The 72,089-nt window shown below is 37.0% G+C and overlaps 3 protein-coding genes and 2 long non-coding RNA genes across 5 annotated transcripts; 3 read left to right on the forward strand and 2 right to left on the reverse strand.

Moving 5' to 3' along the window:
• The first annotated feature begins 22,319 nt into the window (after positions 1-22,319).
• On the forward strand, positions 22,320-23,006 carry LOC144344241 (uncharacterized). The gene is made up of 2 exons (XR_013419139.2): positions 22,320-22,436; positions 22,954-23,006. It is a non-coding gene; the product is annotated as an uncharacterized LOC144344241 (long non-coding RNA).
• An 852-nt stretch (positions 23,007-23,858) lies between these two features.
• LOC100367813 (uncharacterized) lies at positions 23,859-28,849 on the forward strand. The gene is made up of 6 exons (XM_085493523.1): positions 23,859-24,015; positions 26,552-26,572; positions 26,937-27,019; positions 27,265-27,431; positions 27,541-27,658; positions 28,475-28,849. Exons 1-6 carry the CDS (start codon positions 23,952-23,954, stop codon positions 28,592-28,594), a joined length of 573 nt encoding a protein of 190 aa, XP_085349649.1. The 5' UTR covers positions 23,859-23,951; the 3' UTR covers positions 28,595-28,849.
• Positions 28,850-30,547: 1,698 nt separating this feature from the next.
• Positions 30,548-34,739, reverse strand: LOC144349225 (uncharacterized). Its single transcript, XM_078007876.2, has 3 exons — positions 34,577-34,739; positions 31,308-31,532; positions 30,548-30,927 (listed from the first exon to the last, which is right to left on the reverse strand). Exons 1-3 carry the CDS (start codon positions 34,686-34,688, stop codon positions 30,821-30,823), a joined length of 444 nt encoding a protein of 147 aa, XP_077864002.2. The 5' UTR covers positions 34,689-34,739; the 3' UTR covers positions 30,548-30,820.
• A 1,518-nt stretch (positions 34,740-36,257) lies between these two features.
• Positions 36,258-40,654, reverse strand: LOC146730280 (uncharacterized). The gene is made up of 2 exons (XR_014927407.1): positions 40,588-40,654; positions 36,258-36,686 (listed from the first exon to the last, which is right to left on the reverse strand). It is a non-coding gene; the product is annotated as an uncharacterized LOC146730280 (long non-coding RNA).
• A 2,833-nt stretch (positions 40,655-43,487) lies between these two features.
• On the forward strand, positions 43,488-48,105 carry LOC144349224 (uncharacterized). Its single transcript, XM_078007875.2, has 5 exons — positions 43,488-43,725; positions 44,079-44,195; positions 45,691-45,789; positions 47,370-47,468; positions 47,835-48,105. Exons 1-5 carry the CDS (start codon positions 43,635-43,637, stop codon positions 47,903-47,905), a joined length of 477 nt encoding a protein of 158 aa, XP_077864001.2. The 5' UTR covers positions 43,488-43,634; the 3' UTR covers positions 47,906-48,105.
• The last annotated feature ends 23,984 nt before the right edge of the window (positions 48,106-72,089 follow it).

Below are 72,089 nucleotides of genomic sequence, written 5' to 3' on the forward strand. Positions count from 1 at the left end.
AGTATATTTTCAGGTGAGTGAATTGTATACCTTCATTAATTAAAGCGTAACTAGATATTCACTGCTTGTAATATTAATGAAATCATTTTAATAATTTAATTTAATGTCAGAATTAGAGCTGAATCACTACCTGAGAAATCATATTTTAAAAGATTTCAACTGTGGCTAGACTGACCCCCCTATGGGTACAATTTATAAGTCATGCCATAGTATGTTTACAGGTGAGTAAACTGTGTACCTTCATTAATTAAAGCATAACTAGATATTCACTGCTTGTAATATATTGTAATGAATTAATTTTATTATTGTATTTCAATTTCGGAACTAAAGCTCAATCACTGCCTGAGAAATCATATATCGCACAAGTATTTCACTGCGCCCAGGCTACAAGATCTATTGGAACAAGTTAAAAGTCATGCCATAGTATGTTTTCAGGTGAGTGAATTGTATACCTTCATTAATTAAAGCATAACTAAATATTCACTACTTGTAATATTAATGAAATAATTTTAATAATTTAATTTAATTTCAGAATTAGAGCTCAATCGCTACCTAAGAAAACATATTTTAAAAGATTTCAACTGTGGCTAGACTGACCCCCCTATGGGTACAAGTTATATGTCATGCTCCTGTATGTTTACAGGTGAGTGAACTGTATACCTTCATTAATTAAAGCATGATTAGATACTCACTGCTTGTAATATTGTAATGAATTATTTTTAATATTTTATTTTAATTTCAGAACTAAAGCAAATTCAATATCTGAGACGTATATCGTAGATGTATTCACTGCGCCTAGGCTACCAAATCTATAGGAACAAGTTACAAGTCATGCCATAGTATGTTTACAGGTGAGAGAATTGTATACCTTCTCTAATTATAGTATAACTAGATACTCACTGCTTGTAATATTAATGAATTAATTTTAATATTTTATTTTAATTTCAGAACTAAAGCAAATTCAATATCTGAGACATATATCGTAGATGTATTCACTGCGCCTAGGCTACCAAATCTATAGGAACAAGTTATAAGTCATACCATAGTATGTTTACAGGTGAGTGAATTGTATACCTTCTCTAATTATAGCATAACTAGATACTCACTGCTTGTAATATTAGATCTGTTTAATTCGTTTAAAAGATTCCTCTCATTAGTAAATAGCGCCCTCACTCCACAATATTTAGAATGAGTGGTTGGTCAAAAGTTTGATGAGTCAGGTGCATCTATTGGCTAAGCTTGTTGTACATAGATGCAAATGAGTATAGGAACCATTAATGCTGTAGGGTGTACTGGGAGGGGTGGAGGATTTCATGTTTGTAATGACTGGTTGTAATGCGGTATCTCGTTGTTTTCAAGATGCAGCCTGATATTTGTTGCTTTCTTGGTTGTTCAATTGTGGCTAAAATTTGTGTGGTGGGTGGAAGATGTGTTTATTGTTTGTTGAGTCATTGTTTAGACACCCTGCAGCTTGAAATGGTATGGTCCAAATTCGATATGGTGGTGTTGAATATCTGTGCGATATGGCAGGGTCGTCTAAAAACATGGCCTCAAAATGATTTCTGTTTATTTATTTACTGTTGTAGATCCTGAGAACTAGCCATTGAATATGATGTCGGGAATAAATGGTTTTCTGAAAAAGCTTTATTAATTATTGCTGGCAATATTCCAGTATGAATTGGGAGCAAACTGTGACACCAAATCTAGTCGTTGTATTGTTATGCTTCTGAAATATTTTTTTTCAAATGTCTTGAAACATGTGGGGGAAACTGCCACAAACAGTATAGGATCTTTAAATCTCACCAGATAGACTGTAGATACATCAAGCAGCAGACGGTATACCAGTGTGCAATGTTCTAATGGTCAACACGCATTTATTCAGTTGTACAGCAATGAGATAGAGCTAGTTGAAAACTACATACGATAGGACGATTTGGAACAATGTATCACTTGGAGTACAAAGGATGAAGTCTGTCTTAATTAACACTCTTTGTCAATTTAAAGACAAGGGTGGATTCACACCTTAGAATTTTAATCCTTGGCGTCAATTAATATGATTGGTTGTTTTAATTGAGCCAATCAGGGAGAATACACTTATGTAAACTGATAGAAATGGCTGAATACAGGCCAAAGTGTGTTTCTTTGCGTCACGAAAACAGCATAAATCTGTAGGATATTTGGCTACTACTACTCAATCTTGACAACATAACTGGAGATAATAAACACTGATAATTACATACAACAATGAAGTAAATCTGATAAAAAGAAGCGAAGTTATGGTTAAATAACATGAAAAATATATGTATCCACAAGGCAATAACGATATACTCCCGGGGGCGGAGAAGATACTCTTGTACGATACAAGGCATATGTGGACGATAAGAATGTTATTTAAATACTAGAATAAATCATAGAGATGTTCATAAAAATGCTGAAAAAAAATACGAAAATTATTACTAGTACTATAATAATAATAATGTCAGCAAATAGTCATTGTACGATACTTGTTGACAAATGAGACTGATTAGTCACATAACTAAAGAGTCAATAAGGTTTGAAGAAAGTGTTGTTTTCTATATAAAGTCTCATTTATGTCCTTAGACGAGGTCTTTCTTAATAAGCATATTAATGCGTTTGTTAGCCAACACAGAAGCCTTTCGCTGCTTTCGTTGAAAACGGGAAGTGTATGCGTGATTCGATTTGCGTTGTGTAAGAAGCGTTCGATTCTTTGAACTGGGATTGGAGTCGTGCACATGACTTCTGGGGATATCCCCATCGTTGAGCGGAGGCATGTTCGTCGGGACGCCGGCATTTAATTCCAACTGATATAGTTTTGCGATGGCTCGATTTGTCATCCCGTGTCGCGTCTTCAGTTCGACTACACGAACAATACCGTCTTTGCCTGAAAACAGTCGCGTTATTTTGGCCATTTGCCAGTTGATTCGTTTCCGAATATCATCGTGAATTAACACGATATCACCGACTTTGATTTTGTTATTTGTCACGCCTTTCGTGGTGAGTAGGTGTCTTTCTCGAAGAGCGGTAAGATACTCCGCCGACCAGCGTTTCCAGAAAGTGCGTTGGAGTGAAGCAATGTGTTGATAGCGGCGGTTTAACACCCGGTGATTGCTCGGAATGTCCGTTGCATCATCGGGTACTGCATGTATCGGTGTGGTGACACTGTTACGTTTTACCGAACGATGAGGCAGGTAGTGACCGACGGATGGGTTGTCGTTGTTGACTTCTTCAAAGAATCCACGATTTAGTTGGTCAGAAATTACCTTTTCGTAAATACTGACAATGTCACGTGGTAATTTGTGGATCATGTTACGTGTGCGTTTCTCTGCCGACTTGTAGTTTGTAGGCATAGGGTTGTGATTCGCCTTCCATGGTAGTTTAGCGATGAATCTGCCATCTTGTTGTGATAAACAATTGTCAGTGTATTGTTTATACTGCTCTTGATTGTTAGTGAGTTCGTCCGAAGTAGTTATCGCGTCACGTATACCGATGGCTTCCAGATCCCAATACGATGTAACGTTTGCTTCTAGTTGGTCCTGGGTTAAAGGCAACGCGGTGATGTGGAAAGTTTGCACTCGTGATGATCGAGGTTCACCAGTGGGTGTTGGTCTGGAAAGCAGGTAGCCGAACGGCGATGAAACAGCTGTAGGCCCTGGACCACGAATTATGTGGTCACCAACGAAATCCCAGTATTTGTCGACTCCTATGAGAATATCAATTGTTATCGTTGGTTCGCTTGAAATGGGATGTGCTAGTTCCAATTCTCGAAGGTACGGCAGTTGTAAAATGTCCGCGGTGACATTGTTCATCAGATCATCGGATATTTCATTGACGTAAAGCAAGTCAATAGGAGTGGTGGTACCATCACGTTTATGTAAATTCAATGTAGTACGCGGGATGGTTTTATATCCGGTACGCGGGTTGCTAAACGCCTTGAGATTGAGAACTTTTGATGAATGAACGTTAGCGCATAATTTATTGGCGAACTTTTGAGTAACAAAGCTACGGTCGGCCCCTTCATCAAATAACACTGTGGCGGGTAAAGTATTTCCATTATATGATGTAGAAATTTTAGCTGTTTTCAGCAGAGTTCTGCGTAGTTTGGGCTCAGGCGTAGTATATGTTCTTCGATCTGATTAAATCCGAGATTCAGAATTACGAGTAGCATGCGAGAAATGGACGTTCACTTCGGATGATTTGGGGTTTGAAGTTGAATTGCTATTGTCCGTATGCAATGACGTGTGGTGCTTACCTCGGCATTGTCTACACGTAAAACGGGATCTGCATGCTCGCACTGCGTGCTTGCCGAGGCAATTGAAACACAACGAGTTGTGTTTCACAATGTCTATGCGATCTTTGTAATTGTTATACGTTGTGCAATTGAGCGACTTGTGTGGTCCCTCACAGAAAGCACAGTTTTGGTAATTCTTCCCTTTCGAGTAACGCGTCGTGGACTGTCTCGGGGGACGTCGCTGTGAAGATCCGTGGAAGGCAGATATATTCTGAGGATTGGTCTCGTTACATTTATCGACTGGGGTTCGATTTACCTGTGTACGGAACGCAGAGACGGTTGGTTGATAAGTGTCGGGTTGAAACATAGTGGGTTCATGTCCGACTGAAAGTACACTTATCTCATTAATCATAGCTTCGTTGAGTGTTGTTAGTGTCCACGCATTTCTTCCTTTCGCACGCGTTAACTGTCGCTGGAAATCGATAGGTAACTTGTCTAACAGCATTGGTATAAGCAGTTCGCCGAAGTTTTGTTCGTCACGTCCAAGGGCTCTTAATGCTCTGATGGTCGTTTCTAGATCATCGTGAAAGTGGCGTAGGCTTGCTGGGTTGTTTTCCAGTGCGGGTCTGTTCCACAGTGATCGCATGTGAGCGTTTATAATATCTTGGGTTTGTCCATACCTTTTGTTGAGGAGATCGTAGGCGATTGTGTAGTTTACTTCGGCGATCGGGAGTCCGTCGATTAGTCTTCCAGCTTCTCCGTCAGTGAAACTACGCAAATAAGAAAACTTCTGGACCAGTGGAATTTGCGTATCGTTGTGAATAGCGGCGTTGAAACTGTCAATAAATGAAGATCATAGTAGTGAATCGCCATAGAACGTCGGTATCTTGAGATGGGGTAATTGTATTGATTTATGTCGATGTTGCGGCGGATTAGCTGCCTGGGTTTGCTGGACTGGCTCGCGTTGGGTCTGCTGACCGCGTTGGGCTGTCGCATTTTGTTCTTCCAAGAATAGCGTGAGTCGGGTGCATCGGTGGCTGACATCGACTTCGTACGACTCTGTTTCGTCGAATTCTTGGCTGTCAACATCGACGACGTCCATGACTGCTTTGTTAGCGGCGATGAGATCGTTAAGTTTTCTTTCTATCGTCACTTGCTGCACGCGTATATTTTTATGAGCGGTCTCTTTGTCTTGTAGCTCATTGAACTGATTGATTAGTAGTTCAACTGGTTCGAGGACTCTTCGGAGTTGCGTCCGAGCTTTATCCCGCTTCTGGATGAGTTGAACTGTTCTTGGCATGATTGCTTGCTGTGATCTGACGTTGAGTCGTAGAGGTCTAGTTGAGAATCCTGGTCTCGGCACCAATTTTGTGGGGAAACTGCCACAAACAGTATAGGATCTTTAAATCTCACCAGATAGACTGTAGATACATCAAGCAGCAGACGGTATACCAGTGTGCAATGTTCTAATGGTGAACACGCATTTATTCAGTTGTGCAGCAATGAGATAGAGCTAGTTGAAACCTAAATACGCTAGGACGATTTGGAACAATGTATCACTTGGAGTACAAAGGATGAAGTCTGTCTTAATTAACACTCTTTGTCAATTTAAAGACAAGGGTGGGTTCACACCTTAGAATTTTAATCCTTGGTGTCAATTAATATGATTGGTTGTTTTAATTGAGCCAATCAGGGAGAATACACTTATGTAAACTGATAGAAATGGCTGAATACAGGCCAAAGTGTGTTTCTTTGCGTCACGATCTTGACAACATAACTGGAGATAATAAACACTGATAATTACATACAACAATGAAGTAAATCTGATAAAAAGAAGCGAAGTTATGGTTAAATAACATGAACAATATATGTATCCACATGGCAATAACGATAAAACAGATTCAAATATAAGGGTATAGATTGTAAAATATTAAGATTATATAGTGTCCAACACATTAATTTGTAAATGGTAAATTTATTAATAAAATAGAAATAGTGTGTGTATTTTTGTATATGGAAACTTGGCTGGCCCACTCAAAAATATAAAGTGAGGCCTGTAGTCTTTTTTTTAATTTTTTTTTATTTGCGAAAAAAACTGGTATTTTACAGAGTGTAAACAATAAAACACTCACAGTGCAAAGCTAGTTCACCAACATGTCTATTCTCTTGCTTGAGTGTGAAAGTACATGGTTTAGTGGAACAAGTTAAAAGTCATGCCATAGTATATTTTCAGGTGAGTGAATTGTATACCTTCATTAATTAAAGCGTAACTAGATATTCACTGCTTGTAATATTAATGAAATCATTTTAATAATTTAATTTAATTTCAGAATTAGAGCTCAATCACTACCTAAGAAAACATATTTTAAAAGATTTCAACTGTGGCTAGACTGTCCCCCCTATGGGTACAATTTATAAGTCATGCCATAGTATGTTTACAGGTGATTAAACTGTGTACCTTCATTAATTAAAGCATAACTAGATATTCACTGCTTGTAATATTAATGAAATAATTTTAATATTTTATTTTAATTTCAGAAATAGAGCTCAATCACTACCTGAGAAATCATATATCGCACAAGTATTTCACTGCGCCCAGGCTACAAGATCTATTGGAACAAGTTAAAAGTCATGCCATAGTATGTTTTCAGGTGAGTGAATTGTATACCTTCATTAATTAAAGCATAACTAGATATTCACTACTTGTAATATTAATGAAATAATTTTAATAATTTAATTTAATTTCAGAATTAGAGCTCAATCGCTACCTGAGAAAACATATTTTAAAAGATTTCAACTGTGGCTAGACTGACCCCCCTATGGGTACAAGTTATATGTCATGCTCCTGTATGTTTACAGGTGAGTGAACTGTATACCTTCATTAATTAAAGCATGACTAGATACTCACTGCTTGTAATATTGTAATGAATTATTTTTAATATTTTATTTTAATTTCAGAACTAAAGCAAATTCAATATCTGAGACGTATATCGTGGATGTATTCACTGCGCCTAGGCTACCAAATCTATAGGAACAAGTTATAAGTCATGCCATAGTATGTTTACAGGTGAGTGAATTGTATACCTTCTCTAATTATAGCATAACTAGATACTCACTGCTTGTAATATTAGATCTGTTTAATTCGTTTAAAAGATTCCTCTCATTAGTAAATAGCGCCCTCAGTCCACAATATTTAGAATGAGTGGTTGGTCAAAAGTTTGATGAGTCAGGTGCATCTATTGGCTAAGCTTGTTGTACATAGATGCAAATGAGTATAGGAACCATTAATGCTGTAGGGTGTACTGGGAGGGGTGGAGGATTTCATGTTTGTAATGCGGTATCTCGTTTTCAAGATGCAGCCTGATATTTGTTGCTTTCTTGGTTGTTCAATTGTAGCTAAAATTTGTGTGGTGGGTGGAAGATGTGTTTATTGTTTGTTGAGTCATTGTTTAGGCACCCTGCAGCTTGAAATGGTATGGTCCAAATCCAAATTCGATATGGTGGTGTTGAATATCTGTGCGATATGGCAGTGTCATCTAAAAACCACGCATCAAAATGATTTCTGTTTATTTATTTACTGTTGTAGATCCTGAGAACTAGTCATTGAATATGATGTCGGGAATAAATGGTTTTCTGAACAAGCTTTATTAATTATTGCTGGCAATATTCCAGTATGAATTGGGAGCAAACTGTGACACCAAATCTAGTCGTTGTATTGTTATGCTTCTAAAATATTTTTTTTTAAATAAAATAAATTAAATAGAAATATTATGTGTATTTTTGTATGTGGAAACATGGCTTGCCCACTAAAAAATATAAAGAAGTGTGGTCTGCAGTTCTTTTTTTTTTAAATTTTTTTATTTGTGAAAAAAACTGGAGTGTAAACAATAAAACACTCACAGTGCAAGGCTAGTTCACCAACATGTCTATTATCTTGCTTGAGTGTGAAAGTACATGGTTTAGTGACTACCTCTTATATTTTTAAATTTTAGATTTTTTTTTTATTTGGGAAGGTTCTTCTATAAAAATAGAACAGATATATAAATAAAATATTTATCAAAACTGACAAGAAAATGTGATATACACTAAGAATGCAACTTACCCAAGCCACGTATAAGTTACTATTTGAACATTCAATATTTTTTTGTTTAGGTATGACGACGATATTGATGTTGGAATTATAGGATCTCAGACAATAGGACAGTCTGTTGAGGAATTTCAAAAGAAATTGTCAGAATTCAACATCATAATGACAGAGGAACCTCGGTATATGAAATTGAGACTATTTAATAGAGGTGTGGCTGTGGAGCTTTTTAGATGGGAAATATTTAATGGCATATACGAAGGGAGGCCCCGAACAATGCTCAATTATTTTGATTCTGGGACAAGACCAATAGAAGTGGACCCCGACGGATAAGCGTTTCCGCTTGAATGGATTGGACAAAGACGAAACATGTCATTTGCTGGAATGCAAGTTAAAGTTCCCCAAGAGGCAGAAAAGCTGTTGAGACATAGACACCCGTTTACCTACAAAGCGTTGGTACCTTATAAATGGAAATGTTAGGTACCATTTATTTGAGACATTATATATTTAAGATGTGTCTTCACGTGGCAGGAAACTACGGATTAAAACAATGACGACGCTGCGAACGGCCTGCTGTCACAAAGCTGCGTCGGTGCAAGTTTCCCTTATCTTTAGACCGCCGCACTATGACGTCATATATATATATATATATTTACATATTTGCCAACCAGCGTGCGAATGTGTGATAACAAATGTATCTTGCTAATCAACACTGGCTTGTGATCTGCTGCGATAACATTGCCAATAAGTTGTTTGACTGAAAGAACACATACCGCACCCGCGAAGAACGTATACGAGTATGACGGTCTATAGCAATCTGATTAAAATCTGATGTACGGGCTTTAATTATTTTGGCTATAAACTTATTTTAATTTTATTTTTTATTACTTTTGTTATTAATGCCTTTTTATTTTATTAATTTTTACTTTGATTTTAATTTTGTGTTTTTTTTTAATTCCGCCCTACATACATCTGACCCGATGCTTATGTAACGAGATTTCAACGAGACCCACTATCGACGATTTTAGTCAACGAATCACAGACCTCCTACTATAGCGCACATGATGACGTCACCGGGCAGAGTCAGGTGACAAACACACTCAAATAAAATGGCGGATTACACCGACGTTAGCGACCGAGAATAACACGGTTTTCGTTAAGTTTCTCATCGTCAAATGCAACGAAAGTCATTTTTATGTTAATATTGTGGCTCGAATGGTTCGAGTTTAGATCGTTATTTTGCGTAGTTATTCTGGGAGTGACGATTTTGTTTCCACCGGTTCGACCGAACACCGGTGTCTTTTTCCAGTCGCTAGCCGGGTGATGTTTTATTGACGATCGGGACAAAATCGTCTACGGTATTGAAGCCGTAGCTGTAAATATTCATCAAAATGTATCAACATTTTGTACATTATACAATAACTCTTTATTAAAGTAATTGAGCTGATTTGAACTGGAATAAAATATTGCTTATTTGGAACACATCGCAATTGATCAGGAAATATTCTTTTGCTCCAATTTTCTGCGTCGATGCCGTGGGCCGGTGACCGTTATACAATTTAAAATCAGTTTGCATTGTTTACTATAGCTGTTTACAGTGTTCTAATCATTACGATTTACTCATTTTTTTTGCTTTCATTCTAGATAATTATGCTCAGTTTTTGATGTAAAATTGAAGCGATGACTGAATGAACGAACCTTGGCTGGCGAAGATGTATAGAAGTGTACACATTTGTTGGAAGTGAAAAAAATATTCAATGTAATGACAAAAATTGTAAAATGCTGTGGAATTTCTTTTGTAAATAAAAAATATACTCGCAATTTTCTATTAATGCTTTATTCAAGAGGGCAAAATATAATGTACAGAAAGATTGCCCGTAGAGTATCGCTACACTGAAAAGTAAGCGACCGACAGCCTGTATAAAGGGGGGGGGCTGTGATTGGCTGTTATTTACGCGAGATTTGAACGGGACTTACATAGGCGTCGGATCAGATGTAGGTAGGGCAGAATTAAAAAAAAAATACAAAAGTAAAATAATAAAATAAAAAGGCATTAATAACAAAAGTAATAACAAATTAAAATAAGTTTATAGCCAAAATAATTAAAGCCCGTACGCTACATCAGATTTTAATCAGATTGGGTCTATAGTAAATTTATATTCATTAGAAAATTATTTGCAGGTCAAATGTCAACATTGATCATGAGATACTTCTAAGTATGGGTGTATATTTTTTGATAGTAGTATAATTTATCAAAATACACTCGTATCTGCTATAATATTAAATTTCGTGTTTTAATTGAATGAAAGTTAGTAAATTATGTACGATTATAATAAATGATAACAGTATTATCTCGTTCTCAATGTTATTCATATTCAATACTGCTATACAGCTAAAACTGCACACAGACACGTATAACTGTCACTACCATGACGCTCAGAATTCATTTAGGATGAATTGCAATATAACGAATGTCCAAGGACAATCGGTGTGGATTCGGTTTGATACTGTTGATGGAACAAATAGAGATTCAAATGATTGAAATGTATATATTATTGCCCGAATATGGGCGTTTGTGTCCGAGCGTAGGTGATCATTTGCCCGGCGTTAGGAGGCTGTAATATTTTTATTACATGCCTTTAATAACATAAAGAATACATGGTTTATATTTTAATGTTTAAAGGTAATTCTTATTGGTAAAAAGGTACATTTTTCATGAGCAGTAACAAAGTTTTGCATGCAATCGCGTTAATCGATAAGTTTGACACTGTGGATGGATATGTTTAAGCAAGCAGATGAAATGGATATTATGCAGTGGTTGCAGCCGATAGGACAGGGCCAACTTGATGAAATTCTTGGACCATCACCAGAAAATGAAGTACCAGACGAAGTGGACGGTTTTATAAAAGCACACCAGAAGCAAAGTACCGTTAAAAGCACCGAACGTGATGTACATCGCTGTACCGAGTGGCCAACTTGGAATACCGAAGAATTGAGGCGCCTCGAAGACATTCTGAGCTAGCCTGAGCGTACGACTGAATATGCGTGATTTAACATGCGTGAGTTGTTTTTGCATGTATTGTTGTAAAATTGGATTTGTGTGTGGTTGCTAATAACATTGAATATTAACATCAGCATGATTGTCCGTTTTATTTTTATGAATTTTCTCCAAGCAAACGACAGATTCCATGAATAACTTTGATCATTGGACCTCTGTTGCTGTTGACGACGATCCGCGCATGGCTCACTGTGTGCCCCGGATGTTCCTATTCTAAAGTGTGTGTTTCAAGTTGATTGGCGGGCGGTTGAAGGCATGTAATAATAGTCCCATTTCCACCCATGAATGAGAAGCGGCAAACGCAGCCGAATTAACGTTGTTTATTGATTTACTGCCAGTGAAAATAAAACTGATGTAACTATAGAACGTCAAAGCGCGTGAATTGAGAAAGTCGAGTTATTAGTTTAACAAGCGTGAGTTGGGCGGGGTTCATGATGGCGCCACATACGATTTGTTTGTCACCGCAGATCAAAATGACTTGAAAAACACTATTAGGAATTGAACTATTCTCTGTCCGTTGTCAGAAAACGATTGTACAATTTTCTGAAGATGCTATGGCTTTTAGGGGCTGTTTTGCTTTGTATAATTTTGAAACAAACAAACAAACAAAATGGCGCCGCCCATTGACCGGAAGTGCACTTATTCTTATAAGCTGGTAGCGCTTCAGCAAATTGCAATTTTGTGGAACTGCTGAACAGAAATGTCCCCCGATGACAGTCATACCTTAGTAGGTCTATTTAGATCTATGAATACATGACTTTATACGCAGTTTGTGATGTCTGAGATATAGCTCAGTTAGTTAGTTACAATTTAGTCGTTGGGGACAGTGAGAGTTGCGTGGTCGATAGCACGTCTGCTACCACGCGCTTACCGTGATGGCGCTCTCGAATCCCATGTGTTTCTGCCGCCTGTAGCATAATTAGATATGAGCGTTACATTCAGTTATTGTGTTATTTAATAATTTATTTTACAAGATGTTGATTTTAACAGCATTAAAGTGTCGATAAAAAACATTATTAATTATATAAGTTCACGGGCCCAATGGTACAATACGTGTTATGCCATCGGAAACTTTCTAAAATGAATTCATCGGCGGCTACATTGATTTGTGACATGTCGTCCGTTTTGACTTGTTGCAGGTTGCATTTTTGTTGGAAAAATGAAAATAAATTGTAAACGAATATTGAAAATTTAAGATGCTGGGCAATGCCGATTCAACCGCGGTCATCTCTGCAGCAGACGACATTTTCCTTTGCGTCAACAAAACAACTGCGCATGCACCGTGGCGTCAACAATTCTGAATACTAACTCCTTGCGATTACTAAGTCCAATGAATACCCCGTGACTACTTTCCCAATAATCGGCAACCAGGTATCATAATAACGAGTGGAGGTCACTCTCATAACGTCACTCTTTTGGCCAGTCTCTTTAAATCGCATGAATACCATGAAAGTATGATAAACTCGAAAAATTCAGCAAACGGTTGCATTGATGTGGCACGACGCTTAACGAAATACAAAAGATGTATTGTACGTTTTGCCATTTGCTCATAAATAATTCAAAACATACCACTTGACATTAAAATGAGCCTTCCCCTTCCCCCCGCCACAAAAACTCCGACAGAAATCAAAGTATCTCACTCGTTAAATGTTGCTATGGTTCATGTTTGGATACAAATTTCATACGCACACAGGTTAAAATTGTCTTATTTATTTGTGCACATATTAATCAGGTTGCCCTGCCTCTCCTTGGAAAAACTGAGTTTCAACCAATTTACTTGACATTATATGTTATTTCGTGTTGCGGGTGTTACTCTAATTCAGTTACTCAGAATAATAATATCGGCAATTCAGTATTGTTCCCGAACTTTATTACGCTGTTTATACCTTCCAGGTATACTAGAGTGCAAAAGTACATATAAAACTTGAGCAACGTCGTAGTGAACAGGCAAATTTCGAATCATCAAATACAAATCTATAAAATACCTAGAATCGAACAAAGTGTTGATGTCAGCATCCATAGATATTAGAAATCGCTATTAGTATCATTTCAGGGCTAACTGACGAAGCACAATCTTTAAATGGTTGCCATAATTACGTGACGGCATGTCTACTCCAGTGCATGAGTTACAAAATTTACCTAGACACAAAAAATGTGTTACCGACAATATTCATGAATACGAATTTGCAAAGATTATCGAGAAAAAAAGTTTGACTAAAATATCTTATTTCATTACTGGCTCTATCCCTTTTGATATACATAAATACGAAATAAAGTTTCCCGCGGTTCGCCAGTATAGCGGGAAACTATTGTCTTCACATGATGATAACAGCCAATCGTTGGCTTTATGTTAATCACGTGATTTGTACGTATAAAAGCAGAAGTCTGCGGTGAGCAATTATTCTATGCTGGACTAGCCACAGTTCAGTCGTGCATAAATATATTTTTTTATCATGGCGTCCCAACAAACCGTGAATATTGCCGCGCTAATCCAAGACCAGGTTGCCAAGTCAGTTGGCGAAAGCAGTGCCAAGCTTTTGAAAGATATGGAAGCAATGATGTCCACCCGTTTGGATGACTTAACTACAAATATCACAGCAAACCAGCAAGTTTTCACTCAGGAGCAGCGGGCATCTTCGAAGGAGTTGAAATGTTCTCAATTTCCTACGTTTCAAAAGAAATCTTGCGAGGAACAATTCAAATTCAATGATAAAGTAGTTGACGAGTTAGCCGAAGCAGGGAAGGAGCTTGATAGCATTTCCAGTGACAACGTCCATCTGGTCGCTGCTAAGAAACGGATTGCTGAAGGTATGTCGCTACTTGCTCAAAGACAAAAGTTTGTCCGTTTGGCAGATCGCGAGGAATTGGGGTGGAAAGTTGTTGATGAGTACAAAGCGCATGATTTAGCTGAAGATTCCGATGACGAAAAGCGAATTTGGAAAGCGGTTTCGAGAGCCAGCCGTAAGCAAAAGGAGCAAGTGTCGAAAAAAAGGAAGAAAAGTTGGTACAGTCAACGGTTCAATCCATACAACGCATGCGCATCAAACCAAGACGGACAGGCCTCTCAACACCGTGATATCCCATCCCGTACAAATACACCTAGTAATGGCAGTGCGCTGAAGCCGGGATCGTGTTTTGCATGCGGAGAATTGGGCCATTGGAGGAATGAGTGTACATCGATTCAGTCGCAAGGGAGTGGTCAGAGAATTACAGCAGGACACGCAAATAAGATAAGTGACATTCCATACTGTAATTATGCAGTGCAATCTGGTTCAGTGTTTTGTAGTGATGTTGGCCGTTTTTCAGGTCGGGGTTTTAGTGCACCGAGTTTGAATTCAGCTTCGTTTATTGATGGCGAGTACGTCACTGTATCCGATACGTCAGAATATGTATCAGGTAATTTGGTCTCTCCGGTTGTAGGCTCAAGGGTGCAATACCATTTTGTAGGCAAACAGGTGCTAATTCCTATGTTTTGGATGTTATTAGTAATGGGTACAGGTTACCCTTTATTACGACTCCGCCAACAGCGAATTTGCCCAACAATAAATCAGCAGTTAATAATTCTGAGTTTGTAGTGAATGAGATTAACAAGTTGCTCAGTAAGGGTTGTATAAGGGAAGTTTCACTCCCTCCACATGTTATCAATCCTTTAACAGTAGCATGTAATCGAGACGGTAAGCGCAGGCTGGTTTTGGACTGCAGGCACATAAATTTGCATTTGTTCAAGTATAAATTCTGTTGTGGGGATATTTCAATAGCAAGGAGGTTATTTGTCTATAACGATTATTTATTCACATTTGACTTTAAATCTGCGTACCATCATTTCGAGATCAGGGTCATCATCGGTATCTTGGATTTTCTTGGAAGTTTGGTAGCGTGAGTAAATATTTTGTATTTTCCGTGCTGGCTTTTGGTATTTCCACGGCGCCGTATCTATTCACTAAAATTGGCAAGGTTATGGTCGCCTGGTGGCGCTCCCAAGGCATCAAAGTTGTCATGTTTCTTGATGATGGCATAGGTGGCGCCCCTGGCCTCGGGAAGGCCTGTATTGTGAGAAAGCAGGTGCGTTTGGATCTGGTTAAATATGGATTTTTGTTAGCAACTGATAAGTGTAAATGGTCGCCTAGCTTAACAGTAGCTTGGTTAGGTCATCAATTAGATATGAAGGAGGGTACGATTTATGTATCCGCTGACAGAGTAACGAGGCTGAAATGTGTATTGTGTGAGATTATTAATGCATGTTTATCGGGGAAATGTACATGCAACGCGAAAGCACTGGCAACAGTTATTGTCCATATTGTCTCTATGCATGCCGGTGTGGGCTCGACTGTGCGATTACGCACACGATTTTTTTTGTGCTTGTTTAGCAAAACGTGCGAGTTGGAATTCTGTGATTGAAATTGACAATTTGGCATTAAGGGAGCTGTGGTTTTGGTTGAACAATATATAAATAGTTAATGGCACGTCGCTAGTTGACGTTAGACGATGTACTAGTATTATGTATACTGATGCATCTGCCAGTGGTTATGGTGGATATATTGTTGGCCTGGATGGGCATGAAACCATTGGTAGATGGTCTGATGCTGAAAGCATCAAGAGCTCCACGTGGAGAGAACTCGAGGCAGTTCGTCGCATGTTACTGGGTAACAGTGCAGGCCTTTGTCGGGCTTAATGTGTTGGTGCGCACAGATAACCAGAATGTGGTTAGAATACTGCAAGGCGGCAGTAAGATACCCGAGCTGCAAGAGGTAGCATTGAGTATTGCTGGCGTTTGCGAACAAATGGGGTCGCATGTAGTTCCGGAATGGGTGCCAAGGGGGCAGAATGTTAAAGCACATAGGCTTAGTAAAACTATTGATAGTGATGATTGGAGTATCAATGTAAGTATATATAATGAACTGGATTCCATATGGGGTCCTCATTCTATTGATAGATTTGCTTCCAACTTCAGTGAGAAATGTGTAAGGTTTAATTCTAAGTGGTGGTGTCCAGGCGCTGAAGCTATTGATGCATTTTCGCAAACATGGAAAGGTGAAAATAACTGGCTGGTCCCCCCTCCAAAGCTTGTAACACAAGTAATAAAGAAAATGGAAAATGATACTGCTATTGGTACATTGCTGATACCGTGTTGGCACTCTGCTGCATTTTGGCCAATTATTTGTCCCAGTGGGGACGATTTCGCGTATTTTGTACGTGCCAGTAAGGTACTTCCACGTTTTAATGTGGTACATGGTTCGAAGCGCTATATGGGTATTTTTAGTGGCGGAACGCTACTTTTTGATTTGGTAGCTCTACGTATACACTTTGAGTAATCAATGTAAACCATGATGCAATGATATGAGTTGAGACTCATTTGACTGTTTTTTTTGCAGGTTTAAATTTATCCACATCTGTAACACGGGAAATTGGTGAAAGCTCGTCAACAATGCATCCGGAGCTGACCCGGTTATCTTCACAGTTACCCAGTTATCTTTTGATGTCCGGCAGTGACAATACAACGAAGAAGTATTTTTTCTACTTTCAAAAGTGGCGGACTTTTATCGAGGATAAGGATGAGTTGGCATTGCCAGCGAACGCTGTTCATGTTTCTTTAATTCATCACACACCTTTTAGAAAGTAATGCCTCTGCCGGGGTTATTTTGAGTTGTATTTACGCAATTAAGAGGGCCCATGTTACAGGTGGGCATCCTGATCCTACGATTCATCCTTTTGTAGTCAGCCTTATTGAAACAGCTAAGCGTAACCAACGTATGGATAGGGTGAGAAAGGATCCGGTATCTGCGGACTTATTACGTAAGCTTTGTATTGAGTGTGTAGAGTGTTCAGATATGCTAATATAACGTGATTTGAATATGATTTTATTATGCTTTTCTGCCTTTCTCAGGTTTGACGAAGTAAGTTCGTTGCGTTGTTGCGATGTTGCGATGTCACAGTTTTTGACAGCCACATTGCTATAAATATTACTCGCAGTAAAACTGACCAGTATCGTGAGGGCAATTCTGTAGTTGTTGCAACAATTGATTCGGTAGCATGCCCAGTGTCGATGTTACGGAGATGCGTAAAAGCAGCATCGATTGATTTGAGTGATTCATTGTTTTTGTTTAGGCCCATGGTTAGGTCAGGAGTTAAATGTGCATTTGTTAAACACAATAAAAAGCTCAGTTATACCAGGGCTAGAGAAACTATAGTGCGTCGTCTTAAAGAGGTTGGAGGGGCGAATTTGTCCTTCGGGTTGCACTCCTTGCGATCGGGAGGCGCTACAGCTGCCGCCAATGTGGGGGTTGGTGATAGGTGCTGGAAGCGCCATGGCCGTTGGAGGTCAGAGTCAGCTAAGGATGGGTATGTGATGGACTCGCTAACTAGCCGTTTGGCAATGTCGAAGAATTTGGGATTGTAAATCTGTTACAAGCTCCCCTTTTCCCGTTCTTTTATTATTCTATGTGGCTAAATCCTGCAACCTTACCTTATTGATACCGTGTATTGCGTATTATTGAGTGGATGTGCAGTCTAGTGAAGACATAAAGTTTCCCGCGGTTCGCCAGTATAGCGGGAAACTATTGTCTTCACATGATGATAACAGCCAATCGTTGGCTTTATGTTAATCACGTGATTTGTATGTATAAAAGCAGAAGTCTGCGGTGAGCAATTGTTCTATGCTGGACTAGCCACAGTTCAGTCGTGCATAAATATATTTTTTTTATCATGGCGTCCCAACAAACCGTGAATATTGCCGCGCTAATCCAAGACCAGGTTGCCAAGTCAGTTGGCGAAAGCAGTGCCAAGCTTTTGAAAGATATGGAAGCAATGATGTCCACCCGTTTGGATGACTTAACTACAAATATCACAGCAAACCAGCAAGTTTTCACTCAGGAGCAGCGGGCATCTTCGAAGGAGTTGAAATGTTCTCAATTTCCTACGTTTCAAAAGAAATCTTGCGAGGAACAATTCAAATTCAATGATAAAGTAGTTGACGAGTTAGCCGAAGCAGGGAAGGAGCTTGATAGCATTTCCAGTGACGACGTCCATCTGGTCGCTGCTAAGAAACGGATTGCTGAAGGTATGTCGCTACTTGCTCAAAGACAAAAGTTTGTCCGTTTGGCAGATCGCGAGGAATTGGGGTGGAAAGTTGTTGATGAGTACAAAGCGCATGATTTAGCTGAAGATTCCGATGACGAAAAGCGAATTTGGAAAGCGGTTTCGAGAGCCAGCCGTAAGCAAAAGGAGCAAGTGTCGAAAAAAAGGAAGAAAAGTTGGTACAGTCAACGGTTCAATCCATACAACGCATGCGGTTTTTTTCATTTATTAAGTCTAATTTAGCATATTGGATGAAACCCGAAAGCCACCCTCTGGCACACATGGCAAGGCTACGGGTACAGGTTTCCAGCTGTATTTTTCCTCAATAAGGGGTTTTTATCTCTGGTTATTCCTGGGCGGCTGTGTGCCAAACAAAGGGGGAATATGCATTTTGTTTCAGTTAATTTTCATCTTCAAGTTTATTACTAACTTTTCAGTAATGCGAACTTAAGTTGTTTTTTTATTGCGTTTTTGTATAGTACAAATAAATGGTTGGTCGGACTGTCATGTGGCTAAATCCTGCAACCTTACCTTATTGATACCGTGTATTGCATATTATTGAGTGGATGTGCAGTCTAGTGAAGACAGTGTACTGTACTGTGCGAATCATTTGAAAAGCAACATTTTAATTCGCAGTGGGACAGATTTGACGCTTGAAGGGCGGTGTTCGTTGCGCCGAGCATGTGGGAAATTTGTTGTATTCATAAACGTTGATTATCCCCGACAATCCGATGCGTCTTCTAATTACGTATACTTGTTTCTATCTCTACGTCGAAATCTGTATTTATAATTGACCCTTACTTCGCGCATGCGTGGCGCGACATTTTTCCAAGCACATATACTAGTATTAGTTTTAACATCGTTTATTTTATCTCCACTATCAGTTAAACAAATATTTCAATTAATTTGTTCGCACAATGAATTGAGCTACGTGCAAGATTGCTCAATTAGCACATGTACCGGCATGCTCTTATATTCATACATGATCCATTTTGTATGGAGAAGGTCCACTGACAACAACTAACAATGACTAGTTTTATCCGGAAACATATTCGTATAGTTTTTATTTTCGTGGTGTCTACTTTGTTTGGCATAGTAACCGTTCTCTATAATAACGGCAGTCTTAGACATTCCAAGTCAAATCAAGAATGTAAACTAGTGCAACGGCCTCCGGGAAATTCATATTCAATAAAAAAATATTTGCAGGTCAAATGGCAACATTAAGTATAGGGGTATTTTTTTGATATTGGTATTATAAGTTCATTTATCAAAATACACGGGTATCTGCTAAGTATGAAAGTCCGTGTTTTACTGATTGAATGAAAGTTAGTAAATTATAACCCATTTTAATAAATGATAACAGTAATAGAGACATTAAGATGCGCGTACGAGAACGAAACGAGGACGGATACGTCATTACTTTGTGCGTGACCTCCTCGTGAACCAATGGCGTCATCGTTTGCCATGTCGTACGGCAGTCGTTTTGAACGTGATCAGGACGAGTGACTCGTATTTGATTTCTGAGAGATTTTCTCGCTGTCATTTTTGATTATTTTTACTGACATTGATAGGACGTATTATATTAGAGTAATTTTGTACATTTATGGTGAAATAAGAAATATTGGGTGCATTTTAGCTGATATTTACACCTACTGAAATTGTGACAACTGGTCAGCTCGTTATGTAAACAAAACATTCTACGGCGTTTATGTTCACTTTGTCGAAAACTGACGCATACCTATCGGTTTAAAGGAGAAACATGTATTGTTCTTAAATCATGTCAGAATGGTCACTCCCGCGAAGAGACATCTATTTTGGTGGATGGTATCACATGATATTGATCTTCTGAAAGAGGTTTCGGTAGACAGGCCTGAGACCTCAGCAGAGTGGATGGAAATAGCAAGAGCTCTGTTAAATGTCTAGGAACTAACTACCAAATCAGACTCCGGACGTGAAATAACATAACAAATTGTGTTGGATAGTTATATTATTATTATATTACATAATTCTGTTTAAGTTACGTTCCCGTTGTGGGTGCTTGTACTTAATCGTTTTCTGACACCCGAGAACGTAACGCAAACGAAATTAGAACATCACGTTACATTCCCGCTTGTCGCATACGACTTATTTACCACTTCCGTGTCACTGAGAATGTTCTAGAACCGTACTGTGTCTGGGTGAAATATTCTAGATTTTTTTTTAGAAACTGGTTGAATAGGTAATAGAACACTGGCTGTAGGAGGCAATAGAAGGTAATGGAACATTCTAGAAATTTATAGTAAATTCCAGACTTATTATGTATGCTGATGTAATGGTCTATTTATAGACAGTGTGGGTATATATAGGGGAGTTGTTCAGCACTGAGTTCAGATCGGAGATCTCGTTGAATTGTATTGGAGTTTAAGTATCTAGTCATTGGAGTAGTGGAGTTTTACGGCGTTATTGTACTTGATACCATTACCAGTTGAAACCTCATCTGGTGCCTCCGTGTTCGTATTTTATCATCACCGCCAGGGAAGTCTTTCTGTTACTGTTGCCATTTTGGTATTTGAACCATCACACCTGTACTATACCAATTACGGTAATATTACGTTGCGTGTGACACCGCTACGTACGCAAATCTTAAACTCTCTATTATCTCGTCCTCAATGTTATTCATATTCAATACTGCTATACAGCTAAGACTACACACAGACGCGTATACGTATATAAATAACTTACACTAGAATTCATATTAACAGGGATGAATTGCAATATAGCGAATGTTCAAGGACAATCAAAATATACATGTGAGTTTGGATTTGATTTGATACTGTTGATGGAGCAAGTTATTGCAATCAGCAAGACTGCCGGACATTCACGGATACGTCTTGTTGTGCCATTTTCATTTGTGGTCGGGTAGGCGTGACATTTTATCTCAAGAATACGTTCGTCGTCACGTGATGTGCAAGACAGTGCTTAGTGTATTTATGCAAATTTGCCGCAGGTCGAGTGACGTCGATAGCAAGACCATGATGAGTGTAACTGTTGACACTTGAAACAAAACTCACGCGATTAAATATACTAAAACACTGACATTACTATTTGTTCTATTATACCAAAAAACAACAATAGTAATAACTAATATTACACGAGTAGTTTTACGCGGGAGACAGTGTGATAGAAGTATCCTCGCCTTGACGAAATTGTAAATATTTCCGAGTTTCTTTCGCGTAATGTAAGGCAGCTCTGTTTTTTATGGGCCTTACCTTTTGACTGACTTTCCCAACATCAATATTTGAATCAACCGGTCTCCTCTATGCAAACAACCCGTTCGCTCTATTACAACATCTAAATTCTGTTGTTGTTTTACACTATATTTCTCGATTGTTCCAGTAATTCGAATATTTGTGCTAATAATTAATATCATAAAATGTGTTTGTGATGTAAACCCAACACTATTACTTATGTTACCAATAGTTTCCGTTAATGTATTGATGCCCGCAGAAACAAGCATGCGTGATAATCGCACGAGAATTAACTATATGTACGTAGCAGTACACTGATCACGTATGCAAATGAGATAAAACACTCTGTGTAGTAATATGCTGCAAAATAAAGTTGCAAAACGGCTACATATAGGATAAAACCTCGTCAAAACCTCGGAACAAATAAATATGTTTGTTAAGGCCAAATCAACATTTTGTGTATTTAATTGCTATTATATTTTTTGTATTTACAGCATGCTATGCTATGTATTATTCACTGTAAACTTGGATAAATCCATGTGGCGAATAGCGCCACCCAGAGTTATTTGTGAAAGTTATTAATAGTATCAAGGTCAGTTCTTATCTGAGATTAAAAACAGATGAGTTGGCAGTGTGACTCGGCTAACTGTACGGTACGGATGTACGCTTTTGAGGTCCATCAATACCTTGATATTGCAAACTGTTTCACTTGAAATTGATTGGCTAGGAAGGTCTACAAACACGGTGAGTGTTTAATGAATCACATGTGCTCTTTTGGCAGTTTAATTTTAGTGCCATTATGGTGCAAATATATCGTACACTGTTTACTGTGCCATCACATTGATTTTTAAGTGTAAATAACTTCACTATAGCCAGAACAACCAAGATTTCAGTATCGATTTGAATAAGTTTGAATAAGTTTTATTATACTCGTTTAGTTTACATAGTTTATGTTAGGAAACTTTGTTCGTTTCAAGTACAACCATTGTTAGTGTACTAGTTGCACTGTCTATTTCTCAGAGCTATTTATAGAACTTAAACTTGTCCATGCATGCATATAGATATTAGGTTACTTGGAAGAGTCATTCCACTCATATTACAATTATACAGTGTCTTTGTTAAAGACAGGCTGAGCATTGTAAGCCATGAAGTACTATGTGTATTTTTAGATATTTTACACTGTGTGTACATCACTAGAAATGTATTTGCTTTATTTTATCATTGTATGTGTATTTATTATTTTGTTTGTGTTACATTTCAGTTAATCGTCTTTCTACATTCTTTGTATGGAATAAAGAGTCGTGATACAGAAAACAGACTTTTGTTCAATTAGTGTGGAAGAACGCATTAGCGAGAGGATGACTTCCTGGTGTAATCAGTACATAGTGGCAAGCTTATTCACTGTGTCAGCCATTAATTAGGCGTTATACGGGACCAGTAGAACTTGGAGTTTGCTTGTGCACTACAATGTTTATACTCACTTTAGAGCGTCGTGTCGTGATCGATATGGGTCCCATGCGACGTGTACAACGCACGTAAAATTAGCATGACAATTTCGGCTACCACCATGAAGCAAGGGATAACAATGCTGAATTGAAGGGCGGGCGAACATTTTAGAAAACAGGTTTTTAAAATATGTTGTCTGTGTTGTAATATAACAATGCTAGATATAGTCAAAGGGTGGCAGTCGTGCGTCGTGTCGCGTCCTGTTCGATGTGGGACTCATAGCGACGTATACAACGCGTGTAAAATACAGTGTTTATTTACATAAAATTCGAACACGCGCTGCGCGACGACCACCGCGCTTTAATCACTTTTTTCAGTATAACATGTTTTTAAAACACTAACTATTTTATTTTAATGCGACGTTTAATATCGGCGTCAGCCACTTTTAAATAACATGATGGATAATAGTATTTATCGTAACTGTGTATAACAGGCTGGTATAACAAATACATAGCAAATATTTTCTTCCTTTCTTTTAAAAATCAACAAAGCGGTGTTAATGAGATGAAAACAAACCACAGATATTTAATACAATATGATATGTGTATTTGATATATTAAAACAACGATTAGTTAATTTTACTATAATATTTATTGACGTAAGAGATAATAAATGGTTTGACCCTGCCACAGCATGCGGTGTCTCGGAATATAGCACGTCTATAAATAGTCGAACCAAACCAGCTCGATATCGCTATCTAAGAGACGGTTCGTCTGGAGCTCTGACTACCTCCGTCATAAATTCGGCAAAGAGATGGGTAGTCTCACTATGGATGTCAGTGCACTGGTCATTTTGTTCGTGGCGTTGTTCGCTCTCGGTAAGTTGATTTCTAAACAGTCATAAATACGATTCATTTTACAACAACACATGTAGTTTATTTATAGCTTCATAGATACATGTACATGTACTGCATTGTGTTCAGACGCAGACACACATATGCTTCCATTTCTCAGACGCAGACTGCAATATACATGGGACAATTGTTTGTCCGCTTAATAGTACATAGGAACGCATACTCTACAAATATCCAACATTATGGAGAAATAATAGTTTTTATAGGCCGTCGTACTTGTTTACGTTTCGCACGCGTGCGCATTTAATGTTTGACAGGAACCAGCCATTCGTCGAAGACAAAATAATGGCGTTCTTCGTTGCTGTTGTATTTAAAAGGCGGTGGTCGTCGCGCATTTTCATGCGTTGTGCGTTCCTATTAGTCTCATATTGAACAGGACGCAGCGTGACAACCACTAACCTTTAAATATACAAGTATCCATTACTTTCAATAAAACAGGTTGAGGAAAACGTTGTCATAACAGCTCATGAACTAGCGCTGATCTCTGAGCGACATTTCGTGTTAGACAGTCGCATGCTGATGGACATAAATTTAACATATGACGTCTAAGTGTCCATCCTTCGACGGACGTGTTTTACTTGTCCCCATTCAAATGTGTTCTAATTAGTTAAATATAAGTCCCACCACCACTGCTATACGACCTGAACAATGAACTCGAATTCTGTAAATAGTAGTACCCTATGACGACACTGGCGTAACGCGCCCTCAATCGGCTTGAGTAAAACAATGATGACATCGTATAATTTGGCCAGGAGACGTGCAAAATATCGAGCGTGTGTCGAGAACCACCTTCGAGTCAAATGTAGCGAAGGTATTAATTGTTTAGTGTTATTACATTCAATATGTTGCATTATTTGTTTCTACACACTGAACACAACTAAATTATATTATTTGTGATTGTGATCCGAATGAATATTATATTTTATTTTCGTCATACTTTTATTACTATTTATTATACCACCAAAATACAAAAAATGGAAAAACACGTTACAAGAAAATGTTTCGGAAAACAAAGAGTTCTAATTTGCAGAAAATGGTCGAAATTTGCATTTTTGCACTGGTTTATATGTCGGCATTTTAACATTTTTAGGCAGAGGTTCGTTTCGGGGGTCTAGCAGTAAACGGAAACTCACCTATTGCTATATTTAATGAAATTACTATATTTTTTACTCCCGTGTGCGAAGGGAGTCTTTGCAGTTAGTGTGTCTGTGTGTGTGTCTGTGTGTGTGTCTGTGTGTGTGTGTGTGTGTCTGTGTCTGTTCCACTGATATCTCAAGAACCATACATTGATTTTTGATGAAACTTGGTGCATAGATGTTCTGGGCCAATGCGCATGATTTGCATGATAATTAGCTGATTTTTAGCTGTTCCATAACTGTTCCACTGATATCTAAAGAATCACTCATTGGATTTTGATGAAACTTGGCACATAGATGCTCCAAACTAATGCGCAGATTTGATTAATTTTGGGTAAAAATCTGTGCAATATTAATTACCTAATTTGCATAATGATTAATCAATTTTCGACTTTTCCATTGATATCTCAAGTAGTAATCATCACATTTCAATGACACTTGGTACATAGATGTCATAGGACACTGCACAGACCTGATAGTTTTTTGAGTAATATCAGTACATATTAATTACCTAATTTGCATAATTAATTAATTTTCAGCTTTTGATATTTCAAGTAGTAATCATCACATTTCAATGACACTTGGTAAATAGTTACTTAAGGACTGTGCAGACCCTTGATTAGTTTTTGGATAAATATTTGTGCATATTAATTACCCTATTAGCATAATTAGTTAATTTTCAGCTTTTTGCCTGATATCTCAAGTACTAATCATCTTATTTCAATGAGAATTGCTACATAGATCTTCTAGGACTATGCAGAGATCTGATTAGTTTTAATTGGATATTAATTACCTAATTTGCATAATGTTCCACTGATATATAAAGAACCACGAATTGGATTTTAGTGAAACTTTTAAAGAGAACTATGCAGAGACCCAATTAGTTTTTGGTAAATATTTATGCTTATTAATCACCTAATTAACATAATTAATTAAACACTGATATCTCAATTACTGATCATCACATTTGAATAAAATTTGGTACATAAATGCTCTAGGCCAATAGACAGACCTGGTTAATTTTGGGTTAAAATTTGTTCATATTAATTCACTAATTAGCATAATAATTCATAATTTGTTTGTTCTGTTCTGTTCATATTTGTTACCTGATTTACATAATTAGTTTTCAGCTTTTCTATCAATATCTCATGTACAAGTAATTTTGAATTAATTTTTAATGTGTCTTCAATACTCTCAGCACACGGGAGTTCTTTCTAAGCTTTCTTTGATATTAATTGACTTAACATATATGGCAGTAAGGATTTATCATCAGTTTTATTGATTTTTAGTGTTCTAATAACTAAAAATAAAAACAATGTATTATTACCATGTGTTGACATGTATATTTCCTTGTTCGTTTCCAGCAACAGTGGTCAGAGGATCAGGTACGATACGTTTAGTTATTATAGCCCGCCCATTGTGATCACATGATATGTTTCATGAACGAATTTGTAATGTTGTACTACACCTCGTAGTTTAATTATTCAGTGTTCCGCAACTCCCGATTGTGTTACTCACGCGTGATTTTTATTCAGCCCAGAACACGTGACTCTCGCGTGTACCTAACGCCTGGCTTTTGTCCTTAACTGCGAAACACGGGTGTTATTTTTTAAATTTTAGAAAACAAACGTTCCATTTTCTGACAATCTTTTCAGGGACAACCTAGTCTACATGTGTCATTCTAGTGCCAAGTGATTGAATGTTTTCCCTGCTACGATATCATGCCTTTTTTTTTTTTTTTTTTTTCAGAAGAGTATGCAATCTGCACTCTTATGAAAAATCCGAATTATGAGGGGAGCGATGTAACGGGCAATATTTATATACGACAGGTGGTGAGTGAAAGTGTTTTGAAAGTATTTTGAGTGGTAAATACATGTAATATTTAAATGCCGATTGCCCTTTTGTTGGTAAATGTTTTTTCAGAATGCCTTAGTGCGCCACGATTCGTGGATTTACTACAACAAATTTTGTAATCAGACCAATGTGAACGCATATATCGGCGTACCATTTCCAATTGCGTCAAATTTATATATTTGAAGAATTCCAAGCATATTATTGAAAAACAAATCATTTTCAGGATTCGGAAAAGAGTGAGATCAAAATTGAGCTGGAAGGACTGAGTGCCCACAGCTCGCATGGGTTTCATGTACACGAGAAGGGCGACCTCAGCGATGGGTGCGAGTCAACAGCTGGCCACTATAACCCATTCGACATGGATCATGGCGCCCCCACCGACAAAATCAGGTAAATACAAACTTCAAGAAGTATTGTCTACATTGCGAATAAAAAAAGAGACAGTACCATATATTGTAATTTGGGAATAGTAAACTTGACGTTTTATGTATTTTCCCAGACATGTCGGTGACCTTGGTAACATAGTAGCGGACGCTAAAGGACGCGTATCCACTATAATCACTGATGATCAGATTTCCTTGGTGGGAAGCTACTCTATAATTGGAAGAGCGTTCGTGGTATGTACTCACATCATTGCCAAATAATGTATTAGTATAAGTTGCCCAGTTAGTTACCGTGCCCTTAAACATGTACGTCTTCGTTCAATACAAATACCGGTTGGTACGGTAACTCATTATTACATTTTAGAAATATTTTAGCGGTCTGAGATTACGGTACACTTGTATTCGCTCAGCCCGTTTTTTTTTTCTTTCTGGCTTCTATGCTTCGGAGAAACGACCACTCCACACTTTTGTCTCTTGCGTCTCGAGTTTTTATTCTTAAGATTTGATATTGAATTCTGAAATACACTTTCCGTACACATTCCTGGTGTAGATTTTAGTACAATGTATGTTGACATCGTCACAGAAATGTCATATCACTCAAACGAGTAATGCATACTGGAACGGGGTAAAATGAAACTGACAGTGTAAAAGGTTTAATGACTCGGTTTCTATTTTGTACTCTTGCGTGTGCATTGCTTAATTTAAGGGGGCGATTATTTTTGATTGAGCACTCAGTGAGGTATTGCATTGCCTCAGAGAAGAAATTAATTTCTGGTTCACTTCAGTTAAGACTGTACTTCAAACTGAACACGCTTTCAAGTAGGCATTGGGTGTCGTTCTAGTAATATATGCTGTTTATTTGGCGTTGAAATACTAAACACTCTTTACCCACAGGCTTGTTAAATTGCTCATATAGACGTATACAACGTGTGTAAAGTACATTGTTTTTTTACATGAAAATCGAAAATGCTGTCTTTGATTTTATTGGTGCAACTCGTTGTTAAGATCATCAAATTTGAATAGAAGGATTGATTTATTTATTTGCAATAGGTGCACGAGGGAGAAGATGATCTTGGGAAAGGTGGCGATGAAGGCAGTAGAACAACAGGAAACGCTGGTAAAAGAATGGCTTGTTGCGTTGTGGGCATAACCGATAAATCCGAGGACTAGACTTACTGTATCCATTGCATCGAGTTATTCGATCATAATAATTGAACCACATTTTTTTTAGTTATTTCATTGTTTAATCACAGTTGTTTTTTTACCTCAGACAAGTAATACATTTATTAGTTGTCCGAGTTCTTACCAATAACATAAGCGTCTTTGTTTATATCCACCTCGTTACCAGTATTATTACATAAGAACTGCACACAGTAAGCCTATGTACATGTTATAATAAAATTAAATGCGATTCATTCATCGATATTCACTACATAGGGCAGCCATTTTTTATACAGCTCGAAACTAAATGGAAGGACAAATTGAGAAACCAAGCTTTTACAATCAAACGCTCCGTTAGGGTAGCATTAGGCCAACAGTTAAAATTCGTCGTTTTTGCGTGAACAATAATCACCTTGCATACGAACACCTTATTTTGAAGGACCTAGAACATTTTACCGGGGTATTTGAAACCGAATTCATTTATTTCACAGCTGACTGTGGTACTGAAGTAAACTAGGTTGCACACAATCATAATCCGCCTATTCATTTGCTATTTAAGTAGTGTCTTATGAATATCTTCATCCACGCTACTTGTTTTGCTTTCAAGGCACATTTATTTTAAATTGTGACGAAGCATTCCTGTGACGTAAATGGATGACACGAAAGCCACTCAAAGCATTGGTAGCGTTTTAATCCACCAATGAAGATTGTTTTTGTTTTTTTATTACGAACGTCTTCACAACTACAGTTGTCGAATTTACTTCACTTCATCCATATATGTCACGGTTTTGACGTTTATTAAACCCAGGTTTGAATATTGTTTTATTCCATTCTATATTACCCTTGATGTGTCGTTCCTAATTGGCATGACTTAATATTTATCACAAACCACGTGACAGGTTTTTTAATCACTTTGATGGTGGGGGGACTGAACTGAGTACAAATAAGTAAGTAAGCCAAACAGCCCGATCCTAAAATGGCAATTATATTTGATAAAGATAACTTTCGAATGAAAAGAAACTTCAGAATACTGTAGACATCACATTAATGTATACATTGCAAACTCCGATCTAACTCGATTTTTTGAGGCGGTTCATGGCCACGTAAAACTAACTAATGTGAATTTTCTCTTTCAGAACGGCTTTGAATACTAAAATATTACGATAACCTTCTTTGTAAAACTAATATGTTGTCCACATAGATTATGATGAGTAGAATGTGTTTTTTGTTTTATATCGTTAACTATAATAACATATTCACTATAATGACATTAACAGAACTTTATTGAATCATCGAAAAATCGCTAACATTTTAAAATCATAAACCTGTGTTTACATATCAGAAAATAATAAGTTGAAATATAAAAACACTTGATTGCTGGGTTTATCATAGGTCACCATGACAACTCAAATAACAAATGTATTTGGAAGTATTTATAAACGTACAGCTACACTGTGTAACTATAAGAAGAAGCTTACATCAACATATTATAAAATCGTATATATCATTGGAAAGTCAATTTTCTCCTATTCTACTCAACTAGTCCCACAATCCAACTAAATCAAAAAATGATATGTTCTTATCTATTGTCCAGGATAACGGCCAAACGAATTTTTGTATAAGATGATTCGTATCCAAAACTCATAAATGAGAGTTGTCATAAATTTATAATATGTTAAAGTTACACTTCAAGAATTATATTGAATTGATAAATAAAAATGTGAATAATATTCCGTATATTAAATAATATGTAATATGTGTCTTTTATGGATTTTCGCAGTCACATGACCTCGTTCAATTGTGATATTTGCATGAGGTATATGTACTGTGTTAGTATTAGTATATACGGAATACGTAGACAGATAGACTGGGAAAGTATACCAAGGGACAATTACTGATTATTAATTTTAATATTGCACATTTTGTCTTTATATTCATCTGAAGTGTGTCACGTGACTATAGATAAGACATTAATTATCAGTAATAGTAAATTTCCCCCATGAAATAATATTGAATTCACCAAAACAAAATATATGATTTATGTATATTTCGAATATAAAAAAAAGTATGTTTAACAAAAATTCAAGTCAACTAGATTCTACTCAAGTTTCTTGTAATTTTTAATACGGTATCGTCTAAATGTGATGGAAAATGAAATACAATATAGTATTTCATACAATGGAATTGCAAAAGCCCAACTAACAACTTAGCAAACATGCATGCAAAACATTTTATTCAGCGAGTTCTTGTTTCTGTTTGGCAAATTTGTTCAGGCAAGCTTCTTCTTCTGCACAAGTACATGGTCTTCAGTCTTCTGGCCCAAGAATTTGGTGAGTTACCAACTGTAAATGGCAATTGCAATAGGTTGTACAAAGTCAGTATCGGTATTAAACTATGCTGTGAACGCGACAAATTTCGACAAACTATGCTCTATCCAATGTAATATAAACTGGTTATGAGAAATACTATATATTCTCCAGATATCATGTTTTACTGATATTTACTAAACTATTGAATACTATAACTATAAAGTGTGTAAACATCTTCAACGTATTTTAATTTCAAATTGTTGACATTGTTACTTGTTACGTAAGCAAACACGTTTTTCAGGGAATGGCGTTTTAGCAACACTGTGTAGATATAATATAATTATTTTACGACCAGTTAACACAATAAATAAGTATACATCATTGAATTGAATAGATAAAACCTAAATGCTTACTATCAAATTGTCTTTTTCCTTCATTAGTATATACTCTTTGCTCTTTTAACGGCTCGTTGTGATCTTTATAACCCGAGGCGACTCTGGAATGCGTGTTAGCATCAACCGGTGTAATGTCAATGGCAAAAGGAATTCCTGTCGATTCGTGTACGCAGACGGTCAAAAGAACCACGTAAGCTAAGACTGAGAGGACCACGGGTTTCATGCTGTATGTCACGCTGTGGTCTGTTGGATAAAGGCAATAATTATACGTTGATAATGCTATTTGATATACTCTAACTGAACCTAATTATAGATAGACAGATACACGGGAGACGTCCATTGAACGTGTGCCTCTTACAGTGGGTATGTGGATAATTGAAACACTCGCACACAAGAAACGTAATTCGGTTCTGGGAACGCTATTTCAAAAACGTTTATCGAATAACGCTAGTTTACGCTAATGGTCGCGCACCCCACCCCCACCCCCGGTGCCGCTGCCACTGTCGATATTGTGAAGTGCGAACAAAGTTAAATATTATAATGCTGCAGCATTACCCTACGATATGGCTTTGCAGCAATAATCAATGTATATATGTATTCGTCACATGTACATACATTATTCATATCTTACTACTTATCGTATGTCAGTCGTCCTATAATACATCACTCTCGATAAAAATTGTTTAAGTGGTCAATTCGCCCATGCATTATAAACACATCGCTGTGATGCAATGTCATCGAGTTGTATAACGTTGTTTCTAATTGTCGCCGTAGGGTTGTGTCAATTTTAAAAGGTTTTATTGCAGTACTCCCACGTACTCCCACTTAATAATATTGCGTTTCACTATGAGAAAAATACCAGTTTTTCACTTTTGACATTTCGCATTGCCAGAGGTGTAAAAGACATTGACATTTATTGAAGGGCTATTCGAAAAATGTCAAGTGCATGCTGGGAAATGTTTAACGAGACCAATACATGCTCTTATTTGAAATAAAAGTAGATAATACGGTTTCCGTGCAGAAGCTTCTTTTGAGCTACTTGTTGACATATGGAAAGGTATACACCAAATAAATAAATAATTTAATTAATTTGAGGATGTAATTGATGTGCTCATTATACTAATCATGATTTCTTCATCAACAAAATTGTTGACACCATTTTTTGACACTGGCCACTCAGAAGAAAGTTTCACACCTGCTTTATCATTTCCACTCTCTCAAGAACACACGGAAACCTTCAGTCCATCTTTTAAGTTTCCAGTGGGAAATTATTGCTAGTAACACTATAGCATGTCTCATCTTTAACAATGCAAAAAATCGCCTGCTACAACGCGGTCGCTGATTAGCTGCCCGATCGAAATATAACTTGGTCGGTGTATAAGACTATTAACTCGTGAACGTGAATTACGATTTAATTTAATTCCAATTAATTATTCACTAAGTAGTATTCGATTACTAGTTGTCAATGACTGCCACTTTGCTGTTATTATAACCTGTCAAATATTTGCCACTTCAATTAGAAAAAAAAAAGAAAATTGAATCATTCAATGCTTTTCTCCAAACATATCAAGAACGATATGCAAGACTACAAGTGGACATAGACCGTACATTATATTGAGTTTGTGACGCCAACGTGCTCTTCAGTTGTTGTGTCGCCCTTGGGATCAGGCAAGCCCGTCGATCAGTTAAGTAAAGTAGTATGATTGAAGTCGAGTTTGTATGAAATATAACTCGTGACTAGGATTTAATTAAATATTCACATTCACAAGACAGGAATGGCTAAGTCTTGCATGCAATCTTGTACCCTGGCCTTTAAAAGACAGCTGTACATATTACAAAATGGATTTTGCCAGCAGGGAAAACAAATCGGATTGTAATAATGGGTGTTGTGTGTTTATAATGTGAAAGTATACCATTTTTGTCGTTTAGTTTGTGTAACTTTCCAAATAATAAATTTGGGATATAATTCTATAATATCTACTTATCAGAATGTTCAACTTATGAGAGGTGAATTATTATTAGCTGGAAAGATGGTTGAGATATTTATTTTACGCATGTATTCTACAATCGAAGCGGTCTAAGATTTCTAAATAATTGTACCAACAAGTAATCGTTTTACCGATTGTTTTATCGGAAAGCTATGTCAGTGTGTGTCACTGTCATTCTCTACATATCGGTAATATTCGTCATATGTCTGGATTGCGAAATTGTTGTGTTATGGATAGCTACGTATGCAGACATGTATGTAAATACGATGGGATAACATTCAACAGAAATCGATACACACATGTGTTGGTAATTACAGCAATTATATAGAAACAGAATTTGATATCTTGTAGAAGTAAATTATTTTTACCATTAATTAAAATGCGATGTTTGTAAATTACTATACAATAAATTAAAACACTATATTAAAACGATAAATTCTTAACATATAATGTTGCGTTTTGAGGGAAAGCAGGGAGCTGATCGATCCTTGTGCTGTTTTATTCAAAATACGACATGTTTTAAACGTTTCACACAGGAAAATGTCACGCAAAACTAGTTTTCTCTGTGGCCGTCAAATAATTTACAATATGCCTAATAAAATAGTAATACCCTGATTTACCGATGTAATAAAGATGTATCCTGCTGTATTGAAGAGCTTAGTGGAAATATGCTATTTGATAGCTCTTAATAATCTCCCTGCATCTCAAGGGAAGAATAGGTACGTGTTTAGATACATCGAACCCCGCACAGCTCAGTTTTCAAATCTTGTGTAATGCTGTGTGTGCATAGTTGACAGTTGAAGATATGTCGTGCACACAGTTACGTTTGCTGAAAGTAACGTTGACAACTTCACAAATAAAATACGCTGTAACATTTAAATATTCATTATGTATATTTCATGATCGTAGCTACTAATTCTCATGCAACGTGTCCTGTATTGCGCGGAAATTGCTGTACGTGCTACGGGGATTACGGGGGATATTGTTTGCACATGGAAGCACTGTCATTACTTCGAAATGGTGAGTCATAATTTAGCGAGTGCATTTGATGTTACGTGGGATTTTGTTTTATGAAAGAGATTATTCAGTGCAAGTGGTGTTGTTAGACATTGACAATGTAAAAATCTGTTGTGTTAATATGAAGATTAATATCATCCAACGAATGTGACATCACCCTAATAGATAATATTTGTTATAAACTTCAACACAGAGTTTACAATAACAGGAATATACTTCGCTTCACATCTATCTAGGAATCACTTAAACGCCATTGCTAGAAATTCGTAAGAACTTACTTACTTGCTTTGTTTGTTTGTTTTGATGTCACTCCCTGCAATAGCTTCTCACTGCTCACAAAGGCTGGATCGTTTGTGACACTCGTATCTCGGTAATGATACCTGATATTTACCATGTATCTATCTAGTTCCACTCACCAAGTCACGGATCAATGTCAAAAATGCCACGCCCACATCTAGGTAGCCCCTTACGCTCGTTCACCTACTAAGTCCATTAGCGATACCGCGACACATAAGCAATGCTCATCCAATTTCGTCAGTTAGTGCTAGCTCATTTCATTATTCATAAGTAAGTCATTACAGCAAGACATTGTTTGAAAACGTTTGGTTGATAGTTATTCTGACCACTGCCTGTTTTAAATACATACAACGTCGGACAAGGTAGTTGATACTATATTGGTGCTATGTAATGTGTGCGTTCTTTGGCGTACGTCGTTCTGCTATATGACATTTATAAAGAAACAAATGAATGAAACGTCTTACCATTATTCAGTTTCAATATTTCCTGCTCTGTGTTGAGATGATTGTGAGCCAAATTATTTTGCACATTATCTTGATAGTTATGTAATGCATGTTTGCTGCGTGAATGGTTGTGTAATATAACAGTGTGTGGTTTGAGAAAAACTGTCATGTGCATACAATGACAATTTAAAATCCTTTCACGCAAATTTTAATTAATTGTCATCGCAACTTGTTGTTTTTTTTTTAATGTTATGCAGTTAACAATGATTTCTGAGCTTAAACTGCATTATATCAAATATAACAGTAATTTATATGCCCTTGTGGGTAATTCATCTCATGAGTTACCTGGGCAACATAATAATAAGAGTATTTTGTTGATTAATAAAAATAGTGCGATTGCCATACATGATTAGTGACACTATATAAGTCTTTTTCATTTGTGCAGTCATTTCAGAATGGTGTATTCTATAAATATATAAAGGTCACAAGACGAGTTTGTAAGTATATAGCTCGAGGCGGACAATATCTAGATATTGCACTAGTGTGGCTACAGTATCTTGATATTGTAATCGTTCAGATAATAAACCTCGTATACAAACGTCACATACTATTATTTCCTTTATAGAAATGGACACTGCTCGAGACAGAGCAATTATTTGAAATCATTGATGTCAATTTCTATTGGTGACTTAATTAACACGACATTGAAATGAAACATATCTTTTAAACAACATGAATTGCTGACACCATGCACGCACTGACAATAACAAGCATATATCCACCAATAGTCATAGATCAAACTATTCTGGTGTGTGCGCTGCATATAAGCTATCCCATGCTCAGTTCCCGAGTGTCAAGTAATTCAATTTTAATTCTTCTGACTTCTGTGATGCATAATCAATGATCAATATATGATACCCTGCATCGCGTTGCCTTTTATTATTAATATAATACAATGGATTGAATACCACTATTTACATATTTTAAAGCCCCCTCCCTTCCCTCCCCCAGAAAGTAATGGTCCATCCTCACTTCTATATTCGTCAATTTATTGAATCATGACGCAATGTTACAGAGCACCGTCCAAGACATTATTTTCGTTATTTTCCAAGGAATTAAAGATAATCACCATTTGTGAATCGTTTACAGGAGCGAACAATTGAAATTGGTTATGTGTTTTGTTGTTGAAATCAATGTAAAAAAAGCAGTAATTACAAGCCTACTATGTTGACATAACAAGAGAATTTATTAAAGATGAAGAAAAATTTTCTGCTGACACCTAGTAATGTACTATTGTGATATACTGTAGTTACGTTTCGTTTGGGTCGATGTGTTGCAATTACTACTGATTAATAATTCAGTCGATAGTCAAATAAACGTGGATCAGCCATATTATTTGTTGACATCCCGACCCCACATGTGTTGTCTTGGCACCATGACGTGTGTTTCAAAAGGTTCCTCATCTAAGTCAACGTTATAAGGTACCACTCTGCGTCTCACTTGCAGTAGTCTCCTCCCTCCTGTACCGGCGTTTTCTGTTTGACCATCGGCTGTTAACGGTTTACCCATGGTTAGTACACTGAGTGACAGGAATAGGATGAGCACTGTAGTGGTATAGGAAACCTTCATTCTCCAATATTATGAAATTATTCCTGAAATGGAATTGACAAACTGATTGAACTAATGTGTGCATGACAATATTGTTATTTATTCCTAATAACTCTTATGCTAGTCGTTGGATATTTTCCCAGAATTTGCACTATTATCATTTCCTATTACATTTTATCACATTTTGAGCGAGATGAGTTGGCGACCTAGAAAACAGATATTCATATTTTCTTAACGTTGACAATATTTTATGCTATTATTAAAAAAATATGCAGATACAAAATAGTCAATCACCAAATAACTTAATAAACACGCATAAAAAACGGGTCAAACATCCATGAAAATGGCGATTCTTTAGCCATTCACTGTTTATATACTTGTAATAAAACGCCTTTCGCCATATCTCAAAATTTCGTTTAGTATCATATGATAATAATAATCACATGTAGGTTAAGAATGGATTTTTGTCACGAATTTTTGTTTTGATGAATGATACTATATCTATACTCTATTATAACATGGCTTCCTACATATTGCAATTTTACGGCAGTTTTTTTTTCAAAAAACATCGTATTGGCGAAAAACTTGATTTTTAGGTTATGTATTTTTAGTAAATATTTATTTTTTAAGCAGCAGCGTTATATAAAAATATAACATTAATGTACATGTCCTTTCAGATTATTTCGCTCATGAGTTACTTAGGCAACATAGTAATAAGATATTTCGTTCATTAATAAATAGTGCGATGATTTGAGAACAAGTGATACGAAATATGCAATTTAAATACGTATTGTCACTTTTGAGTATTTTCTATAAAATACAAAGGTCAGGAGACAGTCACTGTCTCTAATTAACAAGAATTATGACTTAGTATCTATCTAGCCCGCGGCGGGCAATAACTAGATATTGCACTGATGTGGGTACAATATTTAAATATAAAACACAAGTCAGAAAGCACAACTATGGATGACCATGGATTTGAACACACCCCATTTAGAGAACGGGTTATGTTATGTTCTGCAAAAACATAAATTAAATTTATTTCGAAAATAAGAAATATTAATAAATTTTACAATCCTAGTAAAAACAATAATGTATGAAAATGCAACGTCTTTATTATATGTAATTTTTTTCGCTTTACCAAATTTAACCAAATCGAGTTAATGGCGAATTATTATTTTTATGAAACTTTAACATGGGTCCTTGGGCAATTGTCTGAAAATGTCCATGTTTCTGTATTTTTCTCCTCAAAATAGATTTCGCATTGAAAAGTTGAATGATGTGAGACCACATACTTAATAATGTGACACATTTGAAACAAGTTATTGCGATGAAATGTTCTTCCCTTTTTATTAGATAAATGCGTAACGAACGAACTAGCATACGTTTTATTACGGTAGGGTAATGCATTATTTATAACTCGTTGAATATAGAAAGTAAACGCCAAATACTGAAACGTCAGATTCGGATATATACCTAGTTAGAATGAATACGTACAATCTGTTTTGATTAAATAACTAGGGCTCAATCAAGACGGTACTTCCGTTCCGTGTCGATGTAAAATGTAAGACATATTTACAAAGCTAGCCAACTATTGCAACAATCGAAAACGTGTATACTGACACGAATAAAATATAGTCCAAAATGTAAAATAAGATTGCACAGTAAAATGCATTATATCCAGTACCGACATCACTTCATTTGCAATTTACACATGCACAGTCGAGGGAGTCAATAGTGATATTCAATGTTGAGATTCTCGCCGAGCATAACAATAATTTTAAAAAAGAGAGATATTAAATACCCCAGAGGTTTCACAGTTCCGTTGATTCAATTGTAATCAAATACATGTAAATGTATTTCGATATTGGAATACAGATTATTATTATTATTATTATTAGATGCACCCAGTTTATGCTTGACTACCGGTTATAGAACGGCAACCATTGATTTTTTACATCGTGATTGTGACTGTTCGAGGACAGAATTGTTTCCGATAGCATTCTTAACTGTGTTGATTTGTACGTATATACCACATGTTGTTTTTAAAGTACGAGAATTGGCATGTGTATTACCAACAAGTTACTAGCTACTTTTTAGACAGTCAGTTTGGAATTATAAGGAGGGCGTCTGCCTTGTTAAGTGTTGTAATTCGCTTGCCTGTAGTTACATTAGAAAGCCTGAAACAAATATATAAGGAATTTAACGTCATAATTATCTGTGATTTAATGGCAAGTTGTGTCAACAGCAGTACGTGCGAACCCATACACTGAAGCTTTTTCCATTTCATTTTAAAATATTAGTACTAAGATAACTCCATGAACTAAATTTTACGAGCTTAGTTAAGCATTTAGCAAACATCTATAATCAAGAAAACCCAACAGCATAAAATACATGATTGAGAATAAATATTGTTTTTTGTGCGGCAACCTATTCAACAATGGTTCTGTCGTCATAAATCCGAATGCGTATAATTTCAAGAATGGAGCTGGATTAAACAAACCGCGTGAATATAGTAGTTATGCCATATAACTGTTGGTAAACTGCGACCGTGTATTCAAAGGTAGATTGAAGTCGACTAAAGATTTCGATGGGTTAGCGGGCTGTGAAACCGATGCATAGTATATCATCTTCGTTATACGTATATGTATCCAATTAGTTAAGTAAGTATGGTATTAGTATTATGTAACAGATTAATTTCAAGATTAAAGAACGTAATCTGGCGCCACACAAACGAAATAACTAAGTAAGTTTGTAGAAATCAGTCAATGTGGTTTCTTTATTATTGAATAAAAATGATTTCATTTCAGTTACAATATTAACGTGTTAAAATCGAATCTTAATTTTTGGATTGTTATTTACATCATAGTGAAATGTTTAAGTGAGTGTTGTTGGTGACGTAATAAAATAATGGGAATTTTTCAATGAATAAAACGTCAAATATATTCAGATTGATAATATGTAAATTGGGTTACTTTTATTGTAATTGCAACATCCAGAGATTGCTGATTTTACCTATTTGTATTTTAATGTAGTAAACAATGCAAAATCTGAAATCTGATTTTATCCAACCAATCAGCTGCTATATAAGTTGGATAAATTGATATTCTGATTGCTGAAACCTCTTACTATATTTTAATAATATGTTGAATGCACTGTTTCTGTCCGCGGTGCAAGTACCTCATTGCAGTCAGCAGCGCGTTATCACGTGCTATCTTGAACTTATATAACATATCGTGACAATTTCACACATTTATGAAAGCAACATTTTCATAATCAAATGTTAAGATTTTAGTATGTGAGGGAGTTTTAAATTACTTATATTTTTTACCCATTTGAATTTTTAGCTGTCTATACTATATATGTGTTATGTTCACCGGTGTTTTTTATATAATTTCTTGTCATCATACAATAATGCCAAAAGTACTCGAGTAGGCGTAATTCGGTGGCAAACGCTATGTTTGATATTGTGAACAAGGCTTCCTTAACAGCGATTCGATAGTTTTTAGTATGGATTATTTCTTGTTGCTTTTATTTTAAACAAGGAAATCGGGCACTGCGAACTTATTAACGACGTAACGCAAGCCAAATTACCTAGAAATATATTCATACTACATAGCCAATGAATTGAATTTTGTTTTCTTAGAACTAAACAATATTTATTATAATACTTCAGTTTGTCGTTTAAGTTACTGATTTAGTAGCGTCCATCTGTGATATTTATACTCCCAGTCTGTATAATAATATATCACGAGTTAATACATTGTTGGCATTTGTCCAAGAAGTTCACCAGCCAATGATATGTTTAAGAAATTATTATATCTATATAATTATGATTCTATTAGGCGGCGATGATGCAACGCTGATAACAAGTGAATACAAAGGTAATTCTGTCCTGAAAGTCTGAATAGCATAAACATCCAGCATTGAAAAAGTATACTATACCTCTATAGCGATTGTCCTCCCTCTGCTTTCTGCAACTATTGTAATGTTTCAATGATGTCGTTATATCGTCGAATTGAAAAGAAAGCGGTATATAATTCCCGTGTAATTCACCTGGGACAGTGTGTCTAATTGGTTTATATTTTATTAACAGCCATTTCTAAGCACCATTATTTTTTGCTTGTTTCCAGGATCATTTCTCAATTCCATTTTAATTACAGCAGTATTCGAAATGCAGTGGTCTGTGCAGAATTGGTGAAGCACGGCACGTTTTTTTTTTCCAATCATTTTCAAGGTTTCTACTACGCAGTTCGCAACGCATGTATCCTGAGTTGACAATATTAGAAAATAATGAATAACTAAGAAGTAATAAAATGAAGTTCAATTTGTATATTACAAACTCGTAATTAGTTTTAGGGAATTTGACGATACAAATACGCAATGAACATGATTAGAGATTTATTGAAATAATGCGTGCATATTTTATATTGATAGTACATATATCTCGAGTATATGTTAAATCCTATTAACCCAGTGTGTGGGTCAACAAAATGTGTGAAGAAAAAACTCCAGCAAACATTAAGGTGCTTGGAAAACAATGACACGAAATGCATGTTCTCCTAGATCTAAACTTTCCAACAATTAAGGTAGCGGGACTATTATATGCATACTTGTTTTCATCTTCTATTTGTGACCAAACGACTACAAATAGGAAAGTATGTATTTTTGTAATCGCCAGACTTCAAGCTGTTCAAAGGTGTGTTTGCCATGCCCGTATCTGCATTCTACGGTGCGTTACTCAATCAAAAGTGAAAAAATACTTTTTTTGTAAAAAAAAAATAATTACGCATTTATGCAGGTGATAAGAAGGTTTTTTTTCACTTTTCCTAGTTGTTCAATAGTCTGGTAAATTGAATGTGTCTGGTCAGTTTTATTCAAGCAGCGCGTTTTGAAAAGTAGTGTCCTGAATTTTAATTTCTGTTTTAGTCGCATTGCCCCCCAACTCAAACCACAACACATTGGTAAATAATCCATGAAATAGTTTGTCTGGACACATTCAAGTTCCTCTCATTGTCACCTTAAAGCTGTGAAAATTTGGTGTTAATCTGATGACAATAAGTATACGTTATTTTTTGTTAAAGACCTTGTATTTTGAAAAACATAAACTCCTAGAAAACGTCCATGAAGTCACAGCAAAGATTTTCAAGCTTGTTTATCGGCACAGACGATTTGTTTTTCCTTCAAGGTCTGTTTTAACATATGTAGGGTGTATCCAAATGTGTAAGGCTATTGGAAACCAAAAAATAAAGGAATGGGCTGGCTATAATTCAATAAAATCGGCAGATGAAAACACCAAAATCAATGTTTTTTTCAGTGGCTGTGTGACCTTGTGTCTGATACATTCATATGCAAATGACTAATCTGTGAAATAAACAGGGGCGGAGACAATCCACTCAAATGTTTGGAAACACTCATTGTGTGTCAGATAGCTACTGATAACACATCCTAACATTGCTTTGTCGTGAGTTAATCTTTGAAACTTATAGGCACACAGATTAAACCTGTGTTGTTGATTTTGGAAAACACTACTGAAGCTGCCTTGCTTCCCTTCAGAAAATCAACATTTTAACCAACTTACATGACATTCTAGGTTACGTTTACTTTATCAGATGAAAGTTTATAGTGCATTTCACCAATTAATAAATAAATGTGAAAATCGTAATTTTCAATGCAAATAATAGTCTCGCTACCTTAATACACAGAATATTCAGAGAGTTATACATTGGTATTTTCTTCACGTCAACTTAACAGTTTTATACTGTTGAATATATTGCGCTTAGAATGTGTAATCTTAATTAGTATTTTTAAACTAAAATCGTTATATAGTTTCCCTTAGATGAAATATTGAACTGCACATGTGTCCATGCTGCCTGTATAACTGGGCGTGTTATTACCTTCGTCAGTTCATTTAAAAAAAAAAGATATCAATTTTACGATAAAGACAATTCACTTGTATTATCGATAAAAATGTCAAAATAAAATATAAAACTGTTATTCGCATTATCTATTCGACAAAAGGTGAACTGAACTTTCAAATAATATCCTGTGACGTCAGAGATTCGGTTTGCGCATGTCAAATTTTATGGTAATGAAGCACATTATGCAAAGCGTGGAAAATTTTTGTTTAAAGTATGTTTAAATAATTCTGTTCTGACAAACGGTACATACAAAGATTACACGTCTTCTTATTGTTAGTTTGCCGCATCATAGTGTGTCGAGTAATCGTGATAGGCGTTCTTTGTGACAGAAACGCTGACATAAATGTGAAAACCGTATAGTGACCGAGAAAGTACTACTTCGTTTCAGTTTGAATGTATAATACGTATGTCACGCATGTTCTCATTGAGTGGTTGGACTTGAAACAACCAAGTTTCTGATCATCAGAATATAAATCCTGGGCAATTAATCACTAGCTATATCTGCTGTACGCCTTTACTCTTTAATGATTACAATCATGTCGATAATATTATCCAATATTTAATATTACATCGATTCACCAATTATTTAGTAATACCAACTTTAATCGTCAATAATCTTTCGACGAAGGTTAGCCATAATTTCCTCTTTGGATTAAAACAAACCTTGAATTAATCTGATGTTTTTTATATGTTCCGTAGAATTGTATAGCGACACAGTTTTGTCGTAGCCTGCAGAATAATAAACAGGTGAGTGTACATGGGTACATTTATAATACATCTGTGTACATCTCAGCAAGGCGCAGGAAATATACATTATATATGAATTAATTGAATATGCATATCCCAATTTCGTACTCTAGTGGACACAGATCCATTGATACATTCGATATGTTGTTTTCATTCTGCTTAAGGTACATTGTCACCTTGCGAGATCTGTTACACTTAAAGCTTACAGGTGTCAGAACGACAGAGCTGCCTCGATTGTAACTGGACGCTCACTTCCATACGCTTCTTAAACAGCTGTTACCAGTGGAGCTGCCTTGGTTGGGACTTGGACCGTAAACGTCGATCATGAAACAATGGAGAAAGATATTAATGTTAATGGTAATGGTGTGGGGTGTGACCCAGATAGTGGCCGACAGACACAATAGGAAACACTATGGTAAATGTATTTTATCACTCGATAGATGTAATGACTATTACGTAATACTGCACATATATTATAGTTAGTTACTGGGTAACATTTGATGTCGATGTGCATTAAATAGGTATTCCATTGAAATGCCGCTCTTTGTCTACCTATTAATTATACCAATATACCATACCATGCCAACAGCAATATGTTATTCCCTGTTATTCAGTAAATCTTGCGTCTCTTGTACGATGCACTTCAATTAGATTGAACAGTCATCACACAACACGCGTTAGTGGGCATTTGACATTCGTTGCACACGTCGCGTGAGACCCACACAACATGGTGGTGATGTGACGAATTAATACCAGTTATTTGTTTAGATTATACTGATAATGATATTTGGAAGTCAACTGGGCGAAACAATGGAATGCTGGGTCGCGTTATTGCTGGTATGCCTGTCTATAAAAACGATAATGCTGTAGAAGATGAACAAAAAAGTGAGTATTATTAATAGCATATGTCGGCTTACGTGAGTTGGGGTTTACCTGTCGCTATTTTAGCCCGGGAATCGACCACTTTCCAGGTAACCTAGAACCATTATCGTTCTAAAAAATAATAGCCGAGATATTGTTCCATGTCTCAAATTGTAGGATCTTGACATAGGTTGAAAAATCATGCATTGTTAATTACGGAGTACTTTTGTTGTACTGAATTAATATATAAATCTGGGTTTTTAATTTCAAAAGTTCCAACAAATGCATTATGTTCTATGGAATTGTTCTAAAAATGGCGATATTTGAAAACTATTAGTAAATAATGCTATTTCATTGTGCCATGGACTAGCTACATGATTGTTCACAATAAATCAATGAGCATTTTCATGTGATTTATGACCATTTTTTTCAAAAATTACGAGTAAGCTTTTACCCTTTTCATAGTTTGGGCGGAAATCCCATCACCCACAGATTCTTTAGTCTATTATTCGTTTTCAAAGTCTTACGATTTGATCCGGTTTTCATCCGGGGTTTTTAGTCCTGCCTGTCATTTTATAGTGATGGTTTTATATGGCAGTGACTGTTTAAACTGTTTAAGGTTGCTTCTTTCTGAATTGAACTTGCTATCATTGGTCTCAAGTTGTGTTTATTTCGTACATATTCATATTCCTCACCTCACCCATTAAATGTTAAATGTTCATATATAGTAGCTGTTATATAAAATTCCAAAAAGACAATTTATAGATGTCATTTAGGTGCCTTTCTTTGTATGCATGGACGATGATGGCGATTTTACATGTCATGGGTGTTACCCAGCAAACAGTGTTCATTAGGAAATCCTGATTAAGCCATTGCTATTTCTTTACGCGATTGTCAAAAGCTCACGGTACCAGCATGGCGCACTGCTATTGTATTGGGGAACGCTCACAGTACCATTGCGAGTGTCTCGCTTTATACTAGTATTTTAGACAGCTTACTTCTCCAGCAAAGGATTGTGGGTAGTGAAAAACTGAGAAAATGCTTTTATCTATAACGTGAGAAATACTGATATGAATCATTTCAAATTTGCGTAAAATAAATAAAAAATATTTGATCGTTAAAACTAGAATGATATTTATTTGTTCATATTTTGTGGTCAACAGGTTATATAAAACCTATACCTATATAACCTACTTACATTGATAAATTGTATAAAATAAACGAGAAATGAGCATTTGGTAGAAAAATACAAAAATGAATATTTTCTTTTCTGTTGTCATGACAACTATTTGATATGTTCGACACCTGTACATGTATGCTATCATATCTGAAGTTCAACAAAATTATAGATGAAATCACTTTTTCAATTTTTCACACCAGTACTGTACCAAAACTGTACATTGCATTTTCTTACATTTGCCGAGCTCTTTCATCTGAGAGCACTATGCTGTAGACCTAGACTTAAAGGAAAAGGCAAGGCTATCTACAGATAACAGATTTTCTACTATATTTATTCTAGATGAGCTCGGGTCCTTATTATTAAAAAGTTTTGTAAAGCTAGGTCTTATTAAAGACATGGACGATTTGACTTTACCCAATTTCAAGATAACCCTACCAGGCAAGTATGCAACTAATATCAGTTCTACTTCAATGTCATGTTGATACAATGCGCGATTGAAATTCCATGTGTGACGACCAAAGCTCAAATTTCGGGTATCTATCAAATTATACATGTTACCACCTCACTGTAGAACCTACAAAACGATGGTCAAAAGATGTTAGTTGGGTAATTAAGGTTATGGGGGTGTCATTTCCCGAACTACATCGCTGTGGTTGGTAAAACCACCAAATAAATGGCACTCCGAAAGCGTTAATCTATACTGTGCCTGCAAAATGATGATCTCGCAATGGTGAAAAATTTCTCCATGGCAACCGGTTGCAGATCTTCCCCAAAATCTAATTGATCGAGACAAGTTTCATGGGTAACCCTTGCTGAAAATGTCAAAAAAAATCGGTCAATATTATTGTGAGTTATCTGCAATTGACGAAGCTCCTTCCACGTAAACCTGTTTCCATGGCAACCAATTCCATGTCTCTTCCAGAATCAAGTTGATTTTACATTTTATCAAGATTAACCCTCCTGAAAATGTCACAAAATTCGTCCACAACTATTTATCCTGTCTGCAGTCAGGCAGAAAGACCAACAACAAACAGATGGAAAACATATTTCCTCCAATGTAGTGAGATCAATAGATACCTGAATCAAGCAATGATTTAAAGGGCGTTAGTCGTCGCGCCGCGCATGTGTGACAGTTGTGTTGATAAACATTGGTTTTTCCACAACCCATTGCGCTCTTCTAATGGAAATCAAAGTATGAGATTTGACCTTGGCGCGACTTGTACTAATTACCGTCGGTGACTCCTTCGATAACTTCCAATCACCTACAAATGTCTAAATTAAAGCTTGATAACGTCTCAGTTTGTACTTGTTGATCTGTGTAACAGCCAAAGTCGCCATTTTTGTTTCTATGAGACCCATGTATCTCGCGCATGCGTGGAGCGACGACTATAACCCTTTAAGAGTAGTATGAGATTTGTCCTAGGCGTGACTTGTACTAATTACCGTCGGTGACTCCTTCGATAACTTCCAATCACCTAAAACATATCTAAATTAAAGTTTGATAACGTCTCAGTTTGCACTCGTTGATCTGCGCAAAAGCCAAAGTCGCCATCTTTGTTTATATGAGACCCATGTATCTCGCGCATGCGTGGCGCGACGACTACCGCTCTTTAAAAGTAGTGAAAAGTTAAGTATTACTGTAAAAGTTTCGAAACGGTTACACGTTTATACGTGTGTGTAACACTATTCGAGAAACAAAAACAAGTTTCTTAGCTCGCTCGCTTTCAACAAGATCTTAGTCCGTACCACTACCGAAAAAATTGCGCCCACTAGCGACAAAGCGCGTCTGTGACGTCATACAGGCGCAGGTGGATGTAAGCTATGTCGTTCCAATACAACACTGTTTGCTTGTAGTCGTTCGTCAATTAGAATATAAGATACTTATTAAAACAATACCGACACTGTAGGTGGCGTCCTTTACACCCATTCACATCACAGAAAGTTTCGTTGCAAAAGAGCATGACTATAGTACGATACATTACACATCTTATGAATTATGGCTACCAATTTGTCAACAGATAACGAGGAAGTAGTAAACATCATGCCCCCTCTGGAAGAAACATTGCCAGAGAATCCAAATAGTCCTATTATTCGGTCAATCATAGAGAACCTCGAAGGTAAGATATGTTCAAAAGTCCAATGGCGGTGGTATGTGTCGTCGTATCTGTGCTTTAACGAAAAAAATAAACTAATAATGTGCGTAGACAGTTTTTGTGAATGCAATAAAAAGAATTAACATAAAGCGTTGTCGAGTTCTGATAAGCAATTCTAGGATGAGTCGACATCGAAGGTTCAAAACGCTGTTTCGCTTTCAGGGTCGTCTCTATTGGCGCTGGGCGTCCGTTGCCCCTGCGGTAGTTGACAATAGTTCGGTGAAACGGGAGAGGCGTGCAACCCTCTTCTGTATATGTTATGATTTTGTCGGTCGCTCACGCTTCAAAAAAGAACACATAAATGAGTCATGTTTACCTTTCTTTTTTCAGATATAGATGTGCGCCGTCTTTTACATGAGCTCGCTTACCAAGGGGAAGTCGGTCAACGTAACGCTCCATAAGACTAATGTTTGTTTGTTTGTTTGTTTGTTTGTTTTATTTCAAATATTATCGATTTGCATTTCAACTATTTAGTAATGTAGAATATAACTTAAAACGTGGTAACTGTTACTATGACAACAACAACCATAATCAACATGCGAATAATGCCAATCTACTTTTGAAATATTGAAGAAAAAATATATATATATAAACAGAATAAGTGTTATTAGTGTATTATTGGCATGGCAACACTATATGACTGTGTGAACTTGACATTTTAGGCAGTATACACTTATCAATCAGGAATGTTACGAAAGGATGGAACACTATTTAGGAGGGGACAATGTGTGTCGTGGCTTTCCCGATGACAACTGTGTTCTTTTATATCCGGACTTTTATACGGTAAATTACGATTTTGAATGAGACAACAGACATAGCATTCCTAAATCAACTCCATTCCTGCTACCTTAAATGACATTATTCCCGTCTCCTGTGATACACGAGTTCCGAATTCTTCCCATCGAACCTGGGGGATTACTTTTCAAAGATAACACCCATTCACTAAAATAACTGCACACAGCACGATGGGTTGACTCTAATGCTGTCTACGAGCAAGCAGGTAACCAAAGCCACCGCATAATTAACGCAAACTCTCACTGTGTATTCACTACTCAGAAAATCATATACTAGTACTGCGATACATTCGGAAGCCTGCCCTCTATAGTTACACTACTGATATTGACATTCAACCAATGACATTCAATCAAGCGAAAAATCTTCCGTGTGCTAAATCTTGCGGGTGAGGTCGTTGCACATGCGCAGTGAAGTCCTTAATTTTTTTCGCGGTTTGGTGGATTCTCGTAAATAATGTGCATTGTTCAATGAAAACAAACGTTCTTCTGTTTGTGCATCGACGGCAGAGGACAAAGTTGTCGAATGTAGGGTGATTCGGCCATGGAAGTTTTGGTTTTACTAGAATAAATGTGAAAAAGTTGTCTCTTCTAGTTCCCTTCAATTGATGATTCCACAAACATCTCAAAAATGACCACGTATCATTTTTTGAAGAAATATTTGCTAAGAATTGAGTATAGTTGATATCGTCACAAAAAGGAAATATCTAAAAGAGATTAACCCAAGATACCTACATAACACGTATCAAATGAATTGAGCTGGTAGTTTTCAAGAAGTCGTCGGAAATAGCAGTTTTGACAAAAATTACCCAAAATATTCAGAAAAATACAATATTGACACAAAATCTGAGAGAGACTCACCCAAGGTATACTAAACATAAAAACACTCAGGCTAATGGTTTTAAAGAAGAAGATGCAAAAGCAATTGTTGAAGGACGAACGACAGTTAATCAGTTATCCGTTGCTGTGTCATCTTCGATGGCAGCGAAGCTAAACATTATTAGTATTCAAGTCGCATTTACAAAACTTGTTATAATTAATGGTTAATTTGTCAATAAAATAATGAAAATGTACAACTGTATATTTTCAGTAAGCTTAAGAGCTAATCCTTACAACATACCATGATGATCACTGTTTTGCCTTGTTTTTTTTTTATAATTAGTCACTATAAACTTGTCAAAAGTTATTATACATGCTAACACGATGTTACCAAATATTCTGACTTTGACAATGACATTTACGCAATATTATCTAAACTTTATTTAATGCGTTCTGCTGGTGTCTTCGGCAAACATTGTTCTTAGTAGAATACCAGGAAGTATATCACATCAGAATAATATCGCATGTTAACGGTCGACATTAATTCCTGGCCTGATTCGCGCATGCGCGTCACACAAACCCAGAAGATTTGTCACATCAGAACGCGTTGACCGGAGGATTATTCAGTGTGTGTAATTGTTTGACTCTTGATTCTTAGAAACAAATTATCAAATATATTAAAAAACTGTAAAATGTAATTATGAATTTGTTTTATCTGTAAATTGAACATCTATTTCGTCTTTATTTTAAGCGCCTTTTTTATTTTCTGTAACCTGTACCAGCTATCTCCCCTTGCCTACCCTCACATCAGGGGACTGTGCCGGCGCGTGGTCGGCGTCATCCACAGGCCGCCAAGTGAGACTTCCGGGCGCCGTTTATCAGAGCAACAACCAGGCGTCACTTTTTGGATTGGCATAGTGTATCGTGTCGCAGGGTTCATCTTTATTCTATGACAAAATGAGCAATTTTTCTAGGACTTCCAGCCCCGCTGGTGATACAAATTAATCCGCCTTTCAACAAGTACTGTGCATTGAAAAAAACGGACGTTCGAGCGCGCGTGGGGGGGGGGTCGTCTGAACCCCAAACCCCCTGGCTACGGGCATGTATTAATAATTCGTAATGAAATGATCGCGAACAACGGTTACAACTAGAATAGACAGTATAAACCCGATACGTTACGTTGCTAACAGAAAGTCCGGCTAGTATATACTTGAAGTTCTATTTGAAGGTTGAAGGTAAGTTGTCAAGGTTCCTTCATGTTACTTACCGCCGAAGTATTCTATATATAATTTGGCACCACGTGTTACCAAGCAAGACTCCAAGACAGTGACATGTTATGTGCTTGTCATCTAGCTAACCACCAACTTGAAAAACATCGAGGTTCATTGGTCAAATATCATGTCGTATGAAGGGACCGTGACCTATCAAATCGTTCTCTTAAGCAAATTATGTGCTCGGTGTCGGCACCATTCCTTACTGACTAAGCGATTGTTAATAGACGTGCTATATTCCGAGACACCGCATGCTGTGGCAGGGTCAAACCATTTATTATCTTTTACGTCAATAAATAATACGGTAAAATTAACTAATCGTTTTTTTTATTGTGTTACATACACATATGTAATATGATAGTAAACATTTGTGGTTTGCTTTCACCTCATAAACATCACTTTGTTGATTTTTAAGAGAAAAAGAAAAATATTTGTGGTGTATCTGCTCTATCAGCCCGTTACACGTCGGCCGGTGCAAATACAAAACGTAACATTCATATGAAAAATTAGATATTTTGTTTAAAATATGCTATGCTGAAAAAATGGTCAACTGTCTAGCATTGTTATATTACAACACAAACAATATTTTCTAAAATGTTCGCACTCCAAATTGAACATTCAGCATTGTTATCCCTTGCTTCATGTTGGTTGCCGAAATTGTCATGCTAATTTTACGTGCGTTGTACATGTCGCATGGAACCCATATCCAACACGACACGACGACGTCATCGCTTTAAATCGGGTATGAACATATTCATTTGTTCCGAGGTCCTGACGAGCGTTGATGCTATATGCACCCGTTTTGCAGCGTATTTTTGAGCACGTGTTCAAGATTTCGTCTGACTTACATACATGATCGGTGTTTTGCTACATGTAGTTAATTCTCGTGCAATTATCACGCATGTTTATTTTTACATCCATCAATACATTAACGGAAACCATGATTACATGATTACTAGTGTTGGGTTCAAATCACAAACACATTGTATGATATTAATTGCTAAGCATAAATATTCGAATTACTGGAATTCCTAAAAATCGAGAAATTATTGTGTAAAACAACAAAAATATTTTGATGTTAAGATACTGCGGAGATTATTACCCCCCCCCCCCTCCTAGTTACGTATTTCAGATGCACATACGGGTTGTTTACATAAAGAAGACTGCTTGATTCGAATATTGATGTTGGGAAAGTCAGTCAAAAAGTACAGCTCATCAAAAAACAGAACTGCTTACATGACGCAAAAAAAACGTATCATACTCGTGTAATATTATTTGTTGCTATTGTTGTTTTGGTATAATAGAAGAACTGGTAATCTCAGTGTATATTTAATCACGTGATTATTTTTTCAAGTGTAACAGTCACACTTATGGTCTTACTAACGTCACTCGGCCTGCGGTAAATTTACATAAATACAATAAGCACTGTCTTGCATATCACATGACAACGAATGTATTCTTGAAACGTCAAATTGTATTAGCTATCTCGAGCTAATCTTTCGTAGATGAGAGGTCAAAGATATAGGCTACCAATACAAAAGTCATAATTTGAGCCAAACTTGGCCAATTTCTTTAACAATTTAAAAATAACTCTCATTCTCATCTAAAATTTCAAACCCTGACACTACCAAGTGGGAGAATTACTAATCCGCATATACATCAACCAATACTGTAGTTATCTGCATGTGACAAAAACAAATCTGCACGAGAGACAAAGGACCAAATATGGAGTTAGATATTATACTTGGTCATGTGACCAACTGTTCTGTCTTTTGTTTTTATGCAAAATCTTATCCTTATCAGAATGGAAATCAGAACAGGATCAGAATCAGGTGTAAAACTGTAGTGACGATACTACTTTGTAATATTTGACGGTACCAAGTCTTCCCTCTATAGCCAGTGAAAACCTTTTCTGTTTGCTGGTGAGTCTACAAAAGATGATTTTTTTTTCACAAATTTCCATTATTATGAGGTCATTATTATTATACATCTTTTCCTTCCAAGGATAAATCATGGGAATGCCGAAATCCAAAAAGTTTAGAACAGAATCAGCGAACTTCTTTGTGTGGAGTCAGGTCAAACCGTGGTGGCAGCCATGTTTGGTTTTATTAAAGAACGCTTACGCGCTTAAGCGAATTGAGGGTGTGAATTAATTGAAGTGGTTAAATACACAAATACACACGTCTTTTACGCCACAAAACAAATAAACTGTTTCAGCTCCGCGGGATTAGCGGTTGCCTCGAAAACTGCCATATTATGAGGTTGCTTTATTGTAATAAAACTCAAATGTACAACATGCTGGATGCAATCGAGTACCGTGTATGTGTGCCTGCGAGTACATTGTATACTGAACATAGTTTCCAATACTAGTACCTTATAAATATACATATAAACGATGCAACTGAACAACATTGTTAATCAAATAATATTCCTGTCCTTTTGGTGCTTGATTTCGACATGTTTCATTATTGTCACAACTATGACAATACTTAATAATGCAGGCCCAAGTGAGTCCCACCTATATATACATATATGATTCGCAGTGAACCTGTCTAAATTGGAAATATCAAATTGCAGTCTACAGAGCTGTTTAATATATGATTTTTTATGTAGTATTGCCCAGTCAATTGTTATCTCACTGCTTCAATGTATTGCGCTACTATTGGTGAGATGATTTGATCTAAATTGCCCTGAGTATAGCTTTTCCTTTGACAGAGCTACTTTATTTATTATATTATCTCATTTGGTTTATGTATTGGCCATCTCTACAGAGATAATATTATTTCGATAGTCCCAAGTACTAGCCACCACAGATATTTTGATATTATGAGAATGATATTATGAGAATGATATTATGTCCACATGAAGAGCCTACAAATCGTACAAGGAGGATAAACTTATATCTCCAGTGATGGCCAGTTCATGGGAAAATTATTATATCTGAGTGGTTTTAAGAACAAGAGAGATAATATTATACCTGAGTGGTTCCTGCAGCAACGGAGATAATATTATCCCTTAGTGGTCCCAATATTATCCCGAATTGTCCCAACAACAAGGGTGATAATAATATACCGAATTGTGCCAACAACAAAGGAGATAATAATATACCGAATTGTGCCAACAACAAGGGAGATATTATTATACCTGAGTTGTCCCAACAACAAGGGAGATATTATTATACCTGAGTGGTCCCAACAACAAGGGAGATATTATTATACCTGAGTTGTCCCAACAACAGGGGAGATATTATTATACCTGAGTGGTCCCAACAACAAGGGAGATATTATTATACCTGAGTGGTCCCAACAACAAGGGAGATAATATTATACCTGAGTTGTCCCAACAACAAGGGAGATATTATTATACCTGAGTGGTCCCAACAACAAGGGAGATATTATTATACCTGAGTGGTCCCAACAACAAGGGAGATAATATTATACCTGAGTTGTCCCAACAACAAGGGAGATATTATTATACCTGAGTGGTCCCAACAACAAGGGAGATATTATTATACCTGAGTGGTCCCAACAACAAGGGAGATAATATTATACCTGAGCTGTCCCAACAACAAGGGAGATAATATTACCCCTGAGTGGTTCCAACAGCAAGTGTTAGTAATACGTAGTTATGTGGTGATTTTAAAATGCTGGTAATTTTTTGCTAATTTGTGCTATTTTGATTATTATTGCATTTTCTGCAGGAGAAGTGAATTATTCATGGTCATAATAATTCCATGTTGCTAAAAGGACTGTTAATTATATTCACTTTTTTTTCGATATTTCCGAAGTACCTGGCCAACAATATCTAAAAATAGTTTGACTAGCACCTGTTAATTGACCAATTGTAATTTCGTGACTCTGGCATATGCTCGGTAATTAATATTTAATTAAACTCTTCAATAAAAAATAATGAGCGAATTTATTCAAATTTTCCCTCAAAGAAAATTATAAAAACAAAGACTCGAGCTGTTTTACTTCATTCAATAGCTGAGTGGTCTGGTCCCTGACAGTCTAGTTCACTGCGCCAAATATAAACGATGGAATTGTTTACTTTGTTGCCGTTTCTACTATGTCTAGTATCGAGCATCTGTACTGGAGGTAAGTTTATGACTGTGGTGTGGTCTGCCGTGTAGCTGTCACGTATTAGAATATATTTGGCACTTCTCATGTTTTGCCCTATGTAAACATCAATGAAGAGCGCAATGAAATGTCATTTGTCTGTGTTATTTCACTGTCATACTCTGAATTACTCCACGAACGACTCGACTCGCCCAAATTCTAGACGTTGCCGATGTCATGGTAACTGCGATTACATTAATGAAAATATGATAATTTGGTGTAATTCTTTGTCAGTCTTATTATGTGAAAGGAAGCGATTATAGTTTATAACAGTAAATATTATTTTTCCTCGAAACGGTTGTTCCCGACATTGAATAATGTCATTGTTGTCTTTCCTAACACTTTAAATTGTTGTCAGTCATTACCAAACGTTTCAGCGTGGTAATAAGAGTTCGTTTTCGGGGTGGGTGATACTAAGATGGAAAATGGTTGCATATATGGGGGTAATTCCTGGAATTGCAATAGAGAGGGTTCAGGCCGATATACAATACGTAGTGATATTTCTGTGGTATTCTGCTGTTGTACCTAATGCGAAATTTGAGATCTAAAAAGTTTAAAACAGAGTCAGCGAACTTGTTTGTATGGAGTCAGGTCAAACTCTGGTGGCAGCCTTATTTGATTTTATTATTAGAGGACGCTTACGTGCGTAATTATTCCATATTCAGAATTCGCATTTCCTAATATGGTAGGATGAAAATACCCGGTAAAATACCGCAAAATTACGGCGCGGTGTAACTTATGGCGTCACGGTGACAGATGTATAATAATGTGGAATACTTCATTTTCACTGAAAAAAAACATTTTTCCGCTAAAATAAATTCCAGTGAAAGTGTCATTTCCCTTCTACTCTATTGAGACTTGATACAGAACAGTGAAAATTAAATCCACACATAACTTGAAAACTTTTCAGCGAAAATAAATTAAGTAGCGGTCGTCGCTGAGGTGCACGCTACAACTTCGCTTGTGATGTTGCTTGCTAGCCGTAAATTGAATGAATCTTGATTTCCGGTTAAATTGTTGCTCAATTGGCGTTGGCCAGCAGAAACCTTCATGGTACTTCGATGTTGATGGTTGCGCCTCCATGCCAATCGCTAATTTTACTGCCGGTGGATCTTCCGATAGCCCTTCCGGAATTATGAAACTCGGTTTGCAGGTGTTCAGCATACATTAAGTTCTCTCAATCGTAGTAATTCAAATGATATGCCCAAAATGTTGCTGAACGATTTGAACCGGATAAAAATAGCAGACGAAAATTTGTTTACAAAATAAAAATAGTTCGGTTGCCAATGAAAATACCATGTTCATTTGCATAACGACCGTGAAGTACCGAAAACATTATTGCATAGGTGATATGCAAATTAGTTTTGGTCAAAATAAATGACTGTTTAAAAGTACCATTACTGTTGTTCAAATTTCATTTCACTCGGCAAGTATATTCAAGTACCCCAATGGTAAAATATCGTACATCTAAATATTGTTCATTTCTGCTGTGTTTCGAAAAACGCTACTCTTGAACGGACTACTTCGTTTGCTCCCAGACCACATTTGCATATGGGGTGTGGAAATACCGATTTTGATTTCAGGGACGAATCAAAATAAACTGCTGTACATATGTAATAATGTGGAATACTTCATTTTCACTGAACACATTTTTCCGCTAAAATAAATTCCAGTGAAAATGCCATTTCTCTCATACTCTATTGAGACTTGACACAGAACAGTGAAATTTAAATCCACACGTATGCTTGAAAACTTTTCAGCGAAAATAAATTAAGTAAAATTCTATGTGTCTTCATGAGAGTTGGGAAAGAACAAATTATATGACACCCACCCCTACCACTCCTTATACACTACACCCCCTCCCCCCAAGACATCCTTTCATGTGTGTATTCTATTTGACTTCAGGAGGAATTGAAATAAACAAATTATATGACAATGAACGTAATTATAATTTCAGCATCTAGTTCAACACTAATTGAATAAACTACAGCGTCTTTATGCCAAGTTATTCATTTCCTACACCAGTGACTTCAAAATCTATGTTTTAATCCCAGGAATGTCACTTGCTATTATGGGAGTGCCAGTCATTTATTTTCTATTGTAATGTCAATTTCTTGCGATTACCCAGAACATGAAGCTGTAAGCACAGACCATCAAGGTGCTATAACTAAATCCTGGTATAAGCACCGGTTAGGCAGGCTTGAACTATGCATGTGAAGCCAGCTGAGAGGTATATCTAATCCTATAGATTTCTCATTGTTTGGTAACTATTTGCTACAAATGCAACTAAACTCAATATAAAAATATTACCCACTCAGCATTCTACAGATTACTTGTTTTTTCTATGTTCCTGGGCTTGTAAAATTTCATATACGACTTGTATTCAAGATTTATGGTTGGGTATGTTATTTCCACATTGACATGAGTGTAATTATAACATTTTGTCCCATACTGAACCATATCCTATATTTGCACCAACGTGGCAGGGCTGTACATTTTCTATTCATATTTGGAATTATGCCAAATTCATGCGTTACCAGGCGTCAATCAGAACTATTTGAAAACAAGAACCAGTGTACTAAAAATGGCCGAATGTCGCATCCACCAGCGAATGAATTCCGGTCATTAGATCTGGCCTTCGCTTTAAGCCTGTGGCACACTCACTCCTCAGAATTTGACTGGCTACCCAACACTAACACAGTCAGACCATTCAGAGAGCATCCTGTTTGTGGTCAGTTTTTTTTTTTGACGAATTAAACTCTGCATTTTATTATGCTTCGACTCAACTGGCTAAATTAATTAACTGACCACAAGTCCTTTGCAATTTTCAATTTACATTTTGGGAAATAAATCCATAATTACATTTTATATTATTAATAACAATTAATGTGGAAATTAAATCTATAATTACATGTTATATTATTATTAACAATTAATGTGGAAATTAAAGTTAGGTATGCAAATTAATAGAAATACAGGGAAATATACATACCTTGAAATGCAATTATGCATGCAAAGATACATATTATATTAGATAATATATCATACTGACCAAAAACAAATGAACGTTTGGACACCATATTGCTGTAAATTACAGTGTGGTGACGAATTGCATATGTTGGTGTAGTATAGCCACATTCGAGAAAAAAAACAGACTTTGGTCATTCGGCAAGTTTGCTGATTTATGACTTTTCGTGTTTCAGGTGGTCGTCGCATACTACATTATAGTGCACTATGGCAAATGACATTATTAAGCACATTAAGCCGAGGGATATAGAAGGTATTGTTGGTACCCCACAACCCCGAGGGGGAAATTAGGCCATGCAATATGTGTTTTATAACACATTACACGTTCATACTAGGAATGTGCATAGATCGTCTGCCGTCTAAGAAGTTCTTCTCGACGTCTGCTAGCGGTGTCCCGATTTCTTCACAAAACGATGTAAAGACGCTTCTAGAAAACCTGATTGCGTCCTTCGTCTTCGGTGCATCTTTATTTTTACTAGTGTGTCAAGTTCTTCTTCTGAACTGAAACCAACTCGTCCAGTCTTTCGAGGCAGACCATCGATATCAGCGACCGAACTAGCAGACGACATATTGGAAATCACACGATAAGGTGACGAGTGACGTCATCCCCGGGCACGAGTTGATGTACTAGTCTCCCTAGGGAACTAGTAATTTCCCTGGCGCTACTATGGTAATTTAGCCGATAACACGTGATCCTGTTTTGACCAATTACAGTAAAGTATTAACGAGTGATGTGTTATAACATAACACCAACAAAAATCCTTGCACGCATTATAAACGTCCAAAACTATTGATATAAAAATCCCAAACTAGTGTAATGTGGTCGACTCATCCCTGAATTACATAAATCCACGTGTTGAGAGCGTTATTGGTATTACATACTTGTTAGATGATGACACGTGTGTACTTGAATAAAAGCTGATTCCACAATACATATGTGTGGCAACATACAAAATGCAGTACTCCTGTTTATCTGAATATATCATCATTTTTCTAGGAACATGATTAGAAGAAAAAGATATAATACAGACTATAGTGGTTTTTGAACTTAATGTCATACCTCATGTAACTATAATTACTAATTTTCATTTCTAACAGAATGGAATTATTATGACATGAATAATTTACTTATAGCAGAAAATATAATAATAATCAAAATAGCACAATTTAAAATCACTACTTAACTAGGTATTATTATCTCTGTTATTTGAACTACTCAGGGATAATATTATCTCCCTTGTTGTTTGGACTACTCAGGGATAATATTATCTCCCTTGTTGTTTGGACTACTCAGGGATAATATTATCTCCCTTGTTGTTTGGACTACTCAGGGATAATATTATCTCCCTTGTTGTTGGGACTACTCAGGGATAATATTATCTCCCTTGTTGTTGGGACTACTCAGGGATAATATTATCTCCCTTGTTGTTGGGACTACTCAGGGATAATATTATCTCCCTTGTTGTTGGGACTACTCAGGGATAATATTATCTCCCTTGTTGTTGGGACTACTCAGGGATAATATTATCTCCCTTGTTGTTGGGACTACTCAGGGATAATATTATCTCCCTTGTTGTTGGGACTACTCAGGGATAATATTATCTCCCTTGTTGTTGGGACTACTCAGGGATAATATTATCTCCCTTGTTGTTGGGACTACTCAGGGATAATATTATCTCCCTTGTTGTTGGGACTACTCAGGGATAATATTATCTCCCTTGTTGTTGGGACTACTCAGGGATAATATTATCTCCCTTGTTGTTGGGACTACTCAGGGATAATATTATCTCCCTTGTTGTTGGGACTACTCAGGGATAATATTATCTCCCTTGTTGTTGGGACTACTCAGGGATAATATTATCTCCCTTGTTGTTGGGACTACTCAGGGATAATATTATCTCCCTTGTTGTTGGGACTACTCAGGGATAATATTATCTCCCTTGTTGTTGGGACTACTCAGGGATAATATTATCTCCCTTGTTGTTGGGACTACTCAGGGATAATATTATCTCCCTTGTTGTTGGGACTACTCAGGGATAATATTATCTCCCTTGTTGTTGGGACTACTCAGGGATAATATTATCTCCCTTGTTGTTGGGACTACTCAGGGATAATATTATCTCCCTTGTTGTTGGGACTACTCAGGGATAATATTATCTCCCTTGTTGTTGGGACTACTCAGGGATAATATTATCTCCCTTGTTGTTGGGACTACTCAGGGATAATATTATCTCCCTTGTTGTTGGGACTACTCAGGGATAATATTATCTCCCTTGTTGTTGGGACTACTCAGGGATAATATTATCTCCCTTGTTGTTGGGACTACTCAGGGATAATATTATCTCCCTTGTTGTTGGGACTACTCAGGGATAATATTATCTCCCTTGTTGTTGGGACTACTCAGGGATAATATTATCTCCCTTGTTGTTGGGACTACTCAGGGATAATATTATCTCCCTTGTTGTTGGGACTACTCAGGGATAATATTATCTCCCTTGTTGTTGGGACTACTCAGGGATAATATTATCTCCCTTGTTGTTGGGACTACTCAGGGATAATATTATCTCCCTTGTTGTTGGGACTACTCAGGAATAATATTATCTCCCTTGTTGTTGGGACCACTCAGAGATAGTATTATCTCCCTTGTTGTTGGGACTACTCAGGGATAATATTATCTCCCTTGTTGTTTGGACTACTCAGGGATAATATTATCTTCCTTGTTGTTGGAACCACTCAGGGATAATATTATCTACCTTGTTGTTGGAACCACTCAGGGATAATATTATCTCCCTTGTTGTTGGGACCACTCAGGGATAATATTATCTCCCTTGTTGTTGGGACCACTCAGGGATAATATTATCTCCCTTGTTGTTGGAACCATTCAGGGATAATATTATCTGCCTTGTTGTTGGAACCACTCAGGGATAATATTATTTCCCTTGTTGTTGGGACCACTCAGGGATAATATTATCTGCCTTGTTGTTGGAACCATTCAGGGTTAATATTATCTCCCTTGTTGTTGGAACCATTCAGGGATAATATTATCCCCCTTGTTGTTGAGTCCATGCAGAGATAATATTATCTCTCTTGTTGTTGGGACTACTCAGGGGTAATATTATCTCCCTTGTTGTTGGGACCACTCAGGGGTAATATTATCCCCCTTGTTGTTGGGTCCATGCAGAGATAATATTATCTCCCTTGTTGTTGGGACTCCTCAGGAATAATATTATCTCTGTCAAAGTGTAAGGCCTACTTATCGTTAATGAGAGGGCACCCACAGAACTCACACTGGACAGGGGGTTCTTTCACTGCTAGTATGAGGTAGACAAGACAATAGCACTGAAAATGAAATACACATACACCAAAATATCGAGCTCCTGGCTTTAATACCTCTCAAAATAATTACAAGAAATAAAGCACAGAAAAATACAATGAATAAAGTCACTAAAATAGGGAATTGCTTAGGGAAGTATGCATTGGTGATAACTCACAGTTCCAGGATGTAGTAATGAACGACAGTCAATGGCTTCTGCAACACAACAACGAATATATACATGAGTATTGCTTACAGAAGAATGCTGGTATTCTGGAGGGCACCACTGAAAGCAGGAGATCACAGAGGAGTTCATAAAAGTCTCACAGTAGGATAGTTGTAGCCTTTTCACTTGTGACACAATATCGTAGCAGAAAACTCTGGATACCAAGTTGAAATGATGGACACCAAGTTGAAATGATGGACCCAAACTGTCCTTAGTCTGTCCAATTTATAAGCATGATTCGGTGTCACCATCTGGGTTTCCACATAAGCCAATCAGAATGTGATCTTGCTAGCAGCTGTGTCACGTAGGCAACTCAGTAGATCATAAACATCCTTTGTTATTCAAATAACAGCACACCTGGTAGTTTCCTATTCTCCTTCCAAAGTTGTAAACACCCTTTGGTATGTAAATCACAAACACACCTGGTAGATTCCACTGTCCTTCCAGAGTTGAAAACAAGTACAACCTGTCAATCACCTTTATGACAGTTATCACAATGCACATCGTTTCTTTCCATGATTCCATGCACACTTCCATTTGCAGGGTTTGAAGTAATATGACAAAAACATAAAATAAAGGATGCTGACAATCTCCCATGTCATTGGGACCACTCAGAGATAATATTATCTCCCGTGTTATTGGGACCACTCAGAGATAATAGTATCTCCCTTATTTGTGGGACCACTCAGGGATAATATTATCTCCCTTGTTGTTGGGACCATTCAGGGATAATATTATCTCCCTTGTTGTTGGAACCACTCAGGGATAATATTATCTACCTTGTTGTTGGAACCACTCAGGGATAATATTATCTACCTTGTTGTTGGAACCACTCAGGGATAATATTATCTGCCTTGTTGTTGGAACCACTCAGGGATAATATTATTTCCCTTGTTGTTGGGACCACTCAGGGATAATATTATCTGCCTTGTTGTTGGGACCACTCAGGGATAATATTATCTGCCTTGTTGTTGGAACCACTCAGGGATAATATAATTTCCCTTGTTGTTGGGACCACTCAGGGATAATATTATCTGCCTTGTTGTTGGAACCATTCAGGGATAATATTATCTCCCTTGTTGTTGGGACCACTCAGGGATAATATTATCTCCCTTGTTGTTGGGACCACTCAGGGATAATATTATCTCCCTTGTTGTTGGAACCATTCAGGGATAATATTATCTGCCTTGTTGTTGGAACCATTCAGGGATAATATTATCTACCTTGTTGTTGGGACCACTCAGGGATAATAGTATCTACCTTGTTGTTGGAACCACTCAGGGATAATATTATCTACCTTGTTGTTGGAACCACTCAGGGATAATATTATCTCCCTTGTTGTTGGAACCACTCAGGGATAATATTATTTCCCTTGTTGTTGGGACCACTCAGGGATAATATTATCTGCCTTGTTGTTGGGACCACTCGGGGGTGATATTATCTCCCTTGTTGTTGGGGGTACCCAGGAATGATATTATCTGCCTTGTTGTTGGGACCACTCAGGGATAATATTATCTCCCTTGTTGTTGGGACCACTCGGGGATAATATTATCTTCCTTGTTGTTGGGACTACTCAGGGATAATATTATCTCCCTTGTTGTTGGGACCACTCAGGGATGATATTATCTCCGTTGTTGTTGGGACCACTCACGGATAATATTATCTCCCTTGTTGTTGGGATCACTCAGGGATGATATTATCTCCCTTGTTGTTGGGACCACTCGGGGATAATATTATCTCCCTTGTTGTTGGGACCACTCAGGGATAATATTATCTGCCTTGTTGTTGGAACCACTCAGGGATAATATAATTTCCCTTGTTGTTGGGACCACTCAGGGATAATATTATCTGCCTTGTTGTTGGAACCATTCAGGGATAATATTATCTCCCTTGTTGTTGGGACCACTCAGGGATAATATTATCTCCCTTGTTGTTGGGACCACTCAGGGATAATATTATCTCCCTTGTTGTTGGAACCATTCAGGGATAATATTATCTGCCTTGTTGTTGGAACCATTCAGGGATAATATTATCTACCTTGTTGTTGGGACCACTCAGGGATAATAGTATCTACCTTGTTGTTGGAACCACTCAGGGATAATATTATCTACCTTGTTGTTGGAACCACTCAGGGATAATATTATCTACCTTGTTGTTGGGACCACTCAGGGATAATAGTATCTACCTTGTTGTTGGAACCACTCAGGGATAATATTATCTACCTTGTTGTTGGAACCACTCAGGGATAATATTATCTACCTTGTTGTTGGAACCACTCAGGGATAATATTATCTCCCTTGTTGTTGGGACCACTCAGGTATAATATTATCTGCCTTGTTGTTGGGACCACTCGGGGGTGATATTATCTCCCTTGTTGTTGGGGGTACCCAGGAATGATATTATCTGCCTTGTTGTTGGGACCACTCAGGGATAATATTATCTCCCTTGTTGTTGGGACCACTCGGGGATAATATTATCTTCCTTGTTGTTGGGACTACTCAGGGATAATATTATCTCCCTTGTTGTTGGGACCACTCAGGGATGATATTATCTCCGTTGTTGTTGGGACCACTCACGGATAATATTATCTCCCTTGTTGTTGGGATCACTCAGGGATGATATTATCTCCCTTGTTGTTGGGACCACTCGGGGATAATATTATCTCCCTTGTTGTTGGGACCACTCGGGGATAATATTATCTGCCTTGTTGTTGGGACCACTCAGGGATAATATTATCTCCCTTGTTGCTGGGACCACTCGGGGATAATATTATCTTCCTTGTTGTTGGGACCACTCAGGGATAATATTATCTCCCTTGTTGTTGGGACCACTCAGGGATGATATTATCTCCGTTGTTGTTGGGACCACTCGGGGATAATATTATCTCCCTTGTTGTTGGGATCACTCAGGGATAATATTATCTCCCTTGTTGTTGGGACCACTCAGGGATGATATTATCTCCGTTGTTGTTGGGACCACTCACGGATAATATTATCTCCCTTGTTGTTGGGATCACTCAGGGATGATATTATCTCCCTTGTTGTTGGGACCACTCGGGGATAATATTATCTCCCTTGTTGTTGGGACCACTCGGGGATAATATTATCTGCCTTGTTGTTGGGACCACTCAGGGATAATATTATCTCCCTTGTTGTTGGGACCACTCAGGGATGATATTATCTCCGTTGTTGTTGGGACCACTCGGGGATAATATTATCTCCCTTGTTGTTGGGATCACTCAGGGATGATATTATCTCCGTTGTTGTTGGGACCACTCGGGGATAATATTATCTCCCTTGTTGTTGGGACCACTCGGGGATAATATTATCTCCCTTGTTGTTGGGACCACTCAGGGATAATATTATCTCCCTTGTTGTTGGGACCACTCAGGGATGATATTATCTCCGTTGTTGCTGGAACCACTCGGGGATAATATTATCTTCCTTGTTGTTGGGACCACTCAGGGATAATATTATCTCCCTTGTTGTTGGGACCACTCAGGGATGATATTATCTCCGTTGTTGTTGGGACCACTCGGGGATAATATTATCTCCCTTGTTGTTGGGATCACTCAGGGATGATATTATCTCCGTTGTTGTTGGGACCACTCGGGGATAATATTATCTCCCTTGTTGTTGGGACCACTCGGGGATAATATTATCTCCCTTGTTGTTGGGACCACTCAGATATAATATTATCCCCCTTGTTGCTGGGACCACTCAGATATAATATTATCCCCCTTGTTGTTGGGACCACTCGGGGATAATATTATCTGCCTTGTTGTTGGGACCACTCGGGGATAATATTATCTGCCTTGTTGTTGGAACCATTCAGGGATAATATTATCTCCCTTGTTGTTGGGACCACTCAGGGATAATATTATCTCCCTTGTTGTTGGGACCACTCGGGGATAATATTATCTGCCTTGTTGTTGGAACCATTCAGGGATAATATTATCTCCCTTGTTGTTGGGACCACTCGGGGATAATATTATCTGCCTTGTTGTTGGGACCACTCGGGGATAATATTATCTGCCTTGTTGTTGGAACCATTCAGGGATAATATTATCTCCCTTGTTGTTGGGACCACTCAGGGATAATATTATCTCCCTTGTTGTTGGGACCACTCGGGGATAATATTATCTGCCTTGTTGTTGGGACCACTCGGGGATAATATTATCTGCCTTGTTGTTGGAACCATTCAGGGATAATATTATCTCCCTTGTTGTTGGGACCACTCAGGGATAATATTATCTCCCTTGTTGTTGGGACCACTCGGGGATAATATTATCTGCCTTGTTGTTGGAACCATTCAGGGATAATATTATCTCCCTTGTTGTTGGGACCACTCAGGGATAATATTATCTCCCTTGTTGTTGGGACCACTCAGGGATGATATTATCTCCCTTGTTGTTGGGACCACTCGGGGATAATATTATCTACCTTGTTGTTGGGACCACTCGGGGATAATATTATCTCCCTTGTTGTTGGGACCACTCAGGGATGATATTATCTCCCTTGTTGTTGGGACCACTCGGGGATAATATTATCTCCCTTGTTGTTGGGACCACTCGGGGATAATATTATTTCCCTTGTTGTTGGGACCACTCAGGGATAATATTATCTCCGTTGTTGTTGGGACCACTCGGGGATAATATTATCTCCCTTGTTGTTGGGACCACTCAGGGATGATATTATCTTTCTATTATTTTTCCCATGGTTTGGGCATCACTGCAGCAATAATTTTATCGTACCTGTACGATCTATATGTCCTTTCTATGGACATAATATTATTCCATTTTCCCATGTATTGAATAATGGTGATGAGTACCGTAGGGAAGGCCAATACATATAATAATGAATACATATTATAAATAAAGTAGCTCCATCATGCGGATAAGCAATACTTACGACAATTGAGATCAAATTATCTCACCCATAGTAGGGCAATATTTTGAACTAGTGAGATAACAAATGACTACACAACAAATCTGTGTAATTTGATAACTCCAATCTAGACAGGTTCACTGCAGACTCACTTGGGCCTGCATGCATAAGTATTGGCATAGTTGTGAAACATGTCGAAATCAAGGCGAAACAGTTTATTTCTTCTGCATATTGAAAGACGTGTTTGTGTATTTAACCACTTCAATGAATTTACAACCTCTATTCGCAGTTAAAAGTCATTGTAACTATACAGAACAAATGTGTTGGATTTTGCATTATTATGGGATAGACAAATGAACTGTAGAGGGCGTTCTTTCTGGGGGGGGCTCGCATTTTTTCCATAGAGCCCTATGTTAAGATCAGCTTGTTACCTCTCCTGTATTCAAACAAGGCGTTAGTTTTTTTGTTTTGTTTTTTTTAAATTATGGTTATATTGTTGGACTTTCCGTCAATTTTACTGGGGAGATTGATTTTTTAAAAATGTTTTACTGTAGGAACCGTAGAGATAGGTAAGTGTATCCGATTTCCACTCATTTATTTATTCAATTCATGCCATGTATGCTTTATTTACCCACCCTGCAAAATACCATTTCAACATCGGTAAATATGAAAAGATTATATATATTACAGCTTGATAGAAGACGTCAAATTTTACAATGCATCACACATTCTGTATCATTTTGGGGGAAACTACCTAAACTACCACGGACCACAGTCCCTCTATCACGTCAACGGACTGCACACAAACATAGTTATTTGAATTAACCACACGGTTAACTGCCACGAAAATAATTAGATACGAACACAAGTTTGTACAAAATATCTCAAGATGAAATACATTATACGGTGACAGAAACGCCGGAGTCCCAAACATACGTCCACATTGACGCGCAGATCGCCGCAAACCAACCGATCTGACACATACCGCGCGTGTTATGGAAATTATGGAAAAAGTGGTCGGAACTATTTCCACATTGTGTCAACACAGGTGGCGCTATTCGGTTGGTTTGCGGCGATCAGCGTGTCAATGCCAATATTGAGAAAAATTAGACCTTTGACCTCCCAATTTACAGGCATTTCAATGTTAATAAAATAAAACATTCTGATGAGTGTTGTGCGTTATTTTAATTGATCAACTCATTAAAGATTAAATCTTGCTATAAAAACAGGAGATAATGTGTTCAAAACAAGAAAAATACCTGTATATAGTTCCGTGGAAGAAACGCTGAGTAAAATGGTGACGGATGGATATTTAGCCTTCAGAGCCTAGTTATGCATCATAAGACACAGTTCTGTGCTGAATGGCGCCACCTGTGTTGACACAATGCATTCCATGTCTTAAGTGGCACACGGTACAATTGCAATGTGAAAATGCTGCAGTAGAAATGGCCTAGGCCTCAGTTCGTGATAGAGGGACTGTGCCTAAGCGTAACAATAACACTGTGTTGTTGCAAGACATTGTCATATAAATTCTGGTGTTGTTGGTTCTGTTTAAATTCTTCTGAAAAATCTGTGTTTCAGTGTCACTGTGGTCTCCATCAAACTCTGAGCAATGAGGTGTTTCATTTGTATATGCATTGGATCAAAAGTAGAACTTTTTTTGTTTGTTTTTTTCCTGTTTGGAACTACATGACAGGACTGTGTGGCCATCTTCCTATCAAATGGCAATTTTAATGCGCTATCCTGGTGTTAACCAGGCTCAGTCGAACACAAGCACCTGTGGATTCGTTAGTGAATGAATCTCGGCCAGTGGAATCGGCCTTCCCATTGGGTCTGTGGCACACTCGCCCAGGGTAGGGGTCGACCCTTTTGATGTTCAGTCTAAGGTAGGATTTGAACTTGGGTCTACCGATCATGAGTCTGATGCGACAGTAGAAGTTACAACATCTGCAAAGCTATTTGTTTTGTATATTCTATCTGAAGGTAGATTAGTGGAGGTTAGCGTAATTTGTTGGATGCTTTTTTCTGTTATGGTTATTGGGTCGGTTTGACAGCTTTGATGTAAAAAGAGTTTTCCAACCAGATTTGGTGTGGCATCAGCATTGTCAGAAATATCAGAATCTGCAAGTATGCCTTCTCCATCAGCATATGTTCTTCTGTTGAGACAATCAGGTTGATTCATATACATACATTTCTTATGAATCAGCTGAAAGTTGTGCTGTTGTAAGGCTAAAATCCAATGACATAACCTACCTTTCAAGTTAGAGTCCTTAAAAGAAGAGACCAGGTTGCTGTGATCAGTGTATGCTTTGAAACAACGATCATTGATATGAGTCAGTTGTTTTGATGGCATAATAAATTGAATAAAGCTCTTTTTCAGCAATGGTCCAACGGGACTGTGATTGAGAAAGCGTATGTCCACCACACATTATGATCCGTTGTACACCATCTCGTTGCTGTTCTAAAGTGAAACCAACACCTATATCGCTAGCATCTGCATATATTTCAAATGGAATGTCCTACTTTGGATATGCAAGTACAGATGATGAAGACAGTTTCTCTTTTAGAGTATTGGAAGCAGTCTCACATTTGTCATCCCAAACAAACCTTGTGTGTGACTTAGTGAGTTCATGTAGAGGACTGGCAATAGTAAAAAAATCAAAAATATATCTGCGATAGTAGCCAGTAATGTCAAGAAATTTTCTCATCCAGAATGCTTCGTTGATGTGGTGACAGTTTGTAAGGGACTTTATTCACAGGGACTGCTCCATTTTTTAGATGTATCCTATGAGAGAAAAGATCACAGAAACCTATACGGCCATTAATACCAACAAATGAATCACTATGCTTAGCAATTACCTTGATAAGTTGTGAAGTTTCAGTCTCATCCAACTCAGAATTGATTAAGTCAATTTTTGACAGAATATGAGAAATGTTTGAGTTTTTGGTTTAGTTAGAGGGTTGTGTGTCCTGCTCACTATTCACATTAATTTTTGAAATGACAGTGTCAGATAGAAGTGCCGAAAAGTGCCAGTAGTGGTGTTGCGCTTTATGTGAATAGGCTGGTCAGAGGGATTTATTATTCTTACATACACTTTGTTGCCTTTTGTGGTAGCCAATACTTTACCTGCAGCAAATCCATTTGCTTTAGAACTAGAAACAAAATTTGTAGTGCCTATCAGGTTATCAGGAAGATCAGCTCGTAGACAAGCAATGCGTAAACTTTCTGTTAAAGGAGGAAGGGTAAAATCTTCATCTGAAGTAAGAATGTGGTTAGAGTCAAAATGCATTTTTCTAGTACCAAAGTCTATTTTTACTTTATGCGAGCTCAAGAAATTCTGACCTAAAACTATAGTTTGCCTCAACTATATTTTGTGTATCGAATATCGAAAAAGAAATTTTATAACTGAATATCTTAGCACGAAGTGGCTGATATATATGACAACCAAGGGAGAAAAGTAAAGGTCGCATGCAGTGTTACGTAATAGTAATGTCTTCGCGCATTCGTAAAAAAAAGTTTGCATAATAACACAAGTCAACTGAACTATTCGTTTTGATGAGAGAACAAGCAACCATGACGTAACGTCATCGGCCTCGGGTATCTGACCTAATAAAACGACGCACTGGACCGTACCCCCGTGACAGTACATGGATTGACGTCTACGAAACTGACTGTGGAAAGAGTCGCATTTATTGCTTGACAAAACAAAACACAGGCTTCCCAGTTTCCTGCGAATGGTTCGTTCAAATTAATAGTAAGTGGAATTATCATGGTACATTATTATTTTTTTACAAACCGATAAGATCAACTATTTTGTTCTAGCTATGCTCTGACTAGAACCAGAGAAAATGTTACAACGGATAGTCAGTACAAGTCATCGCTTTATATCTTGTACTATGATTTCTGTTTTTGTATGATGCACTAAATGCTTGATTTGCTACAAAGAAAAAACTAGGATTAAATTTAGGTCATGGTTTTCACATCATAAATATTCATTTTGGCGTTCATTACACATACGGTAGTTATCCCGGCTTGCTTGATTATATCATAAACAGTAACTTTTTCACTTTGATAATGTACGTTCATAAATATACCTCAACCTGATATATATTATTATTATACATCTGTCACAGTAACGCCATAAGTTACAGCGTGCCGTAATTGTGCGGTATTTTACGAGGCATGATGTGAGAGCGATTCTGAATTAGGAGGTATTTGTCATAAACTGTGAATATGGTACTTACAATGAAATATTTTATATATTTATTTTTAAGAAACTTGTCTGACCCTTGAAACGTTTATGCCTGTTGGAAAAAACACGATGTCCATACCGGAAAATGATGGAAATGCAAGAAGTAAGCTGACGACCATTTGTGATGACGAGAAAGAATGAAAGAAAGTTTTGACAGACAGAATCGTAGCTACGTGGTATCGACTGATATATATATAAAATAATTAACTCTGTATGATTTGATCTGTCACCCCGTATACCGAACCACATGTTATTTACAAAATTATCTTTGATAGATATTCTAAATTTAAATATTCGAAATTTAAATTAGGGGCGAAAATATTTCATTATCAGTAACCAGGCGTGCGATATATGTTAAATGTACATCTTTTTTGAGGGGCATGGATTATTGTAATTTGAATTTTGTATTCGTTTTTAACGCCAATTTTATAATATCAAAGTTTGTTATATATATTTCAATACAATACATATAATTGTTATTGTAAGCCGCCAGTATTTTGATGTTTTCTTTTCTTTAACGTGCACTGGTTTGTTTTGTAACCCACATAAAAATATAATGACATTTGTTCAACACATTAAATGGAAAAATCACTGATTAAAACAACTTCGACGAGAAGTATATGCTATCACTGGGAGATACAATCTATTGTAATGCATATGCCTATAGAATCACACGGCTCGCTCTTCACTTTGGAAGTAATATTATATTTGGCCAACGTATTGTCATCGCCGTTGAGAAAATATTATCTCATTACTACCATAAACTGGTAGTCACCGTAGAAAAAAATAATATTTCTCTGATTCACTTATTGCCAGCTAGTGAGATAATATTATCTCATGTTCATCTTCCTCAGGTATTGGTCACTGAAGGACGGAATGATGAGTGGCAAGGGAGATAATATTATCTCTGAGTTGTTCCAAGAACGAAGGAGATAATATTATCCCCGAGTGGTCCCATGAAATGAAGGGATAGAATTATCCCTGAGCGGTCCCAGCAACAAGGAAGGTAATAGTATCCATGATTGGCCCCAATAACAATAGAAATAATGTTCTCCCTGAGTGATCCCAACAACAAGGAAAAGTACTGTTTTCTAGAAAAATTGACATAAAAACTTATGGTTGATTAATTGTTTACACTTTATTCTTTCCCTAGATGCTGCTTTTCCATCGGGCCTCAAAGCGTACTGGCCTTTGAATAAAACAAGACGACGTCTGGTAATGGAAATGATGGGGTGGCAAGAGGGGCGACCTTAGATTCAAAGGGTGCTGGCGATATATGCAGTGCCTATCGTTTCCATGGCAATGCCAATTCTTACATTGAATTTCCAAACAATGGTGCATATGATACTCAATATTCCATCAGCATGCTAGCATATGTCTACCCTACTGGTAACAGCGGACCAATATTCAACTTTAAACGAGACAACTGGGGTGTCCATTTATGGCAAACTGGCCCAACAGAAGAGTTTGTTCGTTTCTGTAATCGTATATTGCAGTTTACCAATAACTTAGCTGCCAATGTCCTGAAACAAAACGATTGGAATTTCCTTGGAGCTACTTACGATTATACTAGCGGTATTGCTAAACTGTGGCTGAATAGTGCTGAAGTGGCTAGTCAGTATATTGGTGTAACTGAGATTTCAACTCAATATGAAGCACGTATGGGTGCACGTGTTGGAGATGGAAGATACTTCCAGGGTATGATAACGTGTATGCAAATATATGACAAAGCATTGTCTGCAACTGAAATGATACAAGCGCAACAAATGTGTGAAATATGCCCAGGTAAGTCAAATGCAAAGCAACATTTTATGAACAATATGCATTACTATATTATAAATTAGTAAATATTGTGTAGGTTGATTTTTTATTTCCATACTT

Source organism: Saccoglossus kowalevskii, chromosome 19 (genome assembly GCF_978046115.1).
Source record: "Saccoglossus kowalevskii chromosome 19, keSacKowa6.1, whole genome shotgun sequence".
Classification (NCBI taxonomy): domain Eukaryota; kingdom Metazoa; phylum Hemichordata; class Enteropneusta; family Harrimaniidae; genus Saccoglossus; species Saccoglossus kowalevskii.

What these genes read in the sequence shown, in the direction of transcription:
- LOC100367813 (XM_085493523.1), top strand. Translation starts at nt 23,952, where the DNA reads ATGGGTAGTCTCACTATGGATGTCAGTGCACTGGTCATTTTGTTCGTG. An exon ending in AACAGTGGTCAGAGGATCAG is followed by an intron (nt 26,573 to 26,936) that starts GTACGATACGTT and finishes TTTTTTTTTCAG; the next exon opens with AAGAGTATGCAATCTGCACT. An exon ending in ATATTTATATACGACAGGTG is followed by an intron (nt 27,020 to 27,264) that starts GTGAGTGAAAGT and finishes AATCATTTTCAG; the next exon opens with GATTCGGAAAAGAGTGAGAT.
- LOC144349225 (XM_078007876.2), bottom strand. Translation starts at nt 34,688, where the DNA reads ATGGTAAATATCAGGTATCATTACCGAGATACGAGTGTCACAAACGAT. An exon ending in AAAACAAACAAACAAAGCAA is followed by an intron (nt 31,533 to 34,576) that starts GTAAGTAAGTTC and finishes TTTATCCAACAG; the next exon opens with ACCACAGCGTGACATACAGC. An exon ending in AGGAAAAAGACAATTTGATA is followed by an intron (nt 30,928 to 31,307) that starts GTAAGCATTTAG and finishes TGCCATTTACAG; the next exon opens with TTGGTAACTCACCAAATTCT.
- LOC144349224 (XM_078007875.2), top strand. Translation starts at nt 43,635, where the DNA reads ATGAAACAATGGAGAAAGATATTAATGTTAATGGTAATGGTGTGGGGT. An exon ending in TGTAGAAGATGAACAAAAAA is followed by an intron (nt 44,196 to 45,690) that starts GTGAGTATTATT and finishes TATTTATTCTAG; the next exon opens with ATGAGCTCGGGTCCTTATTA. An exon ending in AATCATAGAGAACCTCGAAG is followed by an intron (nt 47,469 to 47,834) that starts GTAAGATATGTT and finishes TTCTTTTTTCAG; the next exon opens with ATATAGATGTGCGCCGTCTT.